General features: G+C 33.1%; 3 protein-coding genes and 1 long non-coding RNA gene across 10 annotated transcripts in view; 3 read left to right on the top strand and 1 right to left on the bottom strand.

Moving 5' to 3' along the window:
* The first annotated feature begins 14,710 nt into the window (after positions 1-14,710).
* LOC112710137 (disease resistance-like protein DSC1) lies at positions 14,711-20,000 on the top strand. 6 transcript variants are annotated; one of them, XR_003156702.3, is made up of 6 exons: positions 14,711-14,973; positions 16,260-17,334; positions 17,434-17,742; positions 17,850-19,377; positions 19,477-19,555; positions 19,668-19,808. XR_003156702.3 is itself a non-coding variant. In XM_072202380.1 (6 exons), exons 3-5 carry the CDS (start codon positions 16,270-16,272, stop codon positions 19,359-19,361), a joined length of 2,886 nt encoding a protein of 961 aa, XP_072058481.1. In that variant the 5' UTR covers positions 14,763-14,973; positions 15,228-15,396; positions 16,260-16,269; the 3' UTR covers positions 19,362-19,377; positions 19,668-20,000. The 6 variants fall into 6 exon arrangements, 5 of the variants coding, with proteins under 5 accessions (XP_072058478.1, XP_072058482.1, XP_072058481.1 ...); XM_072202380.1 differs by lacking the exon at positions 19,477-19,555 and adding an exon at positions 15,228-15,396 and having other exon boundaries at positions 14,763-14,973; positions 19,668-20,000; XM_072202377.1 differs by lacking the exon at positions 19,477-19,555 and having other exon boundaries at positions 19,668-20,000.
* Positions 20,001-22,510: 2,510 nt separating this feature from the next.
* On the top strand, positions 22,511-25,616 carry LOC112710138 (uncharacterized). Its single transcript, XM_025762251.3, has 11 exons — positions 22,511-22,668; positions 22,751-22,837; positions 23,065-23,154; positions 23,238-23,357; positions 23,504-23,568; positions 23,659-24,322; positions 24,484-24,612; positions 24,703-24,837; positions 24,985-25,097; positions 25,168-25,261; positions 25,347-25,616. Exons 6-11 carry the CDS (start codon positions 24,248-24,250, stop codon positions 25,518-25,520), a joined length of 720 nt encoding a protein of 239 aa, XP_025618036.1. The 5' UTR covers positions 22,511-22,668; positions 22,751-22,837; positions 23,065-23,154; positions 23,238-23,357; positions 23,504-23,568; positions 23,659-24,247; the 3' UTR covers positions 25,521-25,616.
* Positions 25,617-36,393: 10,777 nt separating this feature from the next.
* Positions 36,394-40,748, bottom strand: LOC112710136 (uncharacterized). 2 transcript variants are annotated; one of them, XR_011865301.1, is made up of 8 exons: positions 40,513-40,748; positions 40,283-40,355; positions 39,533-39,580; positions 39,072-39,408; positions 38,667-38,754; positions 37,622-37,766; positions 37,449-37,508; positions 36,394-36,627 (listed from the first exon to the last, which is right to left on the bottom strand). It is a non-coding gene; the product is annotated as an uncharacterized lncRNA (long non-coding RNA). The 2 variants fall into 2 exon arrangements; XR_003156699.3 differs by lacking the exon at positions 40,513-40,748 and having other exon boundaries at positions 40,283-40,431.
* A 17,561-nt stretch (positions 40,749-58,309) lies between these two features.
* The window catches only part of LOC112708790 (TMV resistance protein N-like), a 9,664-nt gene continuing 3,744 nt past the window's right edge, over positions 58,310-64,229 (top strand). The window contains exons 1-2 of the mRNA XM_072201856.1: positions 58,310-58,924; positions 63,781-64,229. The exon at positions 63,781-64,229 is cut by the window's right edge and continues 647 nt beyond it. Coding sequence (XP_072057957.1) covers positions 58,416-58,924; positions 63,781-64,229 — 958 coding nt within the window. The 5' untranslated portion in view covers positions 58,310-58,415. The remainder of the gene's footprint in view (positions 58,925-63,780) is intronic.

The raw sequence follows: 64,229 nt of genomic DNA, 5'->3' as shown, positions 1-64,229 counted from the left end.
ATAGGGCAACGCATATAGCGGCAGTTAAGTGTTAGGGCTGTTAACAGGCCGACATTTAGCGGCAGTTTTTTTGCAAACCGTCGCTATATTACTGTCAAGTTTGAATTTAGCGGCGGTTTTTTCATAACGTCGCTATATGGCCGTCAGGTTTGCATTTCGTGGCGTCTTTTCGAAAACCGCTGCGATATGGCCGCCGGTGACTTCCTGTTAGGTATTTTGCGGTGGTTTCGTTCTAAACCGCCGCAAAATGCATATTACCATGTATTTCATTAGATCTCTTTAGTAATAACTATTTAGGTATAATCTAGTTAAGTAACGACTACTATCTGAAGCTACATATGTTTAAATCATTGTTACTTAAACTCGTAACACTTTTTCTACATTCATTTTACGTTAAAAAATTCACAAGTTACTTGTAAACTATATATGTAAACTCATGTGAACAAATTTACCAATAAAATTTACTTAATTACGCTATTGGCATTTAAAAATCAAGTAGGGAATCATGGATATGAAAGAAGAAAATAAAATCAAACTCTGATATTTATGAAGTTAAAATAAAGTTCAAGAGAACATAAATCAAAATTGCTCCTCTTTGAAGTTATGCCTTACTAAACCTAAATCAAGAATAAACATGTACAACTGCGACCCAACTCATTAAACTAAGAAAATCAGCATAACTGTTATAATAAAAGATCAAACTTTCTCTCCAACGTCGTATTGACCTGGCGAAAAAACTCTATTATGAATCTATGGACTTCACGTTTTAGAGGATCTGATATTTCATCTCCATACCATGGCAATTTATTTAAATCAAAGCACATTTTCTTAACAAGTATATCATCTTGTTTATCTTGTTGGTCTTCTAAAGTTTTATCCTCTTCATCCGGAACCTTATTCAGATCAAACTGCATGGATCTATCGATTGCGACAGAGGATACATCATCTAAATTGTCTTCTGAATCAGACTCTTCTCCATCTAGACTGTTAGGAACTATTTCTCCGGAATATTCAGGTAAGACTGAAAATATCAACATGCACATAACAGAATGAGTATACATAAAAGAAATTGAGAACTCTGGAGTCATTAAATACTGACTTAGAAAAAAAACCAAACTACAAGATGCTAAGACAATTTTATTACTAAACACAAATTTTCGACAATTACCATCACCCTTGTTAGTAGTTTGTGCAATTTTCTTAAACATAAGCTCTGTAGCAATTGTTGTGCTTGCAGATGATGACGAAAAGTCCTCATTTTTCATCAATCATGTTCCAACGTCATGTTATATTCACTATTGTTTTCAAAACGTAACACTAGTGAAACTCTATTACGTAATACATAGCAAGATTATAAAAAATGCAACCCTAAGAAAAACAACAACTGTAGAAGGAATAAAGATTTAACGTAAACTAACATTTCCATATTAAAATCGATGAAAGAACCAAAAAGTCAGCTTTTACTCATGAGGATTCACAATAACATAAATATTTAACTGCAAAAAAAAAACTACACAAGTGTAAAGTAACCAAAAAAAATAACGTACAACGTTGAGTTTATTTAACTTAGTTAATGACAAAAAGATCATTTTTAAATCACATTAAAATGCTTCATACAAAGCATTACGCGACATCATCGAAATTCTCTTAGGCATTTTCTATGAGGTCTTCTATATCTTCCTCCCTTGTCAACAGTAAATCCCCAGTGTCACCTTCCGCTGACATGTTCAACCCTGGCTGTGGAGAAAAACCAACTTCAGCTTCTTCATTCTCTTCTCCCATGTCATACAAATCCCTTAGTTTCACATGAACCACAACACTTCATTCTTTAGCTACTTCATCATCCACATAGTATACAAGCTGAGCTTCTGATGCCAATATGTACGGTTCATCTTCTTCACGATTACCAGTGTGTATTGGACGAGAGAAATTAACGCTGGTAAGTCCCAAATGGTCTTGTTTGGTACCTCTACTGGTAGTGGTATCAGCCCAAACACATTTGAATAATACCACTGTGAAGGAACAGCTGTAATTCAATTCAATTATGTCTATAATTTTTTCGTAATACGGAACACCACCAACAGCCACTATATTGTGTCAATATCAACGATATAGGAGAGAGAGCAAGGAAGGCCCATTGGTAGAGGAGAGTTGTTTATCATGACTCATAAGAAAAAAATGGCTCGTATATCCATCCCGATGCGCGTGTTGTTAGTGTAAGTCATGTTTAAAAATTTTCGCAATATATAGCTTACTGTATATATCGTGCTACTGTTAACTTCTTCCTTTCGAATGTGTTATATATTTGTAGGAAGCAATTGCGAATGTTGAGAGGCAGGATGGATCCTCTAAGCACCTTTCACAAAATGACTCGCTATCACAAGTTCTCGGAAAGGAGCACCCAGGACGAGTTCGTGCTCTAGGTGCTGGACCATGTCCCACCCAAGTCTTTGGTAACGCGGCTGGACAATCGTCGGGTTCTACAGAGTCAAATGCAGAGGATAAGAGGATGATTGTAGAATTGACGGCTAAGCTAGAAGAAGAGCAGGCGAAGAGACAGTCAATACATAAGGTCTTGGGATATGTAGTCCAACAGTTAGGAGGCAATTTGCCAATTGAGATTGCTGCAGAGATGGCTTCTTTGGGCGGTACACTGGACTCTTCATGCGCAGGGCCATCTTCATCTGGCAATCAGGACCCGCAACAAAAATCTTGAATTTCAATTAATGGTCTTAGATACTGTTAAATTAAAGTTGGTTTATTACGTTATGCTTACTTTATTCAACTTAAGCATTCTTACTTTATTTTGGATGATGTTATGACAATTTCGTTATATATGTTATATTTGCATATGTTTAATTTGGTTTGTTATGTTAATTGAGTTGTTTTACTTGGTTGCAATTTTTTTAAATTAATTAAAAAGTAAAAAAATTAAAGTTTAATAAACATAATTTCTCAAAATAGGCAAAAAAATAGATAAGGTAAAATTTAATGGATAATTTGAATTTGGCGGCGGTTTTAGAACCGCCGCAAAATTATAAGATGTTAAAATGGGTCATAGTAATTTTTCAACATATTGCGGCGGTTACTAACCGCCGCAAAACCCAAATTGCATTTTGCGGCGGTTATTCCAACGGTTGCTTTAAACCGCCGCTATCCGTTTTGTCGCGCCCTATCTTCCAGCGTTTAAGAAAACTGCCGCTTAACAGCCCCAGTAACCGCCGCTAAATGGCGCTTTTGTTGTAGTGAACTAGCCATACTAGTCATAAGTCTCGAACATTTAGGCTGTATTTATTTTTTAGAACAATACAAAATAAGACACAAAAGATAGAAACACAAATATTTTGTTTAATGATAAAGTAGAACAAATTATAAAAATTTAATTTATTCTCATTCAAAAAATTTGCGAAAAAAATATAATAATAAAAAGTACAATTATAAAAAGTTACAAGAAAAAATAAAAAATAAATGATGTTTTCTATTAGTTTTTTTATATTTTTTCTGTCAAGATAGATACAAAATACATTAATTTAATATTTTTAGATACAATATTTTTGCTTATATCTTATCTATCAAACACAATTTTATATTTTTATATTTTTATCTTAATATCATATTCCTATAAATAAATGCATCGTTAACATCGATTATCTCTAAACTTGGTAGGTGAAGCTGAAAGTCTGGAACAAATATATCAAAATTATGCATTCTATAATGGCACCAAAATTAAGGGTGTAGTAATCGCTTATAAATCCCAGGTTATTAGATGTATTTTGGATGATAAAAATATTAATTAATAAAAATTACTAAAATAAAAAAATCAACTATTTGAAAACAAGCCCATTATAATAACATGATAAAAATATTAATTAATAAAAATTACTAAAATAAAAAAATCAACTATTTGAAAACAAGCCCATTATAATAACAAGCCCATAAACAATTGTTTTCTGTTCATAGGTGTTTTTTTCTCCAACAGAAAAAATTTAAAAATCAAAATTTTTATTAAAATTTGGTTTGTATTTAGTTATAAAAAAAAATTTATATTATTAAATAAAATTTTATACTATTAAAAATATTAATAATAATTAATTAATGACTATAATTCACAAAACTTATTAACCTAGCACTCTTTCTCTCCAATATTCTACTTCATTGCTGGGCCTGATACAATAAATGCAAAGGTTATGTTTGTCCTTTCAGCTGTTCAGACTGGTGATTATCAAAATGTTAAATTGTGCGTGGTTTGCCGTGACTGTTAATACAACTGCAATATAATAATTGCTATTATTAGTGTAAAATTTTTTCGATAGTTGTAGCACAACTATATCCACAACTTATAAAATGACAGAGATGAGGATGAATTTTTAACTTTTTATTCTTGTTAATTATTGGTTGACACACTCAAAATTAGGTTTATCTTTTGAATTTTCTTTTTTTGCGTTAAATTGAAGATTTAAGATAATATAATAAGAAACAATATTCTAAGCACCCATGTTAGAGGCGGTTTTTACGAAACAAAATCATCAATCTTGATTTACAAATGCACCTAATATTTTTCTAAAATTACGTTTCAGTCTCATTTAACTTATATCTCCATTTTATGAACTGTATAGAAAATCATTAGGGCCAAACAAGTCTTGCAAAAACACAGTATGAATATTGAGCCAATTTAGATTCCAGAAAACATACGGCAAAACCAATTAGTGATGGATTAATTCAGGATGAGTGAAGTGGAAAACAAAACCAAAGGGAATGGAAATTGGCTAGAAACTACTGTTGTGATATATGTATACGAAATTACGAAGGAGACATAGCAATAGATAAGAGCAGAGAATAGAGATATTAAAATATTTCCAATAATTTCAGTCCAGATATCACGTTACTATAATTTTTTATTTTAGGTCAAATTATTTAATTAAATTATTTGGAATCTAATTAAAATTATTAAAATATAATTTTTTAATATTATAGATATATTTGTAACATTTATATATCTGTAAAAATTATTATAGAGTATAATAGTTTTAAAATTGAATATAAACTGCTATAAAGTATAGGTTTATGAAATTAGTCTCTCTTGATTTTTTTATAATTCATTTTTTTCAGAAATTATTACATTTTGTAGTAGATTTTGAGCATCACACAATCTCACATAAAGTGCTAAGCAATTTATGTTCAATTTTAAAACCTCTATATTTTGTAGCAGCTTTTATAAATATATAAATATTACAAATATATCTGTAATATTAAAAATTTGTATTTTAATAAATTTTAAATTTTAAATAATTTAATTAAATAACTTGTATAAAAATAGACAAACCTAATTTTACTTTTTCTATCTTAAAGTATTATATTTTTCACACACCAAAGACCTTTTTATTTTAGTAAATTTTGAGTATTGATCCACTCAATTTTTTTTAATTATACTAAACATATAAGTCTTTTTTATTTACAAGTTTTATAAATTAGGCCAAACTCAAAAGAAGTTATGCTCACTCACAAAAGCGTATTAAAACGCGCATCACGTTTCCAAAGCGCTCATTATTCACCATTGTGAACGACTCTTCTTCTTCTTCCTCGATGAAAACCACAATTATCATTTTTTCTTCGCATTTCTCTTCCTTCTCATCCTCTTCTTCCTTCTTCTTCTCTTTTTTTTTTGTGTTTATCCTCCTTTTTCTTCGCGTGTTTCATCTTTATCGTCGTGTTTCTCCTCCTTCTTCTTTTGATTTTGTAACATTATGTATTTTTTCTTCTTTGTTTGATTTTTTCCTCCAAAAAAAGAATTATGAAAATATGAAATAAGAAGATAAAGAATAAGAAGCAACAGAAGATGAGGAGAAGGAAGAGGAAGAGTTTTGAATTATGCAGAACTTATCAGAATAAAAATACTTCCAAATATCTTCGTTTTATATATCCAAATATCTCCGTGTTACACCCAAATTTTTTCGTTTTACACTTAAATTTGCTGCAAATACAGAAATGAGTTATGTTACGTGTACACTAAAATCAGCCACCAAAGTCAGCCACCAGTATAAAATACATACTGAAATACAAAATATAGATTGAAAATAAATTGAAGCACACATGTATTTATATACAAATACATTGGTGGCTGATTTTAGTGTACAAATAGCATTTTTGTACAGAAAAATATTTCTTCTAATGTTGTATTTTTTTTCTTCTTCTTCTTTTTCTTATTTCTTTCTTTCTTTTAGTTAAATGAATGTAAGTTCATCCTCTTCCAAGTAATTTTACATTATTATGTATTTCTTCTTCTTCTTTGTTTGATTTTTTTGTTTTTATTCTTATTAAGAGAGTAAAACAAGAAGAAACTTGAGAAGGTAAAACAAAAAGGAAAAGATGAATAAAAAAAGTAGAAGAAGATGGTGATGATGATGAAAAAAAGAAGCAGCAGAAGATGAGAAAGAGGAAGAAGAACAATTTTGAATTATACAGAACTTATCAGAATATAAATTCACCCAAATATCTTCTTTTTACACCCAAATATCTTTGTGTTATACCCAAATATTTATGTTTTACACCCGAATTTGCTGCAAATATAGAAATGAGTTATGCTACGTGTACACTAAAATCAGCCAACAAAGTCAACCACCAGTATAAAATACATACTGGAATACAAATATACATTGAAAATAAATTAAAGCACACATGTATTTATACACAAATACATTGGTGGCGGATTTTAGTGTATAAATAGCATTTTTGTATAGAAAAATGTTTCCTCTAATGCTACATTTTTTTTTCTTCTTTTCCTTATTTCTTTCTTTCTTTTAGTTAAATGAATGTAAGTTCATTCTTTTTCAAGTAATTTTGCAACATTATGTATTTCTTCCTCTTCTTTGTTTGATTTTTTTGTTTTTATTCTTGTTAAGAGAGTAAAACAAGAAGAAACTTGAAAAGATAAAATAAAAAGAAAAAGATGAATAAGAAAAAAAAGAAAAAGAAGATGGTGATGATGATGAAAAAAAAAGCAACAGTAAAAGATGAGGAGGAGGAAGAGAAAGAGTTTTGAATTATGCGGAACTTATCAGAATAAAAATACACCAAAGATCTTCATTTTACACTCAACTATCTTCGTGTTACACCCAAATTTGCTGCAAATACAAAAAATATTTCTTCTAATGCTGTATTTTTTTTCTTCTGAATTGAACCACACCTTATCCACTTGATTGGATTCAAAAACAATAATCAATTTTGTTCTGGTTCAATTAACAATCTGAACTTGAATTATTCATTATATTTAACAATGAGATAACTGATGATGGATGAGAAAGATAAAAATAAAAGAAGAAAAAAAAATCCAATGAAAAAAAGAGGAAGAGGAGGAGGAGGAATAGGTGGTGTTGATGACGACGATAACGAAGAAGAAAAATAACGAAGAACGTGCACGCGTTAATTGAAAAGCCTGTTAAGGAGGAGCGTGAAACATACGTGCCATAAAAGGTACGTTTTAGGAGTAAATGAATTTCAAGACTTGTATAACGAAAAGACTTGTATGTGGAGATTAATTTATTTATTTTATTTTAATTATTTTATCAAATATAGTTTTTTTCTTATTTAAGAATTTTTTTTTACATATTTTCTATTAATCCTGCTTAAAATCACACTTAATAAAATAAATTGAAAGAAAAAAGACTTGAAAATAACTTTGTTAGAAAAGCTGAAATTGAGATTAAGAGATTAAGATTCAGCATTGTATTATAATAGTTAGAGTTAGAACTAAAATTTCAGTTTTCGTCTCTAAAATTTTAATGTATTATTTAGTACTTTAAGAAAGAAGAAGATATAAGAGACTAAAATTTTGAGAACGAATGTTAAAACTTTAATAATATTTTGTATAAAAAATATCTTCATCTAATTTTTAAAATTTTAAATTTATTTTTCAAATTTTATATTTATTTTAAATTAAATATAATATTAAAACATATATTTTATATCAAATATAATACAAAAGTTTAATTTAATTTTTGTATAAAAAAATTGAATGGTTATGAGAGAGAGAGAGTGTGAGAGGGGTGGGAAACACTGAGAGGGGTAGAAGTAGATTTTTTCGTAGGGATCCTAGGGTTTGGAATAGAGAAGAGTACTATCGATTGGAAAATGAATCGTTCACTATATTCGTTGAGCATCTTCCAGAAGATATTTCTAAGAAGGAGTTGCATCATCTGTTCAATTGGACTGGGCGGATTAATGATATCTACCTGTCACGAAAACAAAAACATGGAACCCTATACATTTTCGCGTTCATCCGATATACAACCAAAGGAGGAGCTACGAAGGCTATCGCGGAAATGAATGGGATGAGGTTACGAGGGAAGTTTATCACAGTAGGAGAAGTTAGATATCGACGCACTAAGGAATTGAAACCGACGATGAGACATCAAGAGGAAAACCACGCCCGGAATTCTATCAAGGCTCAACCCTTATATGAAGTGCGACAAAAGGAGGAGATCGGCTATGTGAAAGAGATTAAGAAGAAGGAAGCACTAGGGGAACCGCTCGGCAATAGGTGGATGAAGAAGTTGGAAGTGCCACTGGCAAAAGAAAACCTGGTCTGGCTGCAGAGGAGTCTAGTAGGAGGAACGACAAAGACAATCGACTATAACTCTTTGAAGGCTATGATCAGGAAGAATGTACCCCAAGTGGTGGAAATCAGAGAATTAGGAGCACACAAAGCACTCCTGACGTTTGACAGTATTCTTAGTGCTGAAGAGGCATACACGTTCGAATTGAACAACCTTCTCAAGTTTTTTCATAGGGTATGGAGATGGGATGAGGAGGAGCGGAGCGATACTCGAAGGGTTTGGCTAGAGTGTTTCGGTATTCCCTTGCATACATGGTCACCAGATACATTCAAGTTGATAGGAAGCCAATGGGGATAAGTTGTTGGGTGCGATCAAGCCACGGAATCTTGCCTCTCCTTCAATGTGGCGCGGATACAAATTGACACTTGTTGTATGGACAGAATCAACGAGTGGATCCACATCACAATTGGGACTAGTGGGTTCGACGTTCTAGTTAAAGAGGTTAATCATGAAAGCCTTGGAAGGGAGCTGAAGATTGCGGAAACAGATAAAACTTATCTTCCAGAGATATGCGAGTGCTCTGGTGCGCGAGGTGGTGTGGTAATTGGTGATCCGGCGGCTGACTTGGTGATGGCGACTCCAAGGGAGGAAGATTATAGAAAGGACAATTTGGTAATTCAAGAAGACATATTTAATGAATGGAATAATGACAATTCAATTCATTTTCAAATTCCAAGAGTTACGGAAGCCTTTGGTTCAGCTAGAATCGCTAAGTTAAAGGAATTTACTGATTTGGTAAATAATTCGGATTCAGAACAAATGGTTAGTTGGAGGTATGATAATGGGCTGAAGGAAGACTGTTATTGTACAAAAAAGGGAGCCCAAGCATGGGATGAGGTTTGGGCCAAAAATAAGAAGATGTACAGCAGGTTGGAGGATTTAACCGTGGGCTACATCACCGCAGGCCCAAACCAAGCTGATTTTGGCACATGCAGCCCAGCTAAGGATCAAACTCGGACTGATGGGGAGCGTGCGTCTTCGGAAGCGGGCCGGGTAGTGCTCCATCTGGGTCCGTGGTGTATAGCAGTGAAGGATAGCGTTGTGGCTAATGACCTGACGGCTATGGAGACGCCGAACAATGGCCAGTCCGGGGTGGTAGTACCACGACGAGGCAGAGATCACTTGGACGCTGACCACGGCTCCATCAGGATAATTGAGGGGGATGCCGGGCTGAGGACAGATGGTGATGAGGGCTTCCATGGTCCACATAGAAACATGTCAAGACGTCCTGTGGCTACATGGCAGGACATGAAGGGAGTTGATCTTTCCAGCGCAGGTGGGACTGACAGAAACGCCGAGGAGGCCAGAGTGATGTCCGAGGGGGCTGATGCAGTGGATGAAGAGAGAAGCCTGAATCCTGCAATAGCGGATGAGGGCAGTAGTGCAACTGGAATCGTGGAAACAAATGAAGGGCAACAAATATCTAAGATTGAAGAACATTTGGCGGAGAATAGAAAGGCGTGGGATTTAGCTGTTGAATCTGGAGCAGTGCAGTACGATGAAGAAGACGACTTAATGAGGATATTACAAGATCAGAATGAAGCGATAGCTGAGAAGAGGAGGAAAGCAAAACTGAAAGAGAAGGTGCGAAGAAGCAGACCGAAAAAGTTTAAACAGGTGTGTAAAAATGTTTTAAAATGATTTTTAGCTCTTGGAATGTTAGGGGGTTGAGGGGGGTTGGAAAATTGAGTATGATAAAAGAGCTAAAAAAAAAGAAAAAATTAAATATGTTAGGCTTGGTTGAAACAAAATTGCAAGTTGTGAATAAATTCGATGTCGTACGTATTTGGGGAAGTGATGCGGTGGGCTGGGAGTTTGTAGAATCGGTAGGCATGTCTGGGGGTCTGTTATTAATGTGGGATGAGTTGCTTTTTAGAATGAATAAATGTTACAAAGGGGATAGGTGGCTATGTGTTGAGGGAGTTTTATTGAAAAATGAGTTCCATTGTGCTTTCTATTTGGTTTATGGTCCGCATATGAGAGTTGAAAAACTTGTTGTTTGGGAGGAACTGAGCTACATAGCAGGGTTATGTCAAGTCCCGATATGCTACTTGGGTGACTTCAATGAGGTGATACAGGTTGAGGAAAGGAAAAACCAGGACAGATTAACAGCGTCTGCAGAAGATTTCAAGGGTTGGATCCAAGACATGCAGTTAGTGGACTTACCGCTGAATGATCGTAAGTTTACATGGTATAGAGGTGGATCCTGTAGTCGTATTGACAGAGTCCTACTGAATGTGGAATGGACTGAGGAGTTCCCAGAGATTCGGTTGAAAGGTGGTCCGAGAGGCTTGTCAGATCATTGCCCAATAATAGTCGAAGTTACTAAGTTTAGAGGAGGCCCACGTCCGTTCCGGACTTTAAACTCATGGTTTACACATGAATGATTCCTAAGAATGGTCAGGGAGGAATGGCAGAATATTGGAGAGGGACAGTTCACAGATAAATTGAAGGCTCTTACGGTACCTTTGGGAAAATGGCATAAAGAGAAATTTGGTGACTTGGAAAAGAAAATTCAGCGTTTTGAGGAGGAGATCAAGAAGGTGGATGATATGGTTGGAAATGGTGTCTATGATGGTACTATGGAGGCTAGAAGGAAGGCTCTAGTTAGTTGTTGCAAGCAGTGGTATGTGAGGAAAGAGATACACTGGAAACAGATGTCGCGTTCTAGGCATGTGAAGGACATGGATAAAAACACTCGGTACTTTCATACCTTGGCCTCGGCAAGAAGAAGGAACAATAGGATCGATGCTTTGGTGATTAATGGAAGGTTGGTAAGAAATCAAGGTAGGATCAAGATTGCCATCAGAGACTTCTACAGAGAGTTGTATCACCAGGAGAGATCCCCGGTACTAGGGTTTAGAGACGGTCTGGTTAATCGGATTAACGAAGAAGAATCCAGTGCATTGGAGTGCATACCATCATTGGTGGAGATTAGGGAGGCTGTTTGGGACTGCGAATCCTCTAAGGCTCCAGGTAGTGATGGGTATAATATGAACTTCATCAAAAAGTGCTGGGATGAGATCGGCACGGAGTTCTCGACAGCTGTTCTGGATTTCTTTCGATCATCAAGATTGCCGCCTGATTCCAATGTTACTTGGGTGGCTCTGGCTCCGAAGTTCACTGGAGCCAAAGAGATCAAAGACCTCAGGCCGATCAGCATGGTTGGATGCGTCTACAAAGTCATTTCAAAGGTGATGGTCAGAAGGATGAGATCAGTGATGTCAGGCTTAGTGGGGGAGACTCAAAGTGCATTTGTGAAAGGTCGGAAAATTCATGATGGGGCTCTGATTGCGTGCGAAACAGTGCAATGGCTGAAGGTGAGGAAGAAGAAGGCGGCAATTATTAAATTAGACTTCCAGAAGGCTTATGATAGAGTGAAGTGGAACTTTGTGGATATTGTGCTGCAGAAGATGGGATTTGGGCGGAGATGGAGAAAGTGGGTTAGGGAGTTTATCGGTTCAGCGTCCATGGCAATTCTGATAAATGGCTCCCCTTCCAAACCATTCAAGATGGAGAGAGGCTTGAGACAAGGTGACCCTTTGTCCCCGTTCTTGTTTGTTTTGGTAGTTGAGGTCCTACACAGGATGATAGGGGAGGCAGTGAGAAACAGACGAATCTCGCCGCTGCTGGTGGGGAAGGAAAAGATAGAGTTATCACATCTCCAGTTCGCAGACGACACTATTTTATTTTGCCCACCAGAGGAGGAGACCATTAGAAACTATGCCAGACTCTTAAGGTGCTTTGAGATTATGTCGGGGTTATCGATTAACTTTGATAAATCCAGCTTAATCCCAATCAATTGTGAACGGCTATGGACTGGCAACATGTGTAGCTTATTGGGATGTAAAAAAGCGAACCTCCCAGTCCGTTATCTTGGCATTCCTTTAGGAGCAAACCTGAGGCTGGTAAAGACATGGAAGCCGATAATTGATAAGGTTGAGGAAAAGCTCAGTATGTGGAAGGCTAAGGTGCTAAATAAAGCGGGTAAGCTAGTCCTTATTAAGTCTGTGTTGAATAGCTTGCCAGTGTACTATCTGAGCCTGTACAAGATGCCGAAAGCCGTGGCAGAAAAGTTGATATCATTACAGAGAAGATTCTTATGGAGTAAGGAGGAAGGTATGAATGGGATAGCACTAGTCAAGTGGGAAGTGGTTCAGGCCCCTAAAAAGGAGGGAGGCTTGGGGGTAGGAGATGCAGTGATTAGGAACTCCGCTCTACTATTTAAGTGGTGGTGGCGATTTTCAAAGGAGGAGTGCCCTTTATGGAAGAAGGTTGTTTGCTCCTGTTACGACCTGAAGCCCAATATGATGTTATCAACTCAGCCAATGCCTACTAAAGGGGGTCCGTGGAAGGACATATGCCAGTTGCAGCTCAAGGATAGTAATGTAAGGGACAAGATGATTACTGGGTTGTCTATGGAGGTGGGTGATGGTAGGAGGACTCTTTTCTGGGAAGATGTCTGGCTACAAGGCGGTTCCCTCAGGTTGAGGTTTCCGAGACTTTTCTCTATTTCAAACCAGCAAGGATCTGTCATAGGGGATTGCGGGTTTTGGGATGGGTTAGAGTGGGTATGGAATTTCCAGTGGAGGCGAGGCCTATATCAATGGGAGTTGGAATTATTGAACAGGTTACACGAGGTTTTAAGGCCTATAAAACTAGCAAGTGATAAGCAAGACAGACTTGTGTGGAAGTATGGCAAGGAAGGAATTTTTTCAACTAACTCTTTTGTGCAGGTGGTGCAATCAGAGACTCTACCAGAGGATATCACAAGTTTCAGCTTCACCAGAACCATTTGGAAAGGTTTGGCGCCACCACGAGTAGAGTTATTTATTTGGTTTGTGCTGATAGGAAGAGTAAACACTAAAGAAAGACTACATAGATTGGGAATACTTAGGCATGGGGACAATATATGTGTGTTTTGTAAAAGAGATGTTGAACATATTTACCATCTGTTCCTGGGGTGTGAGTTTACTTGGCAGGTATGGTGTCGATGGCTTTCTGATCTCGGGAGAGCGTGGTCTATTCCGGGCTCACTCAAAGAACATTTTGAGAGTTGGACAGGTGGCGTGAACAGTAATGAGGAGCGGAATTGGTGGTTAAGGTGCTTCTTTGCGGTCATTTGGAATATATGGCTTGAGAGGAACAGACGTATTTTTAATTCCAAAGAAGGAGATTCAGAAGAGGTGTATCAATGGTCCTTGACCAGTTACAGAGAGTGGAGTAGCAGGAACCTTGTTGTTGTTGATGGCAATGCCGGAGATGACAACAGGGGTAGTTGATTTACTTTGCTTTATTTCCTTTATTTTCATGTCCTCAGTTTGATTATATGCTGCTCCACTATATTGTGTTGAGTTCTCTTGTTCAAAAAAAAAAATTTAATTTTTTCAATTTCTATATTCCAGTTTTAGTCTCCCTTTCAAATTAAGCCGAAAGTACCCATTCTGAAGATTTTTACTGTTTTTCGGCCTTTTTATATGGTAATGGTTTTGGGAATCCTTTGTACTGTTGATACATTATTGATCCAATTATTCCAGAGTTTGGCTGCTGGCTCATTTTTTAATTCACTCCAGCGCAGCTAATTTGGTGCTTTCTTACTGTCTTAACTCTTAATCCAATTAAGCGTACCTAATTAATCTGTTGCGCTTTTTCTTTTTCGGTTTTTTTTTTAGTTTAATTTTGCATTCCAATTAAGTAGAATTGTGAGCGGAACATCTTTTAGTGTAAATCTCAAAATAGCTTTCAATTCTTTTTATCAAACATTTTTTATTTAATAATTTTCTATTACACATGAAATTTGTATATGTATAAATAGTGAAAAAAATAAAAAAATAGTTGCTTAAAATATAAATAATACGAAAAAAAATTCTAAAATAAGAAAAATTTATAAAGTAACAAAATAAAAGAAGACACCTCAATCAGGCACAGATAGTTAACAAAATATAAGATGATGGGTAATAAGTTGATGGATTTTACTCTTTTTTACTTTGTTCAATGTGAGACTAATTTCATACACCTCACACTTGTAATATTAACGTAATACTTCTAAAGTTAATAATTTTTTAATATGTATATTTTTGTCAAAAAAGAAAAATCATGTCTAAGGTCATTACATATTTACATACATCATTATGGTTGCGTAGCATTGCTAGTGTCATTCGGCTCTTTTTTTTCTTTTGTTAAATTCTTGGCCCAAAGCATAGAAACATATGAGAAGTTGAGAACTAAGACGCTTGCTTGATGTATCATGTGAATAAAATATTAGCCAAAAAGAGATTATATAAAGCTTACTTAGCCTTCTTCCATTCAGAGACACTAAGAACCGCATAAAAAGTGACAACAGTGTGAAGCAAAATCCAAGGTAGGTTGTTCAACTCTTACATCTACTTCACTATTTTATTGTTTGTTCCTTCTTCCTGCTTCTATGAAGTTTGTTTATGGACATATATCTGAATTGCTGAAGTTTTCCCTGAAACTGTGTGGTATTAGAGATTGAAATTAGTAAATTACCTAAAATTACTTATTTAATGCAAGAGTGATTATTAATTTGATAAAGTTGAATGAGTTTAGATATCATTCTTATTCTGTTATAATTGACTAGTTCGATCTATGTAGAAAACAGAATCTGTTATTTTTCAATTTAAGGTGGTTATTATTGAGATGATATGTAATGAAGTCAGAATCTTAATCAAAATGAGGTATTCTGGGTTCCATGAGGTACTTGAATTGATCATGATGTCAGAACACTAGTGTGCCTTTTAATTTGGACAAGTTAATCTCTCAGGTATGCATATTGATTTTTCTTTTTATTTGAGACAAGTCATCAATCTTATAAAAGAAAGGGAGAAGTAAACTCATGCTATTTTAACATTTTACATGAATGACCAAAAAAAAATAAAAATAAAAAGGTCATGTGACTTTTTCTTAATTGATTATGTAACCTTTTTAACAACCGTATATTGTTACACAACCACCATTTGCTCTTGCTCTTGCATAAAAGTAAAACTACTCTTCTGACTAGATACATCCTTTTATATATGGAAAGTATATGTTAATTGAGGGCACTGATTCTGTATGTATGAATGTGAAGACTGAATTTGATTAGTTAGATCTTTCGTTAATAGTTAAGATTATAATATAAAGCCACATTTTTTTTTTGAGTGATCATGTGACTTCTTAATAACTTTAAGGGAAAGTATGAGGAACTAATGGAATATTTGTATAATGTGTATAATGGAGGTTTATGGAGTATTAGAGATATAAACATTAGTGTTATCTTTTTCCATCAACTGAAACTTTTGGGATGAGTGGTATCATGACATGGTATTAGAGCGCTAGATTCCAAAGATCAAGAGTTTGATTCTTGGCGAACCCCAAAATCAGTTTAAACTTTTGGGAAGATGTTTATTATTTCTAGATAGTATGGAGATGTTCATTTTGTAACTCAATAGCCCATTGTACACATTGTAAAATTATACGATCTAGATTTACGTCTTTTTCTTTTATTTGATTTTATTTCCATCTGATTTTCCTATTTATGTTTTGTATTTTGTGAGTAATCATATTTTCTGTTTACTTACATTGTTACACACGGAAGGACTGACTCAAACCTCATTTGACTTCCTTGTTTACTTGAAAATATGAAAGCACAATCCAAATGGATCTGCAGAAATTGAATCTCGATAATACAAATGAAACCGAAAACTCTTTTGTGAAGGACCAAAACTATGCACATATTGAATCTTTATTGAGAACCCAACCAAGAGAAGTTCTAGTAATTGGAGTATGGGGCATGGGCGGTATAGGTAAGACAACCATTGCTGCTGCTATATTTGAAGAGTTCTCTCCCAAATATGAAGTCAATTGTTTCTTGGCAAATGTAAGAGAAGAATCTTCAAAGCATGGATTCAAATACATATTCAATAAGCTTCTTTCTGAGTTACTACAAGAAGATATTCATATTGATACTCCCACAATCATATCCTCTACTATTATGAGTAGATTGAGGCACAAGAAAGCTCTTATTGTTCTAGATGATGTGAATAGTTCTGATCTTCTTGATAATTTGCTCGGAGTAGGACACGATTATCTAGGAGTTGGTAGCAGAGTCATTGTGACAACTCGAGATAGGCATGTCCTTACATGTAGAGCCGTTGACCATATTCTTGAAGTCAAGGAAATGAACTATCATAACTCCCTTAAACTCTTTAGCTTGAATGCCTTTAACCAGATCCATCCACCTGAGAATGGATTCCGGGAGCGATCGAAGAGAGCAGTTGCTTATGCCAAAGGCAACCCTTTAGCTCTAAAGGTTTTGGGATCGTTTCTTCGTTCCAAAAGTGAAAATGAGTGGGACAGTGCACTAGCAAAATTGAAAGGAACTCCTGATGCAAATGTTCATAAGGTGTTGAGATTGAGCTTTGATGAATTGGATGATGCAGAAAAGAATATATTTCTTGACATTGCATGTTTCTTCAAAGGGGAAGAAAGAGACAAAGTAATAATGATATTGAATGCCTGTGGTTTCCATGCAAATATAGGGATAAGAAACCTTTTAGACAAGACTCTGATAACAATAACCAAAATGAAGAGAATACAAATGCATGACTTGATACAAGAGATGGGTCAAGAAATTGTCTGTGAAGAGTCTGCTAAAATTCCTGGGGGAGAAAGTAGATTGTGGAACCCTGATGAAGTTTGTGACATACTGAAGAATGATAAAGTAAGAGAAAATGATTCTTTGTATTGTTTACAAAAACATATATGAAATATAGCTTATTGAATATTACACTAACATTGATTGATGTATTTATTTGTCCAGGGGACTGATGCAATTGAAAGCATATTCTTGGACATGACTCAAACCACAGATCTACATATAAGCTCCAATGCATTCAGAAAGATGCCAAATCTAAGGTTACTTGCCTTTGCTGATAGCATTGGTCATGGGGGAAGGAGAACTAACAATAATTTGTATCTTCCAACAAATCTTGAATTACCTAATAGCTTGAGATATATTCAGTGGGATGGATATCCATTGAAATCTTTACCATCCATTGGTTGGCCTAAAAACTTGGTTGAGATTTCCATGCCAGACAGCAATGTCGAAAAACTTTGGGATGGAGTACAGGTATGCATGATATAACACCATGTATGTATATATTTGTTTGTCTTTGATAGAATTTTAAGTGTTAAATCCTAAACCTTAAATGTATGTATGTATATATATTGTTACAGAATTTACCAAGTTTAGAGATAATCGACCTTCGAGGCTCCAAGCGCTTGATAGAGTGTCCAAATTTCTCAGCCACCCCAAATTTAAAAGAAGTATGGTTCAATTTCTGTGAAAGCTTGACTCATGTTCACCCTTCTATTTTCTCTCTTGAGAAGCTTGAATTTTTAGCTGTGTATGGATGCAAAGAACTCAAGAGCCTATGCAGTAGCCATTGTTCACCTTCTCTTCATACAGTGGTTGCCTATAACTGCCCTAATCTCCAAGAGTTCTCAGTCCCAATTCTGCATCAAGATTCCAAAATTCATTTGCATTTGAGATCAACTCCTTTGAAAGAACTTCCACCATCAATTCTGCATCTTAAACACCTTGTAAACTTCTCTTTTCCAATTAGCAAAAATCTTGCAAAACTTCCTGCAAATTTTGCTAATCAAATCATGCTTTCTGACATCAGTGAACACGAGCAAGACGCGGTCGCCACTCTGCATTCAGTACTACGCAGCCCTGTATTCAAACATGTAAAGCTTCTCAAATTTGATAATTGCCATAGCTTAACCGAACTCCCTGACAACATCTCTTTGTTATCATCATTAGTGAAACTAAGCTTTCATAAAACCAATGTCATAGGCTTACCTGAAAGCATTAAGTTTCTTCCACAACTCAAAGTTCTTAAAGTTTGTCACTGTGAAATGCTGCAATTTATACCAGTGTTTCCACCTTCTGTTGAATGTCTTAAGGTATGGGATTGTAAATCTTTGAAGACAATATTGAGTTTGGAAAGTGAAACACCCAAACAACATGCAGGTACTTTCATATTCCTGGACTGCATGAATTTGGATGAAAATTCATGCAATGCCATTCTGAAAGATGCTATTGCTAGGACAAAATGTTGGATGGAAACAATACTAACAAGCGAATCAGAAGTCTCGGAAGAACAACGAGAGAATGAAGATCATAATGTGATTAATTTTGGGAAGATCTGTTATTTCTTTCCTACAAGAGGTAGCATGCTTCAAGAGTTTTTCCATGACTACTCTGCTCAATCTTCAATTAGTACTGAAGTGCCTCCAAGCTCCAATTTGTGTGGGTTCATTTTCTTCTTGGTTCTTTCTGGAGCACAATCATGCAGCACTGATGAACTTGTTATTAACTTTGAGTGCGAATGTTACTTGGAAACAAGCTGGGGAGAAAGTATCCATGTAGCAAGTTCCGCCATTGTCGAATGGGACTGCGATATGACCTTTGGATACCAGCTGAATGTTATGCAGGATCATGTGTTGTTATGGTATGATGAAGAATGTTCAAAGCAGATAATGGAAACAGTTAAAGGAAGAGAAGCTAATACTGAAAAGAAGTCCCATTTTAATGCAAAGATGACAGTTAAGTTGGTTGCTAGGCTACCAAACAAAGAGGAAGCAATGATAAAAGAGTGTGGCATCCGATGGATATATTCAAATGTGGAGGCAGGATCATCAAGAGAGCAGAGATCCAAGAGAATCATGGAAGATGAAGACTAGAAGTGAAAAGCACAAGGTAATCATCCAAAGCTCAAATAGTTGATTGTGATTTTTCATTGTATTTGTATGCTGTGCTTGCTGTTATAGGTGCTAATTGATGTATATTTCAATCAAGTATTTGGAATAATATCAATAAATTGCAATTGTTGCTGCTGGAAAAGACTTGTTCTAAGGTTGTGTACCTAAATTTTTTGGTAAGAAATTTGATTGTATTCTCACCTTTCTGTTTGCTTGTTTAATTTGATCGGCTGTAATTTCTTTTCAGAAATGAAATATTATCTCACAAACAAGTATTAATTTAAACAGGCCTGCTACACATACAAGCAGAAAGGCCTTACAAGTTATTCAAGCTACCAGTCCAGAATCCTTTTACACGCGTAGTGAAGAGCATTGAATGGAGCGTCATTTATACGCGCTCCACTCAAACGGTTACGTTTCACGTAAACCGCCCCTTAATGGCAGACTCTTCCACTTCTTCCACTTCTCAAAGCCATTCAGAGAAAACGCAACCCTTCCATTTTCGAGTAACATTCGAAACTCAAGATATACAACTCGTCGCTAACATTCGAAAACTCCATCAACACACCATAAAACTCTCGATCAAAAATCTCCAGAGAAAACAAAACTATAATACTCAAGGTACGTTACATTACCATTCCTGTATATTTTCCAGATTTCGAACTAGGTTTTACTGTTCTTCTACGCTGTTATACGTTTTACTGTTCTTCTTGCTCTACGTCTCATTTTACAGTTTATAATGTTCTAGGTTTTACTGTTATTCTTGGTTCTATGTTACAATGTTCTTCTTCGTTCTTCTAGGTGTTACTGTTCTTGTTGTTCTAGTTCTTCTGGTAATTGATTTTTGGGGGTATATTCCGTAGTTTGGTGGGTGTATATGGAGTAATTTGTTGGGTGTATATGGCATAAAATGTTGGGTGTATATTTCTGAACTGATATACTGTAATAGTCAACAGTTGCTTATATTTGCTTGTCCATGGGTGTATATTGCTTGACCTTGTAATGTTGCTTGACCTTGTATATTGATGCATGTTTGAGTGATACCTGACTGATATATATGGGTGTATCTAAATCATATCTATGGGTGTATCTGACTGATATATATGGGTGTATCTGAATCATATCTATGGGTGTATCTTACTGTTATCTATGAGTCACACTCATATATATGGGTGTATCTTACTGATATCTTTGGGTGTATTTTTCATTTCAGAGAAAATGGCAGCGAGAAACCAACCTGAAAGAAATGTAAGAACAAATATATGTCTTACATGAAATCAGTTTTATATAATTAAAATATATCTGATTATAATTTTATTTTTGTTTACAGCAAACCAAAGACCTTAAGTGTGCAACACATCTCTTAAGTGATAAATTCAGAAACATGAGTAAGGAGAAGAAAACGATTATGAGGGATTTGGGATTCGGTGGCTTGATGTACATCCCACCACTAAGGGTGCATCACCAAGTGTTAAGGGAGCTGGCTAACAACTTCAAACTAGGGGAGAACAGACTGAAAACCGGATATGGTTCTTTTAAAATAATACCAAGAAAAATAGGTCATGTGCTTGACATCAATGCAACAGGTAACTCGCTAAAAATTATAGGTGTATATTAACTGATGCTTGGGTGTATTTAAGTTGATGCTTGGGTGTATTTGAACCGATTTTGATACTTTGTTGTTTTCCTTTTTGTAGGAGATCTATTTCCTCAGAAAGTCGATTATAAGAAACTTTCTGAGGATGACAAAGAAAATTTTAGAAGATTCCAGGGTAAGACCCTCAAAAGTCTTACAGATGAGATGATGGATATTGGCGTTAGTAACGAAGAGGAACGCCTAATGTTCAAGAGGATTTTCATCCTCTATATACAGATGGCGTTCCTTTTACCAACGACAATAAACAAAATCTCGCCTGTGCACCTGGCCCCAATTTTTGAGATGGACAGCATAACGGAGCGAAACTGGGGAGGGCATGTTTTAAGCTTTATTGTCAATGGCATAACCGACTACAAGGAGAAAAAGAAGAAGGCAATTGATGGCTGCCTCTTTGCCCTGATGATAATTTACTTTCATCTTTCTAAAAATAAAGGCAAGAATAGGGCTGAAAGACCGCCAAAACCCTGGATTGCCAACTGGAGTAAGGAGCAGTTGGTCGAAAGAATGAGTGCAGAAACAGAGAAAATTTTGGTAAGTGAACATAATATGTTGGGTGTATTTTATTTACTTGGATGCTGCTAACTAAAATATCTAATGTTTCAGGGGATTGTAAAGATGGTGCAAACAAGAGAGAAAATGAAAAAAATAGAGGAAAAAAAAACAAGAAATAAAAAAAGGAAGGCAAGTTCAACATCGTCTTTGGAGACAGAAACAACTGATAGTGACAGTTTTACCTCTGAGTCTGAGACTCAAGAAGACTCAGAGGATTCACCAAGAAAACAACCCAGCAAAAAAGGAAAAAAGTAAGTACCATACTTGGGTGTATTTTCTTTGTCAAGTTGGGTGTATTTTGTGGAACCATTTGGGTGTATTTTGTTTATCAAGTTGGGTGTATGTTGTTTATTAAGTTGGGTGTATTTCGTTTGTTGTGTTGGGTGTATATTGTCCATTCAGTTGGTTGTATCTTGTGCATTCATTTGGGTGTATTTTATATCTTTAGTATGTTCTAAATAATGATTGTTTGCCTTCCAGAATGGACTCCAAAAAAAGAAAGAAGAGTCAAGAGGATTCGGATTCTGATTCAGAATCTGAATCAACTGATGAATAATGTTCTGAAATTATTACTCCTTTCTTTTGGCTTCATTATCAAGATTTCGTGTATTAACTAAAGTGTCTCTTATTAACTTATAGAAGCGAAGAATCATCACCAGTGAAGAAGCAAAAAAAAAAAAGACACAAAGAACACCAAAAAAGTAAGCACTTCTTTGGATAATATTCTGTGATAAAATTAATTTTTTATTTCTGATTCATACTTGTTTTTTTCACCCAGAACACAATCCAAAAAAAAAAAGGTTGTTGTTGAGCATTCATCTCCTGAAGAAGATCAATACTATGATGGGTACAGTACCTCGTAAGCTATATTACCGTCTATCATCATAATTATTTTTGTTAACATCTTCTTCTATGAATGTAGTGAGAGATATGAAATAGGAAGTGAAGATCTAGATGAATTGTTAAGGAAAAACGATGAAAAATCTGCTGTAGAGGGCTATGTCTTGTTGGGGTGTATATTTCAGATTTTAGTGGGTTTTCTTTGCGATCGACAGAAGGTCGCTATGTCTCATCTGAAACGTAAGAAGCTTTATTTAATAAAATCTTGTTATCATGATTTACCTGTATCATATTTTGTCTGAATAACATGAAATCTGTTTAGAATACCGGATGTGAACTTGGGAAGTGATGATCCTTCCTTTCAAGGACGCATAGAACAAAGTAGTGTAAACAAGTCGGCAGAGAGCATGTAATTTCTCTTTCAAATAACCATTACTTTTGTTCTTTTATTACCTTCTACTTCTAATTCTGTATATATTTTTTTTAGAAAAAAAGCCCTTTATTATTTTATTCAAGAAAAAAAAAGGTAGAAAAAAAAAGCAAAAACTGTAAGTATGTAAGTTCTCAAAAAACAAAGCATGTCTTTCTTTTGAATTGTTTGGGTGTATTTTTTGACTTTCTTTGGGTGTATTTTAGGTTGAGTCCGGTTCAACGGTCAGCCAGTGAGCCGGCTGATTCGAATATGATGGTTGTGAGGGAAGAGACACCGTTGGAAGGGCTTGCAATGTGAGTTTTTCAAGAATATTTCAACCTTATAACCTTATTATTTTCAAAGGCGTTGTTAACCTTTCATTTTTCTTCTTGTTTAGACTTCCGATTCAAGTTTTTGTGCCAGTGTCCCAAACAACCACTGTGCCGGAATTTGAAGAAACACCTGAGACATATTTTGAACCAACCCCTCTGCTACAAATTGAAGGAACTACAAAAACGTAAGAAATAGTATTGGGTGTATATTTGTTTAGAGTTCGGGTGTATATTGCGTTACAGTTCGGGTGTATATTTGGTAACAGTTTGGGTGTATATTGTTCCTGAATACTTTTTTTTACGCCATGATTAATTTTGTGTAACCGTGCAGCACTCCTGAACCCCCCAACAACTTGAGGAAAGCACACCCACGCTTCCCCCAGCTTCATCTAAAATGTAAGTTCATCAGAGTAAAATCAATATTTGCTTATCATCCGTATATTCTTATTCTTATAATACGTCATACATGATCACGCAATTATCCAGCCCTAGAAGACGCTGTTGCGCTGATGATGATGGCACAGACAGCATCGTATGTTCCTAGAACAGATCCGTTGTCATCATTCAGCCTTGCCCTCACTGATTCAAGCCAATAAGATGCAACAACGCAGGAGGGAGCGTCAACGCAGGAGGCAGAAAGGGAAAAATCTCCAGAAACTGCAAATTTGCTAGAACAATTAGAGGATTTGGTACAAAAAATAGCAAGCAGTGCGGCGAAAGAAGAAAGTAAAAGTCCACATATTCAAAAGGAGACTGGCGGAGAAAGTTCTGGAAAGTTTGAAACTCCTGCGGGAATAAATCTGAATACGGATGATATGAAAGAGAAGTGCTACATCTAGGGGACGCGAGTGAAGACATACGCAGATGGCAAAACTAACGAGTATGACAACGTGTGCACTCTGATTGCCCAAGATAAATACATTTTGACAAGAATGCACCTTGCATCACTCCAGGCGGGAAGTTATATAGAAGCTGATGTAATATTAGAATAACATTAATGTTTTTACACCAAAGTTAACTGTAATGTTTATTAATGTAAATTGATTTTGGCATATATTTCTAAATTGTATCTGCCATGTGCCTCATCCTCAACCAGAAAAATGATAAAAGGTTTCAAGAACAAGTATATTGTCTCCCCCCTGATATTGTGGTAAGTGTTACTTCTACGAATTTTGGGTGTATTTTCTGTATTCATTTGGGTGTATTTTTTACGTTCAATTGGGTGTAAGTTGTGTAGTCATTTGGATTTATTTAAAGTATTTACTTGGGTGTATTTTCAGTATTTCATTTGTTGTTTCACAATTGTTGCAGAACATGGTCATTTCGAAGCACCCAAACGGGAAATTCATATCACCTAAAACCAATAAAGAATTCAGGGTGGAAGACTACCCAAGTTTTATTCCCTTCATAGATGCAAAAAAATTAACTTCGCATCCATATGTAAGTTTTCATTTGTAAAATTTGTTAGTACCGTTCTTTACTTATATGTCAAATAAAATAACACACTGTTGAAATGTGGCAATCCTTCAGATTTTTGCACCTGTTTGCTACTCGGACCATTGGTGGTTATGGGTGATTGATACAACAAAGCGGAGATTTTATATACTTGACCCACTACACAAGAAAGCTCCAAGCGATGAGAGAAAGCAGCTTAATAAATTTACTGTAAGTTGGCTCTGTGTTCTTTACTTTAATAGATAGGTGTATTTCAATTCAATATAAGGTGTATGTATGCTTTGCTTTGGGTGTAAGTATGTTCTCCTTTAGGTGTATTTCATTCGAGTGTATTACTGATTTGTTTTGGTATTTAAGGGATATGTAATTTCAAGAATGAGAGCATATGCCGGCGGGGAACCTCTGAAGAAAGACGAGAAGGAGAAGGAAATTAAAGTATCATACGTTAATATATCAGGCCAAAAATCAAGGTATAAATTTGTGACTTTGAACATTAAACTTTCCTAAATGAGATTTGTAATTTATTTTCTTCATTTTCAGCTATGACTGCGCTATTTACGTTATAAAGTGGCTTGAGTTAATTGAGCCGGAAAATATTAAAAGGGGGAAGTATGAATGGGATAATTGGAAACAGGTAACTGTCTTTAAAACTATATAACTCTGTATTACTTTACTGAATTAATATTGCTATTTAAACAGAATATACTTTTTAATTGTAGGACGAGGTGGACCACTATAGAGTGGAATATGCTTCGCGGATACTATTCAGTGAAATGAATAAAGAGAGAGATCAAGCAATTAGAGCGAGTAATGCAATAAAACTGTCGAAGCCATCCTCCATATTATTGAGTCCGTTTTGTCAGATAAATTCTACTGATATAGAAACTGAGTAATCCAACTGCTAGCTAGTTTGTAAATTGAACAAATGTTGTAAAAATTTGCCATTTATAAACAACTTCTATTCAATGAAATTTTTTTCCATAGTTAAACTGTCTGTGCTGTTAAACTGTCTGTGCTGTATTCAAAAGCTCTGTATTACAGGTGGTAAAATATGAAGGAAAACATCAAGACAGATCTAAACACAAATTATAAACTTTTACACCCAACGGAAGTTTAATATACACCCAAGATTGCTTAAAATATACACCCAAACTGTCTGTGCTGTTAAACTGTCTGTGCTGTATTCAAAATGTATGAATTACAGGTACTAAAATATGAAGAAAAACATCAAATCAAATATACACCCATAACCTGCGATTTTTTACACCCAAATAAAGTTGAATATACACCCTGAAATCTATCCCCCATGATGCTTTGAGACTAAAACCCTGAACCCTAATCACTTAAAACCTAAACCCTTACCCCTAACCTGTAAACCCTAAAACCCTAAACCCTAATATTATATATATGTATCTATATGTAAAATGTGAATCACAATAAAATTCAGAAAAATACACCAAAAAGAACAGTGCTTTTACACCCATATTCTGTAAAACTATACACCTAAAGAGTTATCCCCTACTGTTGGTACCCTGAACTGATAATTCATAACATGTCCTTGATATTGGCTGAAATTTGAATGCACCACTGATGCAGCATCAAACAGGTTTATCTGAATATAACAAACTCACATATTAGCTAAACTATTAACGAGAAAAATAAACTCAATCACCACAAATTTAAAGAACATTACTTTTACCTCGCTTAAAACTTTCGTTTTCTTCTTCTTTGTGGCATTTGCAATCTGTTTGTTCAACTTTGAACCTAGCCTATTTTTTGGACGTCCTCTTGTTCGAATCCTTGGCGGGCTTTGAAGCTCGTTAACGGATTCCAAGTTGGCGTCTTCGTGGGATAAAGAAGATGTCCCCTTCCTTTTGGCTTTTAATGATTCCATCTCAGCCATGACGTTATCGTAGGCACGGTGCAGAATTGCAGTCAGCTCCTCCGATTTGGAAGCAAATTCGCAAATATTTTGCGAACGAAAAACCAATTGGTCAAACCTCTTGCTTCTTGGCTCCATCAGTGGCTCGTCGTGGTTGCTCTTGATGTGTGTGTGTCGCCTCTTTACCTTCTTGCTCCATCGTTCCAGTATATATCTAGGTGACACTTGGCTTACTTGTTCAAAGCTTAACACGCTTAGTGCGTGACGATACAGTATCCCTCTCGACTCGAATAATAAGCATTGGCATTTTACCTCGGCTGCAACTGAGTCGTAAGTAACCACAAACTTGTTGAATATTGAGCTGGAAACTTGTTCTCCTACTTCGTATACTGAATAGCCTAGAGCAGAATTCGTTAATCTGGTGATGCAATTCGCCTTTCCTCTGAATTGCGCTTGGACTTCCCTAAACTTTTGATGAGTGTACACATCTTGAAACTGAGCTTCAATGGAGGATTTGGTTGCACACAGTATGACCGTATGAAAATCTGCAGCATCTGATTCTCTCTCTGCTTGCTCCCTGCTTCCGAGGTAATTATCGTATTGTTTGACAAACTGAATAAGCGAGCTGTTCCGGGTGATAAACTTGTTAAAAAATGAATGCATGCTCTCGCTCCTTTGTGTGCTTCTCATCCCTGCCCAGAAGTGGTGATCCAGATAGATAGGAACCCATATATGACGGTCTTCATACAGATCTGCAGAATACACCCAAACACAGACTATAAATACACCCGATAAAACATGCAATTTACACCTCTACTGCAGATTTTAAAAAAACATTACCTGAAAGCCACTTGTTGTCCACAAGACCAAAATTCAGCAGAAAATCATTCCAATTCTTATCGAATGAGTCTTTGCTATGAGAGTTCCAAACAACTTGGCTCATTTCTTGTTCAATATCTGCATGTCCCTTGTACCCGTTTAATTTGCTTGGAATCTTCTTCATGATGTGCCAAATACACCAACGGTGAATTGTTGTTGGCATACAGGCCTCTAAAGCCCTTTCATTGATGCGCATTGATCGGTGATAAACCCTTTCGGAGCGTTTCCTCCCATGCAACGAAGCCAACATTGAAATAACCATTTGAATGATTCAATTTCTTCGTTTTTCATCAAAGAGCATCCGAGAAGTGTTGACTGACCGTGGTGATTCACCCCGACAAAAGAACCACAGACCAAGTTATACCTGAAACAAATTACCATAGTGCAGAATGCAAAATCATTAGGTACACCCAACAAATGCTTCGTATACACCCAAAAAACAGCCAATATACACTTCTGCTGCGGATTCATAAAAATACATTAATTTAGCATCATAAACAGGGACAGTTTGTTACCTGTTTGTATTGTAGGTGGTGTCAAATGAAATGACGTCTCCGGAATACTCAAAGGCAGCTCTACTTCTTGCATCGGCCCAAAAAGCCAACTTAATCGATTGATCCTCCTCGAGTTCAAGCTCAAAAAAGAAATTCTGATTCTTCTCTTTCATTTTTAACAAATATTTTTCGAATTCCTTTGCATCTTCTTGTTCGGAAATATTTCGCACTTCCCTGGTAATGTAATTTCTCACGTCTTTTTCGATAAAATTTAACTCGCGGTGACCCCTGGCAGCCGCAACAAATGATTGGTAGGTTTTGCTTGGTCTGATACCGGCCTATTCGTTATTCTCTATTGTACGACGAATGGACATGCTTAGTTTCCTGTGCTGTTTGAACATCTCTGCTTTACTTGGACAGCAGGGGTGTGAATGATCCAGCACAACCTTTGAAATGATCCAAGCACCGACATCCTTCAATGTATGTATATAAATTCTTGCAGGACAGTTTAAACCGGCTGTCGGATTGGTCTTCTCGGTCGGAGATATTTTAGATTTCCATTTTCCCTCTCTGCTACATGTAATCAATTGATTCTTAATCTCGTTTCCCTTCCTATTTGTGCTCCAAACTCTTGTAGAGAAACCTGCAGCCTTGGCGTAGTTCCTGTAAAATTTTCCAGCATCTTCAAGGGTGGTAAAGGTCATTCCAACCTTCGGAACAAACTGGTCATCAACAACAGAGAGAGGTTGCAGAATACACCATGTCAAAAACTATAAATACACCCAATCATGTCTGATATAATATACCCGAACCGCAACAACTCAACTAAAGTGACAATAAAAGCCATAAACTGTAAATACACAGGCTGTAGAATACACCATGTCAAGAACTAGAAACACACCCAATCATGTCTGATATGATACACTCAAACCACAACAACTGAGTTAAAATAACAGAAAAACCAGTAAACTGTAAATACACCCACACTTCCCTCAAAAATACACCCAAAAAAGTTCTGATCTACACCTGATCGTCTGCTATAAATTCCAGAAAATTAATCAAAACTAATACATTACATTTAATCCACAGATTTATCTTCATGCGTTAGTTTGACAGTCAATGTTCCCGAATTATTCACCTACACAATGCTATACAAATTACTGCAACAAAATTCATAGTAATCCTATGTAAATCAAACCTCAGAAACTTCGTTAGATTCAAATTCATAATCCACTTCGCCTGGATTCAGCTGACAATCTGAGGTTGAATCATCCATTATCTTCAAAATGAGTTCAAACTTTGATTTCAGAAAACAAAAAATCAAATAGAAAACGAAGCTGGAGTTACAAAGAAAGGAACTAACGTAAATGACGAAGAAGAAACGAGTGAGAAAAGAGGAAAAAAGAACGATCGAAGAAACCAGGGGGAGCTTCGCGAGAAGAAGAACAAGCAAATCTGCAAATAAGGAAAACGAAGAAGGAAACAAATCTTTTAAATTTGATAGTTATATATAACGCGTGTATACGACGTAGCCATTGGAGCGCGTTTTAGGTTTTAGGGTGTTAACTAACTTGTAAAGCATACAAGTCGTTAGCGCTTGTATGCAGAGCTTTTCTGTAATTTAAATATAGTTTATTTTTCTTAGAGTGAAACTCCAAATTAGGTTATAATTAATGATATTTGTTCTATACAAATTATTAGTATCTAATAAAAAAAATAAGAAACCGATTTCTGACTTTTGAAATATTATTAGATGAATTAGTTTCAAATAAATTATAAAAAAATAGTCTCTAATATGTTTTAGCAAATGACAAATTATTCTTTAGTTTTTTTTTTAAATAATATGTTCGAGGGATAAATTATCTGAAAATTTACAAGGTAAAATATTACTTTGTCTTATATTTTATTTCGTAATTTGTCTAATATATAAAAGGTTAGATGAATTTGATATTTTATTCCGTCGTTAAAAACTAATTAAAGCAAAAAGAGATTTTGATGATTTTTCACTATGAAATTCATTTCTTATAATTTATTTGACTTTACAATTAAGAAATTTTGTACAAATTCAAAATTTAATCTTGAAAAGGACAAAATAGCAAATATTTAACGTAGAATAATTGTGAGTTGATGAATTAGCAATATCCAATAATTTAATTTCTACCACTTGACATGTTATAAGTTTATAACTCTTTCCATGTAGGAAGGATACCTGCACCTTCTCCACTGTCTATCGTTGCAGCCACCTTATATAATTAATTAATCATTAATCTTTCGTTGGAGGTCCTTTTCAAAAGTTGATGACATAATCCAATAGTGTGAATTGAAGGAAAATAAAGGAGAATGACTCATTGACTTTTCCCTTTCTTTCGGACTAGTCATGTTTAAAAAAGATGTATTCGGTAACAAATTAAAAAGTGTGATTCTCAAAAATGTGTGTGTGTGAGAGAGAGAGAGAGTATTTAGATGAAATCCTAGGTGAGAGTGTGGAATATGTTTACCAGATCATGTAAAATAAGGGCATATTTAGATGTGTATTTTACTTTTTTTTTATTTTCCATTTCTATTTTCAATATTTCTCATCTAATTAAGCAAGTAGGTGTTACCTCACCATAACCTCTAAGCAAGATTTTTTTTGTTATATAGATTTTATTATTTCTAATTTTAAGTATTACAACATATTTATATTATATATTCACCTATATAATATATAATTTTTTTTAATATTTGGTGCATTGGTCCAAATTTAAACCCAACCAGATGCAGCATATAAATTACCACTTGAGTTAAAGTCTCAGCTGCCTATAAGCAAGAACTTAAAAATCAACTAACAAACTAAAATAGTATAATTTACTACAACAAATTTAAACCAAGACAATCCTTTAAAAACATTGTTTATAATACGAAAAAGTGTTGTCTTTGATCAAAAGTAATACTTTTTGACAATACGAAACGTTTTTTGGGGAGTTAGTTATACGCCCGTTATTTTTTGTCTACGACAACATTTTTGTGTATCAAAGAGAATTCTTTTTATGGCAACCTTCAAAAAACGTTACCTTTTCTAAAAAAAAAAAAAAACAACTCTACGAAAGGGTTGTCTTAAGAGACCTAAACACAATACTTTAGATAAGATTTTATGCAACACTTTCTACGAGTTGTATTTTCTAATACATAAAACAATACTTCTCTAGATTTTTTTAAGTTATATTTTCATATACCAAAAGCAACACTTGTATAAACTTTTTCTGATTGTTTTTTCATATACCTAAAACAACACTTGTTCAGATTTTTTTTAAGTTGTCTTCTTTATATATCTAAAGCAAAACTTATCCATAATTTTTTAAGTTGCCATTTTTATAGACCTAAAGTAATACTTATCTAAGTTTATTTGCAGTTGTCTTTTTTTAATACCTAAAGTAACATCTTATTGAATTTTTCTTAGGTTCTCTTTTTTTATATCTAAAACAATATATTTTTTACCTTTGTTATATTTATATGACATTTGAAGAAATAAGAAGAATATATAACACACACTAATAATATTTAAATATTTAAATTCAATTTAATCAATATAGGGAGAATAAGCTAATAATATATATTATATATATAGAAAGGTCTTCTAAGTGCCAATTAATATACTTGCTAAGTTACCAAGTCAAATAACTAATAAACATAAGTAAACAAAATAATATTTTTCTCATGATGAACTTGAACCAAAAAAAATAATTTTTTCATTTGAAATCAAAAAGACTTTATACTTTACCATTGTACCAAAAATCGTCTTTATCTCTTCAGAAAACTTCGTCCAACCATAAGTAAGCTGCAGTCAAATCTAAATGGACAGCAGAAGCACTCTCATCAATCATCATTGTAACACCCCAATTAACCTAAATTTTACCTCACATCGTAAAACAAAGGTTAATCAAGGATTACGACCATTTTAAACTCATACATATAATATAAAGAAGGAATAATATTATCTAGAAGTCTGATGAAAGATATAACTCAAAATTAGGATTTCAAAAACGCATAACGTACTAGCGGAACTACTAACTTAAAGCATAAGAAACAGATGCGATATAACAAAGATAATAGTATAATAGTGTAATATCATAAGAAACTAGCCACGGCTCGTGGAGTTTAAGCCGGCTAGCCAAATATACAGACCTACTGAAAACCTGACAGTGAAAACAGTTTATACAAATTTTGTTCTCTCAAATACAAGCCTCTAGGCAAAGCAAAATACAAAAGTGAGAGACATATACAAAATAAATCAAAAGACTCCGAAAGATATCTGAATCCTCCGCTCCTGTCACCAACCAAAATAACTCACAAAGGTGGGTTGCGATCTACAGCTGAAAAACACAACAGAGATATGGTATGAGAACCGAAGGTTCTTAGTATGGTAACAGTGCCCAGTGATGTAGGATATAAGACCCTGGGAGGCCAAAGGCAATCCTAAACTTCATATCCATCACAAGATTCAATCTTAAGGCATACTAAAAAAATAGTAAAACATATATAAAACCTTAACATAACTTAAAAGCTTATCATAACTTAGAGGGTAATCTAACTTAAGGGATTTTCTAATCTAAAGATTCACCGCTGTCCTACAGCCTTCACCAACCTACCTTCTGTGCGATCCCATCGCCACCGCCTACCTAACCTCCTCAGCACCAGACAAGCACAGATAAAGCAAGTAAGAAAAACACAGGTAATATTCAAATATATAACAAGTAATTCAAGAAGCAAGTAGGCATATTATACAATTAGGCAAGCTCAAGTAATCAAAGCAAGCAAACATATAGAATATGCATATGATGAATGTCTGTCCTAATGGCTGTGATATCACATGTTGGTTATTATGCCAAACCCGACGGCAAATCCGGTCGACAACTCCCGGCCGGATTAGTCTCTCTATTGCGCATAAGGAGGAAAAATTCCGAGGGAGAGTGCCCTACCATCTTCTCCTTTCAGAGGAAAATATTCTGAGGGAGCGTGTCCTACCACCTTCCTCTGGTTGTCGCATGATTCCGTGGGTTAGTGCCCTACCACCTTCCAATCAGAGAGAAACCTATGCTCAAGAGGAAAATTCCGAGGGAGAGTACCCTACCACCTTCTCCTTTCAGAGGGAAATATTCCGAGGGAGCATGCCCTACCACCTTCCTTTGGAGCAATCAATATGAGTGAGAAGCTCAGCTTCAAGCCTCCCATCCGAACATAGGCGGGATACTGCCACAGTCCCTACGACGGATAGCAATACGTATAGGAATCATGAAATCGAACTCAGAGACCACTCCTCATAGCGCACTTCCACTCATTCTCATTCCATCAACCATAATCATTCATTTCTAAGTCTTCAACTCATCACAACCATCATCTATTCATGACTTTCTATTCCGAACTCGCTAGTTCGTTAATTTCTCAATTCATCCACCATTCTTCTTTCGCACTATACCAAACTCATCATCAATACCCCAGAAACTTAAGCCTCCGTCTTCTAACTTCTAACGAAAAACCCAAATAAAATTCTCCTACGACTTTTCCCACGTCCTCATACTCAAACTTAAGCCCAAAAGACTTAACATGGTGGTATAGAAGCTTACAACCTTGTTGGGAAGGTGAAATAGTTGAAAACAAAGTTTAAATTTGTGAAACAGGATGTGTGCGTACGCACAGGAAGATTTTGAAAGTGTGCGTACGCATAGGGATATACGTACGCACAGGTACTAAAATTTACAAGCCTGTTCACTCGCACAAGCTGTGCGAGTGCCCCCAATAGACGACCCTTCCCGACTTGTGCGTGCGCACAGGGCTGTGCGTGCGCACAGGTCGTAATTCTTCATTGATGTGCATGCGCACAAGCTGTGCTAACGCTGCAAGCAGAGAACCTTTTCCTGCCTGTGCGTATGCACAGATCTGTGCATCCACACAGATTGAGAATTTCGCAGGATTGTGCGTGCGCACATATCAGAAATCCTGAAATTCTTATGATCAGACAAAGTTCATCAAAAACCTACTTTTACCAAAAGTCTCAAAACTTCAATATTACCAACATTTCCAACCAAAACCACTTCAAACTCTAATTTCTATTATAACATACCCTTTATAGCATATTATACCATTCCCAACCACCAAACCTCAATTATGTGATACTAAAATCAATCCCATTTCATTTCAATTTCAAACTCTCACACCCTCTTTACCAATATCAACATCATGATTTATCAACCTATTCCAAAAATCATCAACTCATCAACCATATCAACAACAATAAATTACATATCCAACATCAAACAACATAATCCTTAAATACCAACAATCACTATCAAATTCACATATTCCCTATCTCAAAATTCCATATTATCTTCATCTTCTTTCAAGTTATCCTCACACACCAAAATCACACACAAATATTCATCCTCAATATATCAATATTAATCATCATGCATCAAATTCAACACCTCAACAACTATTATAATTTATTTCTATCCTATGGGTCACTAGTTTAAGTGTCCATGAATATTATACACTACATAGAAAAAATCGAAATCATACCTTGGCCGATTTCCAAAATGTCCTTAACCCACAACGAGCACCACAAAGATCACCAACAAGCTTTCCAACACAATCCAAGCTTCCAACAATCACCAACAAGCTCCAAACTCACAACAAACAAGCTATATACACACCAAACATCACTAATCAATCTAGGACTCAACATAAACATAATCTCACAAAGGTTTCAAGAGCTCTTACCTTATCCAACAGTTTTGGAAGTTAAAATCACCCACAATCAAGTGCTAGAATGTACCTAAAACACCCAAGACACAAGATTTCACTCAAAATCAAACCTAAAACTCGAAATTCTCAAAGACACAAAAATTGGGCAGGAAAACTCGAGGAACTTACCACAATTCTTAGATAGAAAGGACGGGCTCGGCGAGAGCTTTGCGTAGCCACTGACGGCACGTGAATCGGAGCACCGTAGCTCAAGATATCGCGGATTGAATGGAGAAGTGAATAGTGCTCTTCTCTCTTCTCTTCTCCTTGTAGCTGGTGTGTGTGTGTTTATGGGTGAAGGGTAATGAACCCTTATATATGTTGGACTTGGGCCCGATCCAACCCATTAGCGTTTTAGCCCGTTCGACCCAACTTTGGGCCAAACCTTTAACACTAATGCCTGGTTTTCTATTTCTAATATCTTTCTAAAGTTTTTGACTGTTGTTCACTTTTTCTCTCATAGTACCGAGCAGACTTAAATCGATTCGACCGATCCAACTGCCGGTTCGCGGTTTTCACGATTTTTCGCAAAAAACACATTTTCTGACTTAGAAAGACCTACTGAGTCCAAAAATCATATTTAAATCCCCAAATTCTCATTCTAACTTTCTGGAATCTAATTTGAGCATTTAACTGATTTTATTCGTAAAAACTCCGGTTCTTACGATCATCATATTATATATACTCCCACCTTTTATGGATGCTCATGTTAACTCCCAAAAAAAGGGACCTAATTGATTAATTGACTTTAAAAATTTATATGCAACATAATTACATATAATAAAATAAAACGAAAGATAAATAAATAAATAATAAAGATCACTAAATTGAGAATAAAATAAAATATATAAATTCATAAAGAGAATAAAAAATTAGATTAATACCTAAATTATAATTGTTACAATTAAAAATTGTAATTTAAAATATCAAAAAGAGAAACAATGAAATTGAAAGATACATATAGTTATAGAGAGATATATAAAAAAAATAGAGAATTTAAAATTTATCTTTTGATGAAGAGAAAATACCACTAGACAATAAATAGAAAAAGAAGGTTGAAAATATAAAATTGAGAAAAGAGTTTAAGAGAATAAAAAAGTGGTAATAGCTAGAATTTAAGAATAGACGCACTACAAAAAAAAACAGGGTTAAAACGGCGGTTATTTTTGGTAATTACGGCGGTTAGAACCGCCATTATTACCGAAAATGGCGCCTCCAAGAAACGCCGTTATTCTGGGCGCCATTCTGGTTATTACGGCGGTTTTCAGAAAACCGCCACAATTACCAGAGGTTAATACGGCGGTTTTTTGAGGGTTAAAATGGCGGTTTTTGAATTATTTAAAATGGCAGTTATAACCGCCGTTTTTACCAGGATGTTGTGGCATCATTTCCATTTAAAATGACGGTTTTTAACCGCCATTTTTACCATTATAACCGCCATTTTTACCAGGTTATAATGGCATCTTTTGGATTTAAAATGGCAGTTTCTAACCGCCGTTTTTACCCGGTTATAATGGCATCATTTTCGTTTAAAATGGCAGTTTTTAACCGCCGTTTTTACTAGCGTATAATGGCATCGTTTTCATTTAAAATAAGGGGGTTTCTAACTGCCGTTTGTATCAAATTATGATGACAATTTTATACTTTTTAAAATAAGATCGAAACCACCAATTTAAAGTGATATTTTCGAAACTCACTTAAAAATCTCGTAATAACCAAAAGGCATAGCCATAAATCAAACATCATAACATAATTTTTTATTCATACATGATCCAAAAGTCATAATCCAAAAATAAAGTATCAAAGTAACATTTTTTAATAATATGTCTTAACATATAATCCTTAATATACTCCTTAATATACGTCTAAACATATCAAACAAGGTCATGCTTCCTTGTTGCTTGCTCCAAAAAATCTACTTCCTAACTCTTTTGGTGATGGAATCTCAATCTCCTGATCCAATCTCTACAACAAAAATATAATTATTATGAGCACAAAAAATACAAGAAAAAGGCATATATTAATAATAAGTGGATATTTATGAATTTGAATTCATCTAAAAAAATTCACATATAAGAGCAAATTAAATATGAGAAAGATTTCAAACACTCATCATACACGTTAAATTAAAAAAAAAATCATATGCTAATTAATTCTGATCTCTAAAGAAAATTCATATGCTTCATCAATGTGAGATAACCTTCTTATTCATTAATTAACAATTAAATAAGCAAACTAACTCATCATCCATGCATGCAAACTGCTCCCTATATTTTCATGCCCCACAAGCATCAATATTGCTGAGAATTTTTTGTTACTTAGCACAAGCTAATGCAGAAATCATGGTTTTAAATTGAAGTTACACCTATTATTGTTGTAATATTTTTATTAAGTCGTGCATATAGATTAAAAGCCGTTTCAAGCAAATAATTTAATTTTGTTAATAGGCGCTACTGCTATATGTAACCTACTAACATTAGTTGATCTCACAGGAACACCAAAATAATAGTTGAAAATATAATAATTAATAAGTATATATAAAATGTGAATTATAACTAAGAAGCATAATACAAATCAAATAGAGTTTGGTTTAGGTTTGAAGAAGGCAAAGTATAAGTGTAAACAAAGTTAAACGTGAATGATTGATATTGGTTCAATTGTGTATTGCCTAAGTTAAACTATTGGATTGTGATATTATCATGCTTGTTTTGACAGAAAATTATATGCCTTAAGAAAGATAGATACAAGAGAATACTAATTCATTATTGCCTACTTTTGAAGTGTACCTGAGATAAGGCTATAAACAGTATTAGCATGGGAATTCCAATTTCAACTCAGCTCCCAACCTAACACAAATAGTTCAGATTCAGAATAATATACTAAACTATATTAGTGATGAGAAAATAATTGTGAATTTCACTATTAATAATGCAGTAAGTGGGGCTGGTGTTATATGTACCACAAGGAATCCTCTGTCAAATAGTCCAAAACCAACTAATGCATTGAGAAACCTGAAGATCATGGAGCTTGACTCCAGCAGCAACGGAAACCAATAGCTTGTTCTTTTGTGAGAAGCAGGTTCAATTTCAAGACCACATCCTTGACTGCAGCAACACAAGGAGAAAATGGAGTGAAAATGCAGTAATACTTTCATTTATCATTTCAACACAAGCTGCTAATTGAATTCATGCCTCTTCCACCAGCTAAGTAATAATGAAAAAAAAAGTGAGAAGCCCCAATCTCTTTTATAATACTTTCATTTATCATTTCTTTTATAATAATAAAAAAAATCTGAAACAAGTCATCATATGAGATACATATAGTATTTACTAAGTACTAGTATTGAACAAATTCATATCGTGAACTTGAAATCTCTTTCAAGTATAGCAAATGCGCTGAACATCAAGATGGTAAACTGTAAATGCAAGCTAAGGCTTAATTATTAGCTTGGTTAATTAGATTATTAATAACTTCTAATATATAATCCATTAGTAAATAATCTAGAGATATTATTTAACTTAGTATTTTTATATTGTACGAACTAGGGTGCTTGACTATTTTAGTGGGGCTAATCAAATGTACTACTAATAATAATGTAGCATTTAGCTTTAGTATCTTCTTAAATCTTAAGTAGTCATGTACCTTTCTTTGATCTAAATTTTATATAATATGTTTCATCTACGAACAACTTAAACAATTAACAAAGACGCCATAAAACAAGTGCCACCAATCACATAGCCCTTCTTTTTTAATAGCAAAATTTAATCAGTGAACTTTAATTTAATACTGAGACATGTAGCGTTTATTTTTATATTTTTCCATATATAATAGAATAAAATTTTATACATGCGATATTTTGGCACTTTCTTAGAAGCACCAACTACTACTGCTCTGTATCATGATGCATATGAATCTAGTTTTAATCACTCAGAATCATCATAATATAAATCAGATGAGCATAGAATATGACTGATTCCATGGAAAACAGAATAGAATAAACATACCTTGGGTATGGCATCAGGTTAGATTTTGTTAAGAGCACTGCAATACCCTCTTACCATGATCAAGATCCCCTTTAATTTCCTGTTTTGGCTACATGATTTAAGACATATTATAAATTGGAAATATCAGTACAGAACTACAAAGTAATAATCTACATAAACTGATTCTCTCATGTGCCAATTGCTTAACGAAGACGTATAAATAATTGTAAAAGTTAACTAAATGCTTGACAGTAAAGCACACTCATCTGACAAGCCTCCTCCAATATGCTACACAATTCAGATGATTCATTTATACAAAACAGTTCTTGAATAATTAATCTTGATCAGAATAATATATTAATACATTCAATAAAAACAACTTAGCCGAACACTCCAATATGCAAAGAGGTAGAAAAAAATTAGTACCCATGCTTTAGGCGAAGCCACAAAGCAAACGCTTCAAGAACCTGAATGATAACCAAGAAAAAAATACTATCCGACAAGGCAGCAACTTTGAAAATTATAACAACTTGTCACTTAGTAACTCAAACTTTAGGCATTTGTCTCATTAATAAAATGAAGAGATGACACATAATCACACATATCATACTATGACCTCTGGCAAAACTGTTAGTAACTCCAAGAATCCTGGTATATATTCCGGATGAGAATCCATCTCGTCCCTAAGCCATTTCACTATACCACCATCTCCCCAATCTTCAGCAGGCACATGCACAGCCAATGCAGCCACAGCAATGCTAATCTACACATTAAAAAGATTTGAAGAATACATTTGGTTACCCTAAACTTCCATTTAAATATATTCAAATGATAATAAAAATAACTGTAAGAAAAAATAGAACGGTGCAAAGGACTTCTAGATGAACCTGAGTTCTGACTTTTGGATGACCCTTGTGGAACTTTTTTAGCAAGTTCTGTGTTCAAAACAACAATGAAAATAAAGCCTTAGCAAATTCATTATTTATTGTACATACTAACGCATCTGAATTGTCATAGCTGACAGACATCAAAAGATCAAATTATAATAGTGTCCTTATGTACCGATTTTGTATAATATATTATATTATCTTTTATGTACTTTATTAACTATGCAGAATTGATTTTCCATAAGATCCAATTACATTCTTGCAATTATATTAGTACATGCATATAGAAAGCAAATCAGGCAAGTGTTTCAACTTTCAATTACTAAATCAAAGATCAAAACATAACATTAGATCTCCTACTTCAGCAAACAAAAATGCTCAAAAGCAATTATCCGCCTAATTTTATATTGAACAAATTTTCTATAATCACAAAATTTAATATTTTCAAAATATTTTTAAGCTAATAAGGCATTCTGGTTAGATTTTTGAGTGAAAAAATCTAAGAGCAATTATAGAAGATCTAACTGGAATTGTGATGATCCTATGCCTTCAGTAATACTGATATTATATATCTAAGAGCAATTATACAGAGAGGTTAATCTAACATTAGAAAATTTTATCAAAAGCCTAGAAATCAAGGAAATTAGATTCGTAATTTGACAGTAAGCAAAAGCAAACAACAATTGATATTAAATTAGGAATTTAAAAACCCTAACTTTCAGAAAAAAAGTGAACAGAAGAAAGGAAGACCTAATGTGGCGCTGGCGGATCAGAACCTGGCGTGGTGGATTGACTTGGCCATGCTGGGATTGAAGACGAGAGTCTGGAGGTGGCGCTCGAGGAAGTTCTCGACGGTGAGAACAAGGACGTAATTACAAAAGTGAAGAGATTTGTCGAAGTTCGCTAAAGCAGCAACAATGTTGCTTGCAGCGGCGAGGTGATAAACGAAGCAGCAAAGGAGATGAGTGGCGATGGCTAACCTTTAGATCGAAGCCAGAACAAGATCGTAGAAGCTCATTGAAGGCAGCGGCGAGGAGATGAACGATGGCGGTGAACGGTGAGGAGATTCTAGTCGGAGGAGAACGCGGCTGAGGAGATCCTTGGTGGAGAGAGTTGTCGCTGGAACAGATCGCGCCGGAGTAGATCCTTACAGAAACAGTGTATGCGGCAGCGCGTTATTTCTTCAATTAGGGTTGGAATCAGATAGTGTGTAGGTATTTTAAAATCATGGCCCCAGATAAGGGCGATTTTAAACCGCCATAATCATTGAAAACCGCCATTTTGCACAAACTCATTACGGCAATAACAGATTATGCCATTATATCCGAATATTATGGCAGATTTATAAAACCGCCATTTTATTAATGCCATTTTAAACCTTTTTTTTTTTGTAGTGACTAAGACTAAATTTGATTAGATTAATTAATAGTCAAAATAATAAAAAAAATAAAATAAATTTTAAACTTTAAATGATCGAATTTAATTTATTTATAATGGAGTCTTTTAAAATTTAAAATAGAAACGTATTATATTTATATTTAAAAAGTAAAAAATAAAATAAGAGCGGGGCAAGTGTCTCCCATTACCCTAGGCCTAGGTCCATTCCTGACTGATAATGTATCAAAAAAAAATTAATTCTAACAAAAAATAAAACAAAATAATAAATATATGCTATTCACTTTGAATATATTTAACTCATCTTACATTCTTCTTATTAAATTAAAGCATCCGAATATTTTTAGAGGTATCGAATATTATCTATTCTTTCTTTCAATGCCATTGTATATATATTTCTTCCTTTTTAAGCGAAGACGAATTCATTGTTAAATAAAAAATTTCAGAGAATGAAAAATTATAAGTTACTGTATTACTAGCACCAAGTTTGATTAATCAGTTAGAACAAGAAAGAAGGGGTTTGTTATAGATGTAAAAATCGATATATAGCAAAAAGATTCTAGAAGAAGTTTAAAGAGAGTAGAAAAAATAATGTTGAGAGCGAAAGTGAAAGCAAAAAGTAAGGATTAAAAAATTTCTTCTGATATTATGTTAAACTAATAATTTTAAAAAATAGAAAAAGATAATTTTATTTTATTAAGAAATAAATGAGAGAGATTAATTTTATATACAAGTAATTAAAAAATAAAATTTATTCTAACTAGTAGCTATTGTAATTATTATAACTAATTTAATTACACATAAATAATTGATAAATACAAGTGAGTCTAATATACCTAGACCAGATGAGCTATACATCATTATCAAGAATCGATAGTAAATACACCATGATAGAAGAAAAAGTTAACCAAGAAAATAAATAATAAAAAAACGTAAAAGAGAAAATGGAGAAAAGAAAAATGTGTGGTGGGTGTTGTCGTTTTGTACAATAGTCAATGCAACTATGGAAATATTTGAATTTAATAGATTAGCAAGACTTGCTCCGAAGAATGGGATTTATTTATGAATTTAGTTAATACGTGTTTTAAGAGTATATAATAAATTTATTATTAATAATTTTTTTATGTTTTTAATAATTTTTTTAATTTATAAACTTAATATATACCTTTAATAAGCATATTAACTAAATTCTCTATTTACGTATTTTTTTTAACCAAGCAATGGGCTTATCCTAGGAGGAGGGGCTGATTCGGGCATTGCCGACTTACCGTTAACAACAACCACAACCACCTTTTAATTTATTTTATATCAACTTTTACGTGAAGCAGAAATATAAATTTTAGAGTAATATTCTAAATCAATTTTTAAATATCTTTTAGTAAACTGTTTTAGTTTTTAATAAATTTTAATTATTAAATTAGTACTCAATTTTATTTTGATAGACAAATTAATTTTTATATCAGATTGGTCATCATCTATATAAAAGAATACTTTTAATAGGAATTTTTTTTATTCAATAACGATAGAAATTTTATCTAATTTTTTACTAAAATTTGACGTGAAAATTGATTTGCCGAATAAAATAAAAGGTCAAAAATAAATTTAGTCAATAAAATTTGTTAATAATTAAATTTTCTGACTAAAAAATATTTGAAGATTGATTTAAAATAACGATTTTGTTAAGTAAATAATAATTTTGTAAATAATGTGAATAATAAATTCTAAAATTAATTTAATAAAATAAAAATATATTACACTTTGAAAAAAGAAAGTTAGCATAATACTGAGTGTAATTGCATCATTTACAATTTCTTATTTTTTTTAAATTTAAAATCTGAAATAATTAAAAATTAATTAAATTAATTATTTTTAATTTTTTATTCTATTATTTACATTGTTTATTATTCTCATTGTCTCTCTGTAGTTTTCTTTAAAATATTACTCTAAATTTTATTATTACATTATATATATAACTCCCTTTACACACCTCTACTTGGACTTAGTATGCATTTGGTTCTATTTTTTGACATAATTCTTTTTATTTATTATCATTAAATGGTCTAATACGTAAAAAAGGAGAGTTAACTAATATGCATTAAAAAAATAAAAAATGTTAAATATGTAACATTTTTCAAATTAAATAGAAAAACCGACAAATTTTCACTTGCCGTATATACAACGATTGATTTTAACTGCATAATAATTATAACTTTTTGTTCAATTAAAAAAAATATATTATTTACAATACATACAAAGAATCAAGAATTCAACCTGCGTTGGTTTAATATTTAATAGAATTTCAATTATCATAAACTGATCAATTTATCATCAGGATAAAATTTTGTTTATACAAAGATTTGTATTTAACATTAATTTAATTAATAGAGAATGTTAGGGAATTAAGAATTTTATTTAATATAAAAAATAAGAAAATTAGCTAGTAAATAGTATTAGCTCAAATATAAAATAAAAATAAAAATAATGTTGGCCACTTAAAATTTTTTTAATTTAATTAGTTGAACCATATACGTTTTTTTTTTCAATTTTTTATTACATTGTTTTCTAAAAAGATTAGATCATAAAATCTCAAAGAAATCTATTCGAACCTTTCTAGATCATACCAACTTTGTTATTATAAATCTCATCCTTCTGAATATGACAGTAGATTATTTCAAGTTTTCAACATTATTTAATTTAAATTTAATTATTTTATTGGTCTCTATAATTTTACAAAATTTTTAATTAGATGTTTATATTTTTTTTTAATTAAGTTCTTGTACTCATTTTTTTTAATTGAGTCCCTATATTTTTTTATTTAAATTTTTATACTAATTTTTTTATTAATTCCTATACAATTAAGTCAATTATTATTATAAATGACTAATTAAAAAAATTTGATATAAAAATCAAATTAAAAAAATATAAAAAATTAATTAAAAATTTTATAAAATTATAGAAAACAACTGAATAATTAAACCTTTAATTTGAAACTTAAAAAGGTATTCCATCCGTTAATATTTTACAAATGGGACACAACACGTTCATGAACCTAGGGCATCTTCCTTCACTCTTTCTCTTTGAAATTAGTTCAATCATTATAACTTTTCTATTAATTAATATATCTCTGTGAAAAATTTTTAAATATTACTAAAATATTAATATTTTGATAATTTTAATCGTTAATTTTAATTAATATATATTATATATATTTTTGTAATTAAAATCAACTGTTAAAACTATTAGAATAAGAGCAATATTAGAGAATCAAAAAAGTATTAGCAAAAAATCAGTCAAATATCTTTGGATGAATTCAAAAACTCTACGAATTAATATATATGAATATTTTTTCTGCTAAGTATCAGAATGTTTCTTTTCATACTAAATAGATGTTCTTTTATATATTTTTCGAATTTTTTTGTATTGCAAATATAAATGTCTCTATTTTTTTTAAAAATTTCATACTTTTTTAAAATTTTATAAATATTTAATTATTTTTACTAAAATATAATTAAATGTTTCTTTTGTTAAATATTAGGATGTTTTTTTATATTAAATGAATATTTTTTAAAGATGGACTATTACTCCCATATTGTTGTTGTTGTTATTCAGTGGCTCCGCCACTTCTCATATTGCCCCTCCCAAACGCTAGGTGGAAAGAAATAAGCATCTGCCAGTGCAACAATGTGTTTATCCGGTTCCTTGTAAGAAACAAATTCAATTTTTTGGAGATAGTAGAGGTTCATCGGCAATCATAATCACTACTTCGAGATGCACCGAGACGAATTTAATTTCCCAATAATGTCAAAATAACACTAAGATATCCTCTTCCACAAATAATTCAAACAAACTAATTCGGTTAATAATCTCGGGAGTGGCTCCAACAGCCCTCACAGTTGCCACAGCCACAGAGATTCCAGCCCGCTTCTCTCCTTGGAAGGTCGGCACTGGGGACGTCCTCGCTGACCTCTCCGCCGCCGCCAAATTTGCCGGCGTTGACCTCGGCATCTACCTCTCTCTCGTGTTGAAGCAGTTATTTTGGATGCGCTTATTGAGGGTGTCGCGGAGAGTATGGAAGTCGCCGGCACTTCCAACAGCATTGGTGAAAGAGAGAGAGGTATGTGTGATTGTTGGAGGTGGGTAGGTTAATATGAGAAAAAAGAGGAAGGCTTTTATAGGTTTTAATTAGGTTTACTTAATTAATTTTTAATTTTTTAAAATTTAAATTTAAAAAATTTAAAATTAATTATTAATATAAATTAATGTAATTTTGTTTAGTTTTTGACTGGTCACCTTTTGGTTCTATATACTTTTTCTTAGAATAATGGAAGAACTGTGTGTTAAAAGACATCTATGATATGCATAAACACAAAATGTAGATGAAGCTTCGTTCTCTCCAGCCTCAATGATTTATGGAAAAAAATGCACACGCTTGTTTTGTTTCTTGCATGTCACGAATGCAAGCTGTGGAATAATCAACCACACATATTTATTAGATTAAGTTATATTCATATTATATTAACACAAGTTATTATTTAAATTAAATTATCTTTTATATAGAAAAAAATTATGAATTTTGTTAGGTAGACAATAATTTTTATAAATAATATAAATAATAGATTCCAAAATTAATCTAATAAAATAAAAAAATACTCTACTTTTAAATTATCTTTTAAATTCTAATATTAGAATAACTATCTTCACAGCTAATAAATTAAATATATGATATATTTTTTATTTACATTATTTAATATTCTTATTCTCTACCTATATTTTTCCAAAACTTATATATGTAGTAGACCATATAAACTATTAACAAAGTTTTGTATATTTAATTAAATAATATATTGATTTAATTTATAAAATAAATAAAATTAATTTCAACTTATTTTAACTCTATCTAATTCATAAAATTACATACGGATAATTTCATTTAGAGTTGGGATAATTTTAGTGTTCGAGTTTTTCGTGTTAAATAACATGAAAAACAAAATAATTTTACTTTTACATCTTAAAAATTAAAATATAATTAAGAGTAATTTAAATATATTATTATTAGAAATTTTTTAATTAATAAAGAGAAAAATATTGGAATAAGTATCAACATCATTTTTATAGATTAGTACTATAATTGATCAGAATTCAATAATAATTTTTCTTGAAAAAAAAATTTGAATGACATCTCCGACTTGGTTTGCGTTTGGGAGCCGTCATTCGACTTGTGTGTATGAAGGAAGGAATGGAGGGTGGTACCTGCAAAGACACTCCGATGCCTAAATCAACAAAGGGTTTAGCAAGTTTAGAGAGTATTGGAATTTAGAGATACCTGAGGGGTGTTAGTGTATTTATAGTATTGAACCAATAACTACCGTTGAAGTAGTTCCATATTTTTAGGTGGATAACCGTCCTTTTATCTTAAGATAATTGAGATATGGCTCATGGAAATAGGTTGATAGATTTTAGGGATAGTCTGCCAACTATCCCGCAAGCCCGACTTCTAAGAAAAGGAGTCTGAATTCGACCTCTTTCAACGAGGTCAGTGGGAAGCGAAGACCAATCTTTGAATTAGACCTTTTGATAAATTTGGGCCCGAACCATAGCATTGAATCAGGGTATAAACACTAATATTAACTTTATCCATTTTTTAAAAAAAAATAATTTATTTTTTACAAAAATATTCTTAGCAAAAATTTTATTTTTTGTCATTAAATTTTACTTACCAAAATACCTTTTAATAAATTATTTTTTATTGATTAAATTGTATTTTACTAAAATATTTTAAAAAAAAAGTTTAATAATTAAATTATTTTTTCTAAGATATCCTTCAATAATTTTTTAGTTATTAAATTATGATTTTACCAAAATATTTATTAACAATTATTTTTATATTTTACTATTAATTTTTCAATATCAATATATATTAATTGTTATATATATTAATAATAGTAAGATTTTTTATTTAATATTAAAATAATATATATTAATATAAAAAAATTAATAGTAAAATATAAAAATAATTGTTAACGAAAATTTTAATAAAATCATAATTTGATAATTAAAAAATTATTGAAGAATATTTTAGAAAAAATAATTTAATTATTAAATTTTTTATAAATATTTTAATAAAAATATAATTTAATTAATAAAAAATAATTTATAAAAAAATATTTTTGTAAAAAATAATTTATTTATTTTTAAAATATATAAAAAAAGAGAACGTATATTTTATAAATAAAGAGAAGAAAATTATTATTTTAGTATTTTTTTAAGAAAAAGAAGTAGAATTTTTTTTAAAATAAACTAAAATAATGAAAAGAAAAACCCATAGCAATAAGACTCTAATAATTATTGACTTATTATACTATTGTACATGTTATTTTTGAAAGCATTGGCATAATTTATTATTTATTATTTACTGGGTTGAATAGCTAGGACCATTAGCTAAAACTTAGTCAAATTTGGCGACCTCATTTCTTAATTCGGTCAATGTTTATTAGTTAATTTGTCGTGCTCTCGGTTCTTAATCCGGGACGCGCTTCTCGTCCTTTTTTATTCAATGCTCTATAATAAATTACTATCTGCAGTTACAAAATAAAGAGAATTTTATCACTATTTAGAGAATAAAATGCCCAATGAGCAAAAGATAGTAAATTTATCACTATTTTCTATTAATTATAGTATATGAAATTAAAAATTAAAATTAGTTATTTGTATAGAAATATATACAGAGCACATATTCATATTGATTAATGATAATAAAATTTTATAAATAATATAATTATACTTAACTTATATTATAATTAAATTTTACATATAATATATTTAAATTAAATTTATGTTTATATTTAAAATATGAATAAAATGTATAAAAAATGATGGCGGTGACTGACGATCGATTTGTGTTAACGAAAATTTTTTTTAACTATTGTGAGAAAATTTAATTATTATTCTACCGTCAAAAAATTAATTATTGTATAGTAAAAAATTTAAAGATAAATACTCAAATTTAATTTAAAAAATATCAGATTAAACAATTTTTTTTGTAATTAAAATAAATTAAAAAAAAACAAAACAAACAAAACAAGAAATTGCTTAAAAATTAAACAATTTGATATTTAACAAACTTTTATTACTTTAAAATTGTTCAGAGAAAAAGGTTAAATTATCTATTTTTTAAAATTTAATTATAGCGATTGAGGGCTCTATCTAACTGCTTCCAAAATTGAAGGGCGTTAGGGGCCGCTTCGACGCGTGCTCGTTAACCTCCACTGAACAGGAATTGTGGTGGTTTTTGGTGCTTCAGACAATTTGCTGAAGAAAGTGGTTTTCAATTGTCAATACAAAATAATCATAATTGACTAATATATAATTGCAACTGAGGAAGCAAGAATCTTTAATTGAAAATCCCATCTCAGCCTTGTCCCCTCTTTATGTCTATCTTTACTGATTGGGAAGACAGTAAATTTTTCATATTGTTGTTTTCTCTAGAGGATACCAATCTTGTGTACATCAGTTTCTGTCTGAATAATGTTTGTTAATTTCATCATGTTTTAATTTTAGGTTTAATTATTCTATTGGTCCTTATAGTTTTACGAAATTTTTAATTAAGTCTTTATATTTTTTTTAATTGAGCCCTTTACCAAATTTTTTGAATTGGATCTTTATACTTTTTTTTTTTATTTGAGTCCCTATACCAATGTTTTTAATTGAGTTCTTATACAATTAAACTAATTATTATCAAGAGGAATTTAATTGAAACAAAAATTTAATGCAGAAATCAAATTAAAAGAAAAAAAAGTATATACACCTAATTAAAAATTTCGCAAAACTATAAAAACTAATAGAATAATTAAATCTTTAATTTTTAGTCTCAAGTAAATAAATAAGAACGACCAAGTATCATAGTTGTAATAACTGGACTAGATCGGTCGGTTCAATAAAAAAAATCAGTAAATTGGATTTTCAACTGATCTGATTTAGTCTCTAAACTGTTTAAAATTAAGAATCGATAAAATTGGTCAAAACTAATAAAACTCGATGAAAAATTAGTCCAATCAAATCACTCAAAAGAAAATTTTTTAAATTGATGAACATATGGTTCCAAACACACTATATTATTCTTTATTATTTTATTTGTTAATTATTAATTATATAGTAAAATAATATTTTTAGATATTATTTTAATTTTATATTTATTATATTTAAATTAATAAATTTTTATTATTCATAATTATTAATATAAATGTTATTAAACATGTATAAATACAAAAATATAAAACATTTCTATTAATTATAATATAATTTTTTTTAATTATATGATATTTTTTAATATTATTTTTTAATAAATATATATAATATATAAAAATATAATAAATATAAATTAATTAGTTCGTTATTAAAATAAAACTAATTATTTTAATATAAAAAATAAAATTAAAATTTTTTTATTATGATAAAAAAATTTAGAATTTTATATTTATTTAATAATAATTAAATTATAATTTATTGATTATAATTTGTTAAAATTTGATTGTTTTTAAATATTAGTGAAAATATGTATTTTAAATTTTAATTTTAAGTTTTTGATTATTTTTTATTTTTTATTTGCGTGAGATCGATTTTACCGGTTCAATGAGTAATTCATTGGTTGAATTAATAAATGAATGAACTAATAATCAGATTGGTTCGATCATCAATTCGATTCCGACAACTATACCAAGTATAATATATATTTAATAAATAAAAAATTAAATCAATAAATAAGGACAAAATTTAAACAGATTCCATCAGTACGACAAAATTAGACCACGATTAAAAGATTAGAGGCAGAATTTTAAACGCTTTAAATATTAATAACAAAGTTGAAAAAAATCCCCAAACGCTGGGTGATGGAAACACTAATAATTTAGGATTTTATGAACTTTTCTGATTGTGTTCAAATATGATACATAATATAACTTTTATGTATATAAAAAATAATTTTAGTTTGCTGATCATATGATACGTAATTATATATATATATATATATATATATATATATATATATATATATATATATATATATATATATTTACACTACACATCAATTATATAAATTTATATTGGAAACTTTCATACTAAAATGTATTCAATAATAACAAATATGAGGTTAGTTAAGATTGTCAAAAATATCTCCTCTAAAAAATTTAATTAAATTGATAGAAGAAATATATAAATAATTATATCTTTAACAAATTAAAGATGATAATTATTTAATGTTTAAACTAAAAGATTATGAATTCAAATCATAAATATTACAAAACATATTTTTATAAATTATATATGATAAAAAGTATTTTAAGAAAAAAATTGTACAATAAATTTCTTTTATATCCTCATTATTTATAGTAAAAGTATAAATGTTATTTAAATAATTTACACTAATGAATGTTCTAGTTTATTTAAAAGGTTTATTATAGTTTCGTAAAATTTTCAATTAGGTCCCTATATTTTATTTTTAATTGGGTCTCTGCACCAAAATTTTTTTTTAATTAGGTCCCTCTTGGTAATAATTGGCTTAATTGTATAGGGATCTAACTAAAAAAAAAATTGGTGCAGAGACTCAAATAAAAGGAAAAAAAAGTGTAGAGACTCAATTGAAAAAAAATTTGGTACAGAGACCCAATTAAAAGGAAAAAAAGTATAAGGACCTAACTGAAAATTTTGCGAAACTATAAGAACCAACAGAGTAATTAAACCTGTTTAAAAATATATAATTAGTTAATTTTTCTATTAATAACCTTAATTGTTAAAAGAAAGTAAAAAGTAACCAAAATAAAGAACAAATATAAAAAAAATTAAAAATTTATTACAGATATTTTATTTTTTTTTATGACTTTTATACCATTAGTTTGATCACTCTAAAATCAATACTGATAATTAATTAGTATATATCTAATAAAATTCTAATAAACTATGTTACATATACATTAATAATCAACTATCTATTATATATATATATATATATATATATATATATATATATATAAAAGATGAACTAAATAACATATGTATTATAGGTACATATTGACACGAGAATAATTTATGATAAAAAAAATTTGTGTGAAAAAAATGAAGAGTATTGTTACGGATCGGGCCCGCAGATGCTACATCTGGAATAATCCTTGAATCCGGTTATCCGGATCCGAACCACATCACCGTTTCAGAAGGCCCGAAATCGGCCAACTGAAACTTCTAACCAACTTTCGAATTCAAACGTCTCCCTTATCTTAGCCAAATAAGATAAGATAAGATATTCACCATCACCTATAAATAGAGGATCCAGGTCCCTCCAGGTATTCATTCATTACACACACATCTTACTCCTCTTAGATCCATTCTGACTTGAGCATCGGAGTGTCTTTGCAGGTACCACCCCCTATTGCTCCAGTCAAGTAATCCGACATCCGCCTCGACCGACAAGTTCCCGATCCACCTCTCAACCCGTGCAGAAGACATCCTGTACATTGGCGCCGTCTATAGGGAAAGGGCCGACGAGGTCGACGCCCCATGTTTTGAAGGGCCGTTCTGCCGTTATGACGTTGAGCTGGTGTGGGGCCGCTTGGTGGAGGTCGGCATGTATTTGGCATTTGCTGCAGTTTTTCACCATTTGCATGGAGTCCCTGATAATTAAGGGCCAGAAGTATCCAGCCCGGATGACTTTCTGGACTAGGGTTTTACCCCCAATGTGATGGCCGCAACAGCCTTCATGGATTTCGCGGAGTATGTACTTCGTGTCCCCGATCTCGACGCACTTGAGTAGGGGCTGCGAGAATCCTCGTTTGTACAGTTGTCCTGTCACGATGGTGTAATTGGAGGCTTCCCTTTTTATTCGTTTTGCTTCTTTAGGGTCCTTGAGTAGCGCTCCGTTGAGGAGGTATTGTAGGATAAGGGAGGTCTATGATTCCGGGTCGGAGATTGGTAGGGCGATGTTGGTTGTGGTTGATACGGATGGTGTTCTGACGACTTCCTGGATTAGCGATCGGTTACCTTGTCCTGGCTTGGTGCTGGCCAGTTTCGAGAGTTAGTCTGCCCTTACATTTCGTTCCCTAGGGACGTGTTGTATGGTCACACGATCGAATTCTTCTTTTAGCTTGTTTACTTTGGTGAGGTATTATTGGAGCAAGGGGTCTCGTGTTTGGTAGTCTCCGTTGACTTGGGAGCTGACTACCTGTGAGTCGCTGCATACCTCCAGGATTTTGGCCCCGATCTCTCTGGCTAAAGTTAAGCCGGCCAAGAAGGCCTCATACTCTGCTTGGTTGTTGGAGACCGAGAACTTGTATTGAACAGATTGTTCGATTACGATCCCGTTTTGGCTTTCGAGTATCACTCCGGCTCCTCCAGAAGTGGTGTTGGACGAGCCGTCTACGTGCAGCTTCCAGGTTTCGATGGCGAGGTTTCCTGGAGTCATCTCGGCGATGAAGTCCGCTAGGGCCCGTGCTTTGATCGCGGTCTGGGTTTCGAACGTTATTTGGAACTAGCATAGTTCAATGGACCATGCTACCATTCTTCCTGCTAGGTCAGGCTTATGCAGAACATGTCTGACCGCTTGGTCATCTCGGACTATAATGGGGTGAGCCTGGAAGTATTGGTGAAGGCATAGGGAAGCCGTGAGGAGTGCGAAGGCCAGTTTCTCAAGGCGGGAGTAGCGTGATTCCATGTCTTGGAAGACTTTGCTAACGAAGTAGATGGGTCGCTGGGCTTTATTTTTGTCTTCTCAGACAAGTGACGTGGCCAGTGCTTCTTCCGGTGTGGATAGGTCCAGGTATAAGACCTCGCCAGTCTGGGGTTTGGCGAGAATGGGGGGTTCCGCCAATACCGCTTTGAAGTGTTGGAATGCCTTTTTGCACTCTGTGTCCCATTTGAAGGGGGTTCCTTTCTTCATAAGTTTGAAGAATGGGATTGCTTTCTGGGCTGATGCGCCGAGAAAATGGGATAGGGCGGTCAGTAGGCCGGTCAATTTCTGAATGTCTTTGAGGTTTTTTGGACTTGCCATTTCGAGTAGGGCTTTACACTTCTCGGGGTTTGTCTCTACCCCGCGTTGTGTGATCATGAACCCTATGAATTTTTCTGCTTCCATCCCGAATGCGCATTTTGTCGGCTTAAGGCACATTTGGTGTTTCTTCAAGGTATTCATTACGAGCTTGAGGTCGCTAATGAGTTGTTCGCCGGATACAGTCTTCGCGAGCATGTCATCTATGTAAACTTCTAGCTTGTTCCCGGACAGGCCTTGGAAAATTTTGTTGACGAGCCTTTGGTAAGTGTCTCCGGCGTTTTTAAGGCCGAAAGGTATGACTGTGTAGCAGTATGTGCCGTCGGGAGTGATGAAGTCCGTCTTCTCTTCGTCTAGTCGGTGCATGGGTATCTGGTTATACTGGAATACGCGTCCATGAAGTTGAGGTATTGGTGGCTGGATGCAACGTCCACCAACCCGTCGATATTTGGCAGGGGGAAGGCGTCCTTTGGACAGGCTTTGTTTAAGTCCGTGTAGTCAACGCACATCCGCCACTTCCCATTAGCTTTTTTGACGAGTACGACGTTAGCCAGCCAGGTAACGTAAGGCAATTCCCTGATGAAGCCTGCTTCGAGGAGGGCTTTGACCTGTTTCTTGAGCTTGGAAGCTCGGTCGGGGGACATTTTTTGTCTTCTCTGTGCCACAGGCTTGGCCTTGGGGTCAACGACTAGTCGATGGGACATTAGGTTGGGGTCAATTCCTGGCATGTCTGCGGGCGTAAATGCGAACAAGTCTCTATTTCGTCGTAGGAGACGTGAGAGATTTTCCTTGAGATCGTATGGGAGGTTCCGGTTGATGAAGGTATATTCTTCTTTGGTCTGCCCTATTTGTAGTTTCTCCATGTCCCCCTTTGGTTCCGGTCTGGGTTGTCCATCTTGTCAGGCATCCAGGTCGGCTAAGAATATGCTGGCCGCGTCACGGGATCTCTTCCGTAGGGCCAGGCTAGTGTTGTCGCATTCTCCTGCGATTTTCTGATCTCCGTGGATTGTCCCGATGGAGCCGTCTTCTACGGTGAACTTCATGAGGAAGAATTTGTGAAGATGACGGCAGAGAGGTCGTTGATTGTTTTTCTTCCAAGGATTACGTTGTAGGCGGTGGAATCCTTAAGGGCCACGAACTCGGATAGGATTGTTTTCCTTTGATCTCTTGTCCCTATGGTGAGGAGGAGGACAATGGAGCCATCTGGTTTGAGGAAGTTATCTCCGAGTCCGGTGACTCCGTTGCGGTGTGTTTGGAGGTTGTCATGGCGGAGCCCGAGCTTGTGGAAGGCTCTTCTAAAGAGGATGTTGGAGTTTGCTCCCGTGTCCACCAGTATTCTTCTGACTAGCCCAGTTCCGATCTTTGCCGAAATGATGAAAGGGGCGTCTTCAGCCAAGGTGTCGTGCTGGCAGTCCTCGAGGGAGAATGTTATTGTTTTATTAGTGGTGGCAGTTGGGTTTAGGTTCTTGACTGCCAAGATCTTGAGATCTTTTTTGAGTAGTGCTGATTTTGATTTTCCCGGGGTGTCTTTACCCGTGATGACGTTCACGACGATGGTCGGGTCTATCTCTGGGCTTTCCCTGGTGGCTTGTCTCTGAGTCCTCGGATTACGTCTTTCTCTTTCTGGTGATCTTTCTCTTTCTGCGCATTTTAGTTCCCTGATAATTTTGGTGAACTCGGGGAGCTTGGCGTCTCATATGGCTTGCTCGAGGGCGTCTTTTAGGTCAAAACAGTCTTGTGTCCTATGTCCGTATCCTCAGTGGTAGTCCCAGTACAGGGTCTTGTTGCCGCCCGTTCTTTTCTTGAGCTGTCGGGCCTTCGAGAGAATACCTCAATCTGCTATTTAGTGGTATATCTCAGTGATCGGGGCCGTCAGAGGTGCGTAGTTAGAGAATTTTCCGACTCTGGGGGGTCGGTTTACGTTTGCTAGTTTGGGATGTTCCCTCGGGTTTTCTCTCGGTGGGAGGTTTTGTCGAGGTCCTGTGCTGCCGTGTTGTGTGCTGTCATTCTGCCGTTTATTGGCGGCTATGACCTGGCTTACCTCCTCGTAGTTTATGTACTCCTTTGCGATGCTCTGGAACTTGTGCATGGTCCACACTGGTCTGGTAGTGAGGTGTTTTTGGAAGTCTTCATTCATGAGCCCATTAGTTAGGCAAAGGCTCATGACTGAGTCTGTGAGTCCGTCGACCGTTAAGCACTCGTCATTGAAGTGATCGAGGTATTTTCTTGTTGACTCATCCTGTCTCTGGGTGACTCCCAACAAGCTGATGGGGTGTTTGGCTTTTGTGATTCTGGTGGTGAATTGGGCCATGAATTTTCGCGAGATATCGTGGAAACCAGTTATAGATCCGATAGGAAGGGCGTTGAGCCATTTGATTGCGGACCCAGCTAGGGTTACCGGGAAGGCCCTACATCAGACCGCGTCAGCGGCCTCTTCCAGGTTCATCCTGACCTCGAAAGTTGTTAGGTTTTCCTGGGGATCCTTGGTTCCGTCGTACTTCATATCTGTGGGTTTGTCGAAGCCTTTAGGGAGTTTTGCTTTCAGGATTCTTTCAGTAAAGGGAGTAGCTCCCAATATCACGTGATCGTTTCTTGTGCGTTTGGCTTTTCGGTGTCGTCGGTCATCGTTCGTGTTGTGTTGATGAGCTGGGTCGCGGGAGACGCTGCAGTTGTACCTCTTGCTGTGTCACCGTTCTGGCGACCTGCCGTGTCCATGGTCACGGGAGACGCTGCGATTGTATCTCTTGGTATGTCGCCCTTCTGGGGACCTGCCGTTCCTGATTTCATGGCGAGATCTTGATCTGGAGGTTGCGTGACTTCCATTCTCGGCATTGTGCTTTTCCTTGTTCGCAACTCGGCCATCGAGCTCTTGTACTCAGAGACAGAGGTCTTGTATGATCTGAGTTGCTTTTTCTCCCGGGTTTTCGGGTGTCGTTCCTCGACGATGACGGGGCTCTTTTCTTTGTTATGCACTGGAGTGGACTGGCGAATAGCGATTACTATCCTTCCGTGGGGTGTAGCTTCTTGGTGTTCGGGAGTCGGGTTCCTCGTTCGGGAGTTATCGTGGTGGCTCGGGAATTGCTCTTCGAGTTCGTTTGTCATTCCGTCCCAACGTTGTAAGTTCCCCACAGATGGAAGCTCGAGGTATTCACACACAAGCTCAAAAGAACAAATAGTCGCCCAGCTGTTCGGATGGAGCTGAGACGACGGCACAGAACACCGACTTAGCAACTGCTGAACAAAGGGTGAAAAGGGGAACCGAACGCCGAGACGAGTGAACATCGATTCATAGACCCACATCCAGTTAGGAACGGTCGGGGAATCGAGGTTCAAATAACAAACCCTCTCATCGGCATCGGGGAGGGCAAGCTCATATTGACGCTCAGCATCGCCACCCCCACAAATCGCTCCCTGATCACAGAGCCTCTGGAGATCCGCATCCGTCATCCGCGACAGAACCCCACAAACATCGCTAGTCACCCATGCGTAACGGAGGAAACACCCCAAGAGGGAGCTACTGGAGTACCCACACCCTCATTTCTCAGACGATTCATACCTAAAACAGGGAGGAGCACCACCGTCAGCCTACCAAGACTACGCAAAAACAAGAAAAACTAGCCAAAAACTTACTACTCACTACAATCCACGCAGCGGTGCTCAACCCCTCTAACAAACAAAACCACTACCCAAAACGCAGCACAAGAAAGCAGCAGTAGAAACAATACACAAGGAAAGCAAGTAACAAAGCAAAGGAGGAAAGAACACTAACCTGATAATCCAAATGAAAAGCCTGAAAAGCGCTGAAACAAGGAGCAGAAGCACAACAGCAGAACCTTGATGGCAACGCACGACAGTAACAAAGCAGGGAAAAACCAGAGCAAGAGAAGAGAGAGATCCACAAAGGAGAGGAAAAAAGAACTGAGAAAATGAAACAAAGGAGGGAACAAAAAGCAAAAAAACTAAAATAGTTTCAAAACGAGGAATAGACAAAAATAGCCCTAGAAGAAAGCAAAGGCATGAAAGGACAAACTTGGAAGGCAACCCAAACGTCCCCTCACAATAAAGGCCCCTCTTCGAAAAGCGCAACTGACAGCACACCTTAAATGAAACAGGCACAGGAATATGGAAAGCTCACATCAACCAAAGACACGAACTCTGAAGATGGCGAACCCTAGCCAAACCAAGCACTCAGATCCGACGTGCCGACCTCCCGCAACAAACAGGCCCATCAACCGGAAGACCTATGTCGACAAGCCGAGGAAAAACGCAAACGATAAGAACCATGTCCTCCAGCGACGGTGACCGACTTCACTCGCTCTCTCGTTGCGGGGGCAACTGTATGGATCGGACCCGCAGATGCTACACCCGGAATAACCCCCGAACCCGGTTACCCGGGTCCAAACCACATCACCCTTCCAGAAGGCTCGAAATCAGTCCACTGAAACTCCTAACCAACTTTCGAATTCAAATGTCTCCCTTATTTTAGCCAAATAGGATAAGATAAGATAAGATATTCACCATCACCTATAAATAGAGGACCCAGGTCCCTCTAGGTATTCATTCATTACACACACATCTTACTCCTCTTAGATCCATTCTGACTTCAGCGTCGGAGTGTCTTTGCAAGTACTACCCACTATTGCTCCAGTCAAGTAATCCGGCATCCGCCTCAACCGACAAGTTTTCGATCCACCTTTCAACCCGTACAAAAAACATCCTATACAAGTATATAATCAACTTTAAAAAATTAATAAAAATAAATCACACATTCTCTTAGATAGATATCTAACTATTTATTAAAAAAAATCATCCCTTTATTTTTTCCCTCTCTACTATAGCATATTCAAGACATAAAACTAAATTTAGTTATTGATTTATTGTATATACATAATATTTTTTATTTTAAATTCATATTTATATTTAGAATTAGATAGAATATTTAATTAATAAGACGTATATTAGATAATTATCAGAATTTATTATTTTTAGTCAACAGTTCATCATTAATATTTATTAAACTAAGAAAATTAAGTTAATAAAAAATAATAGAGACTATTAAAATTTATTATTTTAATTTTGATTATTATATTACTTATAAATTATCAACTTAATTCATTTAGTCTAATAATTAAATAATATAATTTATTTTATATTTTTAAATATTAATCTACTGCTAACTGATGGCTTTCTAATATTTTTCTTAAATTAATACCTAAAAATAATAATAAAAAAAATAAATTTTAATGACCTTAACATTTTTCGATTATTAATAATGCAAATTTATAGTTGTTAATTAACGACAATAATATAGTGTTCCACTTAGTAAGTTTATGCATGACAATCACTTTATTAAGGCGCCAAACCAAATCATGTATTATATATACATGAAACCAAGAGGGTTTCTGCTACTACAACAACCAAACCACACTGAACCAGACACAAACAAAAACAAAAAGAAAAATGGCCTTTTCTGATGTTTATTCTCCTCCTACACCTCCACCTCCACCTCTCACGAAATACGATGTTTTTATCAGCTTCAACGGTAAAGACACTCGTAATGGCTTCACCAGCCACCTTCACTCTGCTCTGTGCAGAAACCAGATCGAAACATTCATAGATTATAGAATTGAGAAAGGTGGTGAGATCTGGGAAGAACTCGTGCAAGCCATAAGAGACTCGTCGGTGTATCTGGTCATCTTCTCAGAGCACTATGCGTCTTCAAAGTGGTGCTTGCGGGAGCTTGCTGAGATCATAGAACTCACAAACATGGTGGAAAAGGGACACCACCATATTATTCCTGTGTTCTACAGGATTGAACCCACGCATGTTCGGAAGCAGACGGGAAGCTACTACAGTGTGTTCGCAGAGTATGACAGAAATTTGGATTATCGCCTTGTGCGCCAGTGGAGGAAGGCACTCTTCCATGCAGCCAATATCTCAGGATTCGAATATAACCATCACCATAGCAGGTAAAAATGTAAAACAACTTCACTGTAATCAGGATCTTTCTGTTTTAACTTTTAATTTATGTTTAAAGAAAAGTGTTAGGACAGCAAATTTTGTTATTTGTATTCATTATATTATTAATGTTTTTAATAGTGTGAGAGCAAATTTAATAGTGTAAAATTATTTATTTTTCGTTTGATGGTTAAGTGCTAACCAGATTTTAATAAAAAGAGTAAAAGACTGATCTCCTAAACTTTTTCTATTGAAAATTAGCAAGCTAATTTTTAAAATTAATATCACTAATCTTTTGAAATTATTTTTTTATTTTGAATTTTAAATTCTAAATTCTAATTCTATAACAATGTTATATGATTACTATAATTTATTATTTTTAATCAACAGTTAGTCATTAATATTTAAAAATATTGAGTAAACATATAATAGATAAAGATAAATTCTATCAAATTATCTTTAAAATAAATGATAATAAATTACTTCTTGTGGTGGTTAATCATAATTTTTTTTTTATTCATAGTGTTGGTGATGATCATGATCAAAATTATTATAGTGACAAAAAGAATTATGAATGGTACATTTTATATTCGAAAATTGAGTGATAATAATTTTAATGAATATAAGATTGTGTTTTGTCTCACAATATTGTCATTGTTATTAGATGATTATAAATATATTGAAAAGTACAACGAACAATGATATTCATATAAAACATTTAATTCTCAAGATAAAGATCCCTTTCAAGTTTTTTTTTTTTTAGAGTGGGTTATAAATTAAATTACTATTAGTGTGAATTTTTTATTATTATATTACATGATGAATTAATCAAAGTATGTAAAAAAAACTTAATAAAAATAATGGTAAAAAAGAAGAGAACATTAATTTGCATAGGACATAAAATTGGAGAGATTTAAGAAGTTCTCTAGGAGGAATAGAGAAGATTGTTGAAAATAATAAAAAAAAAGAATTATCGCAGAAAGAGTTTTAAATTTTAGTTTTTATACTTCTTGGATTTTTTTTAAATATTTTATTTTATGGTTGGAACTAATTAATAAGTGTATATATAATATGGAAAAAAATATGAGATTCCTATAATAATTTTATAATTTGTAAAAAAAAGTTATAATATAATTAATTAATTTGTTAGGTTATCAAAATTTAGATTAAATTAATAATTAAAATTAATTATATGATAAATTGATTAATTTTATCTAATAATTATTAGATATATATGATAAAATGATAATTTATGCTTTATTTTAAAAAGAATTGGAATTTACCCCTTAAAATTTTTTCTTAACTAGTAAAAAAAATAGAATAAATTAATGCCAATTTTTATATTCCAACATTTACATATTCCATCTTTATTATTGTTATTTGCATTCATGTTTGGTTTTGTTACGTAAAGATATCATCGTTGGAATATTTCTTTAATTATATAGTATATACGATTAATATAAGAAGCTTTTGATATGTTCCCACCATTGAAATAGACCTACAATAATATATTTAGAAAAAGTATAGGGCCAGCAACTTTGTTAAATTCTGTCTAGTATATAACCAGCAAAGAAAAGTGAGTCATTAGATAAAATTTTATACTAATTTTACACCATTAAAATTATTATTAATGACTATTTAATGGTTATAAATCACAAAAATAATTGACCCTAACATTCCTCATATATTTATATAATATATCCAATCCTCCCCTCTACGCATTGGCATATAATCTTTTTAATTAGCGTAATTATAAACGTAAGCACGCATATACACATCAAATATTAAATATATACTACTTGATGGATACAACCATGGCTTGTACTCTTTTTAATTAGCCGTGTGTGTTTATGCCATCAGTTTCACCATTTTCCTAAAATTGATGTTCTAATAGATTTGCATTTCCAATGCGAGTGTTAAGATATATATTTTTTTAATTTTATAAAATGATACAATAATATCTGTAGAATTATATGTTATAAATAATTATTTAAAATAAAAAATAAAATTTACTTTTTCAATACTTAATTTTATATAAATTTAAATTTTATATTATTTATAATTATACAAAGGACAAAATATTATTGTTTTTCTATCAAGTTGATATTTCTTTAAAACGAAACCGTTTTCATTTTATTTATCAAATTTAATGTAAGTTGCAATTTTAAATGAGTTTATTTCTTGAAAATATAAAAATTAATATCACCACTAAAAAAATTATTTTTAACATTCATTTATTCTATTTTTAATAATAATAAAAATATTCATTAATAAATTTATCGACAATTAAGCATTAGTCGTTTTATATTTTGTTATTAAAAAAAATTTAACAACAATTATATAATTTTTAATAAAAATTTTTTTAATAATCTCAAGAAAATATAATTACTATTAAAATATATAATAATAATGATAATTACATAATTATTACAAAAATACAACTTAAATATAATACATAGTGGCTATTATATTATTATCGCTAAAAATTTGTCACTTTAAATAATTTTAGTTGCACTGTAATCCAAAAGAACTTTGTTAGAGTTACTCTATCTATAGATAGCAACTATAATTATAATTAGGGGTAGAAACAAGTTAGATCAGGCCAGTTAATTAATCTGAGTCTGACTTGCAGTTTATTATAGGCTTTTTATAAAATATTAGATCTGGCCTGTTATTCAACTTGATCTGTCCTAAAACTTATTAAAAGATCTGATATTTTTTTTTACAAAAATAAAAATATTATTTAAAAATTTATTTTTTAATAAAAATATTTATATGTAATATATCATATTTAATATTTATAAAAAATTTTAATCTTTTAAAATAATTAAAATATAAAAAAATATTAATAATAAAATATAATAAATTTAAAATTTTTCAAAATTTTGTTAATAACAAAAAATTATTTATATATTTAATTATGTTTTAATAGACTCATGCAGGTCTAGTAGATCAATAAGATTAATTAGTAAGTCTAGACCTAATCTATTAATATATTAAGACTTTTAAAAGAGTTTAAATCTATATCTCTTTTATAACAAATTAGACCAAACACAAATCAGACTACAAATCTCTGACAAGTCGTCTAACCTTTTTTCACCCCTAATTACAATTACAAATATTGTAGTTACAGTCGAGGTCAATGCTCATCATCTTGACACTGATTTAAATAATTTGATCACAACATAACTACATTAAAATCATATTAGATTTCATTATAAAAACTAAAAATATTGTATAAATACTAAAAATTAGAAACTAAATTAATTTTACAATTGTGTTCATTTGTTCCATCCATATATGCTCATATATTTTCACTCATTTGTGAGTTCTTTTCCTGAATTGTAGCGTTTTAAACTATTGTTAAATATTTTTGCGGCTTACAAATTTTAAAACTTTTTTTATTTATTTTGTTTTTTAATTTTTCTTTCGGTACACTTTTTCTTTCCAACATCATACTCACTCTTTAAAAGATTGAACAACTTATCCCTCATCTTCTTACTTTGCATTATTATTTTTTATTTATTTATCTTACCTTTCATCTCGATTTTTGTTTTGATTCAATGTGTGGGAGTTTCAAAAAACTGCATCTTGGAGGAAGTTGAAAACAATGTATATTTGCAAGAACTTTTAATTTTTAAAATTTTATTACATATTTGTGGGATTTAAAATCCTATAATAATTAAATTTAAAATGTAACTATTTATTGTTGTGCGTGAAACCCACAAATACAACTAAAATTTCCACAGATGAGTAAAAAATAACGAAGTATGGATCGAACATTGAGTAAAGACTAACGTGGTTAATGTTATTAAATTTGAGGGCTAATTTGATTGTGTGAAAATTTGAAGGACTAATTTACTAACGGATAAAATTTGAAGAACTATATTTTTGGATATATATATATATATATATATATATATATATATATATATATATATATATATATATATATATATATATATTCAGCTTTTATTTATATTTTTATGAGTAAACATTTAAATTACTCTCAAACGAATTTTAGATCAAATACTTTGACCCTCTAAATGAAAGCACAAAAATTTTTAACCACAAAATATAAAAAATTTTGCTACACAAACACTAAAATTCTGGAGCTGGACTTGATTAAACCCGACTTTAATTAGTTCAGGTATTAGTTTTGGAGTTGCGGAATTTAAACCAATCCAATTACTTGATTTGGTTTATATTAATTTTAAAAAATAAAATATAATAATATATATATAACATTATTTTTTTAATTTAAATTATGATATTTATTTAAGTATAATTTTGATGATATATTATTTTTATTTAATTTTTTATTATTATATATTATTTATATAAATTTTTCCATTGTTTATATATTTTTCAATTTTTTTTAAATTTTATTTTCAATCGAATACTCAATTATCCGAACTAATATTAATTTAACTCATATTTAATTGGTTGGGATTAATTTGGAACCACTAATAAAAAATTTTAAATTCGAACCAACTCAAACCATTAAAATTTAATCAATTAATTCTCATTTTTTTTAAACTCGAATAAACTCGACCCGTATATAACTTATTTTTATCATCAAAGTTTTGTGATAAGTAGATTTTAGTAATTTTGGTTAGTAACTAGTCAATATAAATATTAAGTTATTTTTAATAAATAAATTTTATTTATTTATTTATATAAATCTTAATAAATATAAATATAAATAATGTTAATTTATATGTATAAATTTTAATAAATATAAATTATGTATTTTATGAATATAAATTTTTATAAATATAAGTATAAATTATTACTGTTTATTTTATCTCTTTTTTTTTTGTATGTATACATTTTAACTTTTTTTGAGTTAAATTACACATGGTAGGACTGAATCTGACCTCATTGAAGGCATAGTCCAAATGATTGTCCGGAAATTGGATCAGAAATACACAAGTGAACTCAGGAGCCCTTTTATACATGACCAAAATTATGCATCCATTGAATCTGTATTGATCAACTCACAGGAAGTTCGAACCATTGGAATTTGGGGCATGGGCGGCATAGGAAAAACAACTATTGCGGCTGCCATTTTTCAAGAGTTCTCTCCCAAGTATGAAGGTAGTTGTTTCTTGGCCAATGTAAGAGAAGAATCTTCAAGGCATGGCCTCAACTACATTTTCAATAGACTTCTTTCTGAGTTGCTGCAGGAACATGTTCATATTACCACTCCAAAGATTGTGTCTTCTGCTATACTCCGTAGATTGAGGCGTAAGAAAGTTTTCATTGTACTAGATGATGTGAATACTTCTGAGCTTCTAGAAAACTTGCTTGGAG

Source organism: Arachis hypogaea, chromosome 9 (genome assembly GCF_003086295.3).
Source record: "Arachis hypogaea cultivar Tifrunner chromosome 9, arahy.Tifrunner.gnm2.J5K5, whole genome shotgun sequence".
Classification (NCBI taxonomy): Eukaryota; Viridiplantae; Streptophyta; class Magnoliopsida; order Fabales; family Fabaceae; genus Arachis; species Arachis hypogaea.
Note: the sequence above shows the minus strand (reverse complement) of the source record. Positions and strands in the feature narration are given on the sequence as shown.

Coding starts and splice junctions, on each gene's coding strand:
- LOC112710138 (XM_025762251.3), top strand. CDS start 24,248: ATGTGCCTCATCCTCAACCAGAAAAATGATAAAAGGTTTCAAGAACAA. Junction 24,613..24,702: donor AATTAACTTCGCATCCATAT/GTAAGTTTTCAT, acceptor GCAATCCTTCAG/ATTTTTGCACCTGTTTGCTA. Junction 25,098..25,167: donor ATATCAGGCCAAAAATCAAG/GTATAAATTTGT, acceptor CTTCATTTTCAG/CTATGACTGCGCTATTTACG.
- LOC112710137 (XM_072202377.1), top strand. CDS start 16,270: ATGGATCTGCAGAAATTGAATCTCGATAATACAAATGAAACCGAAAAC. Junction 17,335..17,433: donor ACATACTGAAGAATGATAAA/GTAAGAGAAAAT, acceptor TTATTTGTCCAG/GGGACTGATGCAATTGAAAG. Junction 17,743..17,849: donor AACTTTGGGATGGAGTACAG/GTATGCATGATA, acceptor ATATTGTTACAG/AATTTACCAAGTTTAGAGAT.